A 60,948-nucleotide genomic window follows, 5' to 3' on the forward strand; every position below is an offset into this window, starting at 1 on the left:
GTTCTGGCTTAGACCAGAGATTCTCAAGTGGTAATGTGCATACTTCCCTGGAGAAAGAATCAAGAGTTTTAGTTCAGGTAGTTCATGAAGTGACTTCAAAATCCTTCAATGATATGCGATTGCTTTAGAAATAAAATGCACTTTCTATCATGGCCCCCAGGGCTGAGCACCAGCTGGTTCCAACTTTCCCCCCAGCCTCATATCTTTCCCTCCCCTCTCAGTGACAGCCTGGAATGAACCTCGCTGTTCATCTTCCTCCCGGACTCCGTCTTGCTGCCTCTGCCTAAAACACACGTGCTGTGGCACCCTCATCACTGGGTCTGCACTAGTCACCTTTCCCAGAAGCCTCCCCTCCCCTCAGGGGCCTCCCTGATGACTCACTTTCTCATCACTTGGTGTTATAACCTGCAATTCTTTGGTTTATTCATCAGTTTGTTTGTGCGTCTTTCCCCATTAGAATGGTTATCCATTCAAATGGTTAGTCATTCAAGCAATATTTCCTGAGCCTACCATGTGCCTAGAACAGCATGTACTTTTAGAGTTTATCAGTAAACAAAACAAAGATTCCCATCCTTGGGAACTTTATTGAGAGAGGGGAAAGCACAATATATAAGCCAAGCATCTAGTATGTCAGATGGTGACATTTGCAAACTGTAGAGCAGGGAAGGCCCAGCAGAGGGTGGGGGAAGGGGCTGTAATTTGGGTAGACTTTGTCCCTTAAGGTTCAAGTGTGGGAAGGGGAGGGGCGGGGGGGAGGGAGGAGCAAAAGCAATCACCCAATACAGGAGTCTTTCCAAATTTCCACCACACCTGTAATCACAGTCAGGTCCTACAGATTTGCTGGAAGGGAAAAAGTTAAAAAGCACTGCCTTAAACTTCATTGTTCTTAAACTCCTCTGCACCTTCCTGAAATACAATGATATATTGGATTTATATAGTTCAGTATTTTCTTGATTGTATGGTGGAATTGATGGCAAAGTGCACCAGACAACATAATATAAAAAGTTGATGTCAAATCTAAGATGCGTCTTAAGAGACGTTGCAATAAGAAAATGTTGACCTTTTTAAAAATTTTTTTTAATCTTCATTTATTTTTGAGAGAGAGAGAGACAGAGTGCGAACAGGGGAGGAAAAGAGAGAGGGAGACAAAGAATCCGAAGCAGGCTCCAGGCTCTGAGCTGTCAGCACAGAACCCAGTGCGGGGCTTGAACTCACAAACTGTGAGATCATGACCTGAGCAGAAGTCAAACCCTTACCTGACTGAGCCACCCAGGCGCCCCATAAAAATGTTGATCTTTTAATCAAGGAACTATTTTAATTATATCGTTACAGGAGATGAGTGGAGAAACCATGATTTTCATTTGGATTTTAGCCAAAGCCCTTGGCTTGTAATTCAATACACCAGAAACTCTTGTTGCCCTGCAGGCAGTAAGCCATCATTAGAGGGAAAAGTGCTGAAGGAGATGGTCCTGGTGCTAGAGAGTGCTAATAGCTGAAGTTGAGGCTTCTAAGGTACTACCAACCAGCCTAACAATGCTATACAGGATCCCCACTACTACGACATAACGTGAGGGGAATTTTAGATACTAAATCACAAAGAGGAACTTAAAGAGGGAGTGAAGCTTATTATAGAAAAACTCCCATCTGTTTTCATTTAATGTGTCCTTTTTGCTTTTAAAACCGGTGTGATAATCTCCAGAAATGTGCACGATAAGTAAGCCAGTAACTGGCTCTCCCTTCCTATCCACATGCCACCCTAACAATGAAGTGGCTGGTTTGCTCCTGGACTAACACGCTTTGTCCACCTGGACAAGAAGCAAACAGACCACAAAATGTACCCGCAACATGGCAGTATTGAAAAATCCAATGTTTATTCCTCAGGGTTAAAATTGTTGTGATAAGCTTTAAGAGAACGCTCACATAGTTTGCTGTTGTTCTGCAACTTAGTTATATTGAATACTGCTTTTAATATGCCATTGGTCCTGGCCTCGAGGTGTTTCGTTGTGATGGAAGTCAGCCTGTACTTCCTTTGGACTTTTTAATTATTCAGGCCAAATGGAGAAGGCTATTAATTATTCAATTAATCTCTCTCTGTGGTAAAATGCTCTTTGGATCCTTATTATGCATTTAGCTACCTAGTTAGACATAATTAGCCAAATAAATAATAACTCTTTGTTTTTTAGGAACCATTCATGCATAACCTTGGTTTCAAGAACAGATTTCTAAATATAATATTATTATTCGCAGCAACACTGCTAACCTCACAGTCTGAGAGCGCACTCATCAGGTGTGACCGGAGATACTCTTTTGCAGACTTACACAGGCTGAAAGGGGGCCCACCCTATTCCCAACCCCAGCAAAGCTTCCACATTTTTCCACCTACCCAATCAATCAATAATGCTTTAATAACTTAGGTGGTTGTTATAAATCATCTATGACACGTCCAAAATATTTTATTGTAGAGCCAAAACAGCATCATCCCTTAACATGCATCGCGCCATTCTCCAAGGCCATTGCTGGGGGGTGGGGGGCGGGGATCTGACTACATCTCGCTGGTTCACAGAGTTTGCTCCCTGCCCTGCTGCCTGCTGGAGGCTGCAGTGCACAAGCCAGAGACTGTGTGGGAGATATAGGCCAGGGTCCGGTCTCCATCCCCTGCGAGACAAGTTCTGAGACACATTTCCTAAGGCTCTTCAGAAGATTCAGGCTGGACAGCGCTTCAGTAGCCGTGGTGGAAACCCTTGGAGAACGTGTTCTTGCCTTAGTGGTTCTCTCCTTCTCTGCTCGGAGCCCCTCGTACCACCCCCCAGTCCCATGGCATCAACTATCCATGTACAAACCTTTGTCTCAGGCTCTGCTCTGTGGAGGAATCCAGGCAGCTCAACACTGTATAGTTTGTCTTTCTACAGGAACAAATATTTCATTTTTTCCTCAAAGCCGAAACAAATACAATTCTGATAGAAAATCCCTAACTCTAGTAAAATGCTAGGAACAGCCAGTAAGAATCAGAAAAGAGGGGTCTAAGGGCAAACCTGGGCCCTCAGTTGTCTGTAAATATGCATGGGGTCTCTGCTAACACGGGGCTCTCAGCCGTGTTGCACGAGGGTGCCCAGGGGATTGCAAGCAGGTGCCTGCCTAATCACCCTCTACCAGACAGCTCTGTAGAGGAAACACTGAGAGGGTAGGGAGTCAGACACCTAGGTTCCAGTTTCAGCTCTAAGTTATGTGAGCTTATTATTGTTACCTGTATCAGATATTGTGCTCTAATAAAATAATGATTCCCATCTTGTAATAATTAAAGCAGTCACAGGGCTTTGTATGGGCGAGGTCCCGCCAGGCTGGGAAGCTGCTGTGTTAGCCCATTGGGGTTGGGGCTTCGGTGAGAACCAGCTTTCTACACCGCAATGTTCCAGCACTCCAGTCCCCCGCAGCATCTCCGCCTCTGTAAAGGCGGCCAGGAGGGGGAAGCAGGCGGCTGGGCTGGCCTGACCGTCCCCCCAGGAGCCAGTAGGTGGTGCTGGGGCAGCACGGACCCCAGGCTAAACTGGAGTTTAGCACTTCCTAGGTAGGAGAAATGAAACATGATTCTTCTTAGACAATAAGCAGGAAGTGAGTTTCATAATCTTTTGCATTTTGCAACTAAAATCTCATTTGTCTTGAATTCATTTCTGAATTTATTCGTCCCCAAAGTTCAAAATAGTTTCAAGGTTCTTTGAAAATCTATTAAGCCAGAGGCCTTGTGTTGCTTACCTTTGTGTGGTGGAGACCTACCAGCTTAGTAGAAGCTCTAGAAATGCTTCTGAAATAAGCAAAGCGTCTACATAGGTGAATCATTTATAGATGAGTAAGCCAAGATTCTGGGAGCAAAGTGGCTTGTTCAGGGCCACACTAACAACCTTTGATCGGCTCCAGACTTGACTCAGGGCCGTAAGAAATCCATGCTGTTGTTCCACACCACCTGGCTGCCGATTCTGAGAAGCACTGGATTAGTCTTATTACTTTATTATTGTTTACAAAACACTTTGGGAAGTTTTTTAAGCATATGAATTTAATATATAAATCAATGAGAAATTTGGACTCGACTCCATGCACAGGGAAATGTACCTTACAGGCATATCTATTAACACATATGTAGGATATTTAATTAAAAAAGAAATCTTTGTGTCAAGGTTCAAAAACTTCAATTTCCATCTATTTCAAATTATTCAGTGTGGCATCATTATACACAGCGGGGGAATTGTAGCATAGTAAAATTTCATTTATCCAACATTAGTGGGGGTACAATAAGCTAATTAAAAATATGAAGTCACAAATTCTACTTTTATAGTCCTCAAAACATTTTTGGAAAATGCTAACCATTTTGGATGGATAGCTTTCCTTTTTTGTTGTTTTGTTTTATTTATTTTTGAGAGAGACAGAGAGAGAGACAGGGCACGAACAGGGGAGGGGCACAGAGGATCCAAAGTGGGCTCTGTGCTGACAGTAGTGAGCCTGATGTGAGGCTCAAACACATGAACTGTGAGATCATGACCTGAGACGAAGCAAGATGCCTAACCAGCTGAGCCATCCAGGTGCCCCGGATGGATAACTTTCTTAAATACACTATATATTTCCTGCCAGGAAAAATATGGCATATAATCTAAGTGATTCTTTGTGGCTGAGAGTCCCCACTGAACTTAAGTTGGGGCGACAGAGGTCATGTTTGACAACCGGCCCCATTTGCTGTGACAATAAAGGACTCCGGGCAACCTTACTCATTTTAGTTCTTGTTTCTGCGCGTTGGGGTTTCTTATCTGCTCTTCACCACCATGTCTGCTCTGCTTCTCCCTGCTGTAGCTTTAATGGCTTTCTCCACACTGGCCCTGCCCAAAGCCACACACACACACACACACACACACACACACACGCACACACACACACACACAGGCTTCCAATTTGTTGTGGGTTAGAAAATAATTGTCTGTAAAACTAAAATAAAAGAAAAACCCTGAGACTGTTGCCTTGCATTAGAACACAGTACAAGAAATATTGATACGATTGTTGAACATGCATGGCCTTTGTGTGAGTATGAGTTCTGCACCCAATTCCAATGGTGGTGGTGGTGGGGGTTCCCCATACCACCAAGAACTCGATGCTCAGACACCAGCTGGGTGTCCCACAATTTAATTCTGACATCATCTATCTGGACACAGCATCAGACCCCTCAGGTTAAGGGCTCAGTACTATAAGACCACCTCCTCCACACACACACTTCGGACGTTAGCTGCAAGCCCAGGTTATCACCTGTGCTTCTGACCCACTGGTTATAGATGAAAGGCTCCAGTGCCCCTTCCTTAGGTGTGATTAATTTGATAGAGTGGCTCAAAGAATTCAGAGAAACATTGTACTTACTAGATTACCAGTTTATCAGAAAAGGATGGAACTCAGGAACATCAAGGCAGAAGAGATACACAAAGCAAGGCAATGGTGTGGAGCTCCCATGCCACGTCCCCAAGGAGCCAACTCTCCGCATGTTTAGCAACCCAGAAGCCCTTCAAACCTTGTCCTTTCATGGTTTAATGGAGGCCTCACTACATAGGCATGATTGATGGAATCACTGGCCTTAGGTGGTGGAATTTGATCGCCAGCCCCTCCCCCCCTCCCTGGAGCTCATGAGGGAGAGACTGAAAGTTCCAAGCCTCCAATCACCAGTCCCCATCCTTAGGGGCTTTCCAAAAGTCACCTCACTAATATAAACTCAGGTGTAGTTGAAAAGGGTTTGTTAAATAAATATCAAGACAACTTTATGGTTCTTAACACTTAGGAAATTCCAAGGGCTTTAAGAACACTGCCAGAGGGGCGCCTGGGTGGCGCAGTCGGTTAAGCCTCCGACTTCAGCCAGGTCACGATCTCGCGGTCCGTGAGTTCGAGCCCCGCGTCAGGCTCTGGGCCGATGGCTCGGAGCCTGGAGCCTGTTTCCGATTCTGTGTCTCCCTCTCTCTCTGCCCCTCCCCCGTTCATGCTCTGTCTCTCTCTGTCCCAAAAATAAATAAAAAACATTGAAAAAAAAAAAAAAAAAGAACACTGCCAGAAATGAGGAAGAAGACCAGACATATATTGCTTATTATAAGTCACAATATCGCAAAGTAACTGCTTTGGAGTATTCAGGCTTTGGGGCTATGTTCTATGTTCTAAGCTTGCTGAACAGCTTCCAGTTTGGCGGGGGGGGGGGGGGGGGGGGGGGGGTTTCACTCTTCTCATTTATTATGTTTCATGTGCTTGGCATATCCACTTAGCTCATTTTTTACTTTGGTGAGTTCTTGCCTAAACATTTGTAAAACGCAACACTCCAGTGTAGAGACAGCTTAAATACCAGTAACAACTGTGTGAGTTTTAAGAGCATAAGAGAAGTAAAATCTGACAATTTTCAGAGAAAAGAAACCAAAGCAATATTTACTTGCCACAGTCCGGGAGAAAAGCCAGTATTTGGGGGGTAGCTATCTCCAGAGCCTCAATTTTAGAGAAGGAGCTGGGAGTCAAGGTTGCTGGCTGAGGACAGGATGTTCTAAAAGTATCCATACTTTCAGGAATGATGAATAAATGGATGGCCAGACTCCAAACACCTTATTTCTGAGCAGGCCTTTTCTTTGTCTGAAGACCTATTTGGCTGTTCTATAATTACTGGTTCTTTTATCTTAATTGTGGAACCGTGTCTAGTCCTTTTTTATTGTGGGACATGTCACATCCTCGGCTCAGTTGCAAAAATTTCCATTTAAAAACAGCCCTATTATTAATGATATTATTCAACCAAAAATGCTAAATTGAATATTCTCTATACTGCCCTTAATTTTAAATACTCCAGGGAATATAAAAATCTTTGGAATAATATGATTTCAATACCATACACTTAGCTTCTTTGGTCCTTCACTGACTGGTTTTCATCCAACCTCTCCTTCGATTATTTTCCTTTGGCGTCTTGGCTTTTCCCCCCTCTACCCTCTGAATGAAGAGTTTCCCCAAAGCATGGCCTCTGGCCCTCTGCCTTCCCTGCTCATGGCCTCTTCAGAAGCACACCTCCATGTTCACGACTCCACTAACAGCCCATCCACAAAACTCACAAATGTACCTCCCATACCAGCCACCCCGTCTCCCCATCCTTTTAAGGGCAATGCAATTTTCCCAGTTACCTTGCCTTGAAATCTGGAGTTATCTTTGACTCTGTTAACTCTTTCAGTGGCCTTAAAATATTAGGCAAACAGCTTTACATTAATTTCTCCTTCAAAATGTCTCTAAATCTTATATTCTTCGCTACACCTGTCCCCGTTCCCCTGCACATAGCCTCTAGATAGTTGTGCTTGCCTTCTGAATGATCTGATTTCAATTTTTCTTTCCTTTAATCTCAACTGCGTATCATCACCAAACTAATTTTTTAAATATACTGTTTTAATTATATTACTTCCCTATTTAATAATCCCTGTTGGTTCCTTTTTTTTTTTTTTTTTTTAACTTACCACATTGAGTATGAATTCCTCTGGCTGCCTTTCCAGACTGTCTCTATTAGCTGGGTATGGGCTCCAGGGTCAGCAGACACAGTTTCATACCCATCTCTGTCACTTGCTACCTGTAAAATAGGGGTAACCATACCTGCCTCAGAGAACTTTTTGAAAATTAAATATGATTTGCAACATCAAGGACAGAACTTGAAAGATAGTAAATGTTTCTTTAGAAATATGTGCCATTTCCCACACAATTTGTTTCTTGATGAGATTGAAAATAGTTACATTATCAACACTGGAACAAACCAGGCAGAACACTTGTGAAATGTGCTTGATGAATGGATACATGGGGCTGGGAATGTTCATATGAGTAACTATTTTGGAGATGGCAGGATTTCAGAGATGACAAGTTTCACATTAAGACGGTGGTCATGGGTGGCTGAGATGGCAGTGAGGGGGGAGGTCACTGGTGAGGAAGACTGTGATCCAGGATGACTACATTGATGAGACTATTATGGTCCAAACCCAGGGGTTAGTGTAAGCATCACAAATTGCAGGTATACCAGATGTTGTGAGCCTTCTAAATTGATGCGGTGTGAGGTCATAACGTTGCCAATGATCCATTCTAGACAAACATTCTTAAATTCGATCCATTAAGTCTTTAGACATAGTTTCCATTTAGATATAATTTAGACAGACTTTCCAGAAAACACAGAAATGGCAACCGTGTAATGCAAGGCTCAGATCTCCTTGCTGTTGGTGGTGTGGTTGACTGAGGACCTCTGGATCCACACCTGCATGGCTGCCTTCCTTCCCTCGCCTCCCACCTGTCAATAGCTGAGAGTTTCCCGGGTCTTAGTAAAAGCCATTTCTGTGAGATGCAGTTCTCTGGCCTACAACTTCTGGATAAGCTCAGATGGAACTTTCTCAGACATGCACTATAGGTTGTGATTATACTTTCCAATTCCTTTCTTCCCCTTCTCCTTCATGAGACTGAGACCTGCATCATGGTCTGACCACTCACCACCTTTACCTACTCCCTCCCATTTATAATTCAAAGACACATCCCTTGATAAATATTTTGCCCATCTAATCCCATTTTGACATTTGCTTCTCACAGGACCAAAACTAATTCTAATGGTGCCAGGAGTCTTTCAAAAAACGGACAGTAAGATTGGGCTTAGAGACTGGCTCATTTATCTTTTAGTGGATAAAGAGAATGTCATTCTGAGTGCTATATGAGATTAAGCTAGTCCCTGACTCAAAGAGGGCTCAATTACTAAAGATTTTATTGGTGGTACCCTGGGGAAACTGCCAGGGAAGGATAATATCCTTGTAGGTTGTGTCATTCAGGTATTTGAAAAATATGGAGGGAACAATGCCTACAAGGATGCAGAGTTGGCTGGCTACTGCTAAGTTGTATTGCTGCCCTGCAGAAGGACAATGGGAGACTGAGGGCCATTAGCAGTCTAAGTGTAAGAGGCAGATGGCCTCTTCAGTAGCTGACAAAGAGGCCCTTGTCTCCTGCAGCAGAAGAGTGGACACAGCTGTGTAACAGACACAGGCCTGATAGAGTGACAGAGCTCCAGAGATGTTTAAATTGTACAGCCAAAGTCTGGTTATGCTAAGGGCAGTGATGGTGGTATGCTGGACCCAGTTCTTTCTAGTTCTCAAGGACCAATTGCTAGTGTCTCTTCAGAGCTTCACGTCCAATGGTATCATATTCATAGTCTAAAATCAGCTGCTGTGGTATACTTATATCCTGGAAATCAACAAATACTAAGATTCAGGGAGATTTCCTCCTCCTTTTCTGAGAGCTAGTTGTTAAATGCTTACTAGCACACCACTAATCAGGGCGTTGGCTGGTAAAGCCTGGGATTCTGAAACATGGGATGGAAACATGTGGATGCAAATTCCAGAAAATTATGGCTCTGCAGACCACCTGGACCCTCAGAACCTGCAGAGAGGGCCCCTCCTTCACTAGGAAGAGTTGGAGCTTCCCTGTGCTCAAAGGTGCTACAGAGCCCTCTCCTCCACAAAACAATAGGTACCGCTTCTACTTCCTCTTCTAGACTTCAGGCCTATAATTAAATCCTAGCAAAACCTGTCCGGGAATGTATTAGACTTGATAAGGGGAGAAAGAGAATATATATGGAAGGCGTTGCAAGCATTACCTAGAACACCCTGACATGAGCTAGGGTGTATCCCTATCACTGGATTTTGAAGATGTTTGATCAAGAGGAACAGAATATAAGACTGGAAAAGCAAGAATCTATTTGATTTGGGGACACAGGATTTAAAACCCGGGCAAGGACCCTAGGGAGGGTTGCTATATTAAATAAAAGTATGTTTAATACAATATTTGAGACATATTTTTGCTGCAACATACTTGTTGTTTATCTGAAAGTCAAATTTTAAAATAAAAAAATTTTTTAATGTTTTCATTTATTTTTGAGACAGAGAGAGACAGAGCATGAGCAGGGGAGGGGCAGAGAGAGAGGCAGACACAGAATCTGAAGCAAGCTCCAGGATCCGAGCTGTTAGCACAGAGCCTGACGCGGGGCTCGAACTCACAGACTGAGATCATGACCTGAGCTGAAGTAGGATGCCCAACTGACTGAGCCACCCAGAAGCCCCTGAAAGTCAAATTTAAGTGGTAACCCTAACCCCAAGGGATGGGCAAACTTGCTGCCCAGGGAGCTCTTTGGAGTCCAGAGAAAGTGATGGCCAACACTAAGTGAAGTGAAATGCCTGAGTTGTCATGGCAGGAGGTGGGAGAAGTAAAGAAGCTGAGGGAAGTGGACATGCTGGAAGGCATATGTTATGAGGCCAGCAGTCCCCCAGGGGGTTATGTTTGACAGGAGGACCCCAAGGACACTCCATCCTTTGAAGCCACTGGCAATGCCCTGATGACAAGAGCAGTGGTATCGCTAGGAAGTTCAGAGGTGCTCCTCTGGTGGCTGGGGTGATGGCAGGAGAGGCAGGCCCAGAGCTGAGCTCATGAGTCCCCAAGGGGATGATGGAGTCCCAGGCTGCCGTCTAATGGACAGTAGGCTGTAAGGGGACTTGTGGACGTGTTGTCATAAGATGGCTAGGGGACCCAGTATTTGCACTCTTGGATACATTCATAAAAATAGCCAAACAGACATACACAAGAATAATTGTATCGGGGTGCCTGGGTGGCTCAGTCAGTTCAGTGTCAGACTCTTGGTTTCAGCTTGTCATGATCCCAGGGTGGTGGGATTGAGCCCCAATGTCTGTCTCTGCACTGAGTGTGGAGCCTGCTTGAGATTCTCTGTCTCTCCCTCTCTCTCTGCTCCTCCCCTGCTCATGTATGCTCTCTAAATAAATAAATAAATAAATAAATAAATAAATAAATAAAAAATAGTAATGATAGCATTTTTCTAACAGAATAGTGCAAAAAGCCTAAAGATTCAGGGCTAGTTAAATAAATTATACATTCAGCCCTAGAATGGACTCATTAAATGGGATTAGCTTGAATTCTATGTATTGATGGGAAGATCTCCACAATGCAGTGCTAAGTGAAAGCAATAAGCAGTGAGAGAGTATTAATGTGTATATTCTCTTTGAGACAATTTGTCAAACTGATGGGTGCACTTTTCTGTATGTATCTATATACTACTTCAGAAAATGTATACTAACAAACTGAAACTATGAAAAGCATGATCTCATTTTACAAAAAAAATCATGTAGATGAGCAGACTTTCATGTGTGCATGTGAGATGTTTGCTCGCTCTTATGTGTTTATATGTGTACACGCTTTGTAAAGATGCAAGTATGAGTCTATTTGTGTACATGTATACATGTACAGGGACACATATATGTGCAGGTGGATGACTGGGGGGCTGGGTTCTGGGTATACCCAATTTGAATTTTTGGCCAGCCACTTCTATTCTTTTTCTATTTAAGAACTAAATTTTATAAATCTCAAAAAAGAAGAAGAAGAAGAAGAAGAAGAAGAAGAAGAAGAAGAAGAAGAAGAAGAATGGAGAACTATGGTCAAGAGTTGGCATTGGAGGAATATGAAGGGGCACTATATTCTGACTCTCAACCTTTAGTCTGAGGGCCTAAACAGCCTCTGCTTGGGCGAACTGAAGGAGGTTACTGCCCGCAGAGGACAGACAGACTTCAATTAAGGCAAAGTGGTGGAGGGAATGTTTAGAGAAGGAGGGGAGGAGTCTGCTGATCCTTGAGTGGAAGTTCCATAAAGCATAAGGACTGTGCTGGGAGGATATAGGGTGCAGTGAAGCATTCACTCAGCAGAAAGAATATACAGGGTAGGTTAGAGATGAGAATCTTGGGGAAACTAGAGACGTATAAGGGCTGTGCTTTGGGAAGTAACTGAAATCACCTGAGTAGGGGGTGTCTAATTCTGGTAGGTAACCTTTGCAAGGGCTTTGGATTTAACTCTGTGATTTAGGTGAAATGATATATCTTACAAGGGTCATTCTATGTTCTTTGGTTGGCAACTCCCCATTTCACCCTCCTTCCTTTAGCCCCTGGCAGCCACCATTCTACTCTCTGAGTTTTGTAGATACGTCATATAGGTGGAATTATGCACTTTTGTCCTGTGACTAGCTTATTTCCCTTAGCATAATGTCCTTACGTTGTTACATTCTGTAGGATTTCCTTCTTTTTAAGGCTGAATAATACTCTATTGTGTGTATCAGCCAAATTTTCTTTATCCATTCATCTGTTGAACATTTGGGTTGTTCCCACATCTTGACGATTGTTCTGTGGTGATCATCGGGATGCTAATATCTCTTTTAAATTCTAATTTCTGGGTTTTTTTTTTAGTAAACACTCAGATGTAGGATTGATGGATCATATGGTAGTTCTATTTCTAATATTTTGAGGAATCTCCATATGGTTTTCTACAACAGCTGCACCATTTTACGTCCCCACCACAGTGGAAATTTCCATGTCTCCACATCCTCGGAAACAGAGACCTGCTATATATACCACTTTTTCTTTGTAATTAAGACTACTGAAAGGAAAACGTAAAAAAAAAATTAAGAGGTTAGATCTCATGTTAAGTGCTCTCACTACAATAACATTTTTAAAAGTTTTTTTTTTTTTTTTTTTTTTTTTAAGGATCATTCTGGCTGCTGTATTGAGAATAGACAAAGGAGACAAAGAGGAAGAGAGATCATTTAGGACTCTATTGCAGGGGGAAAGACAGGTGATAGGCTTTGACCATGGTGGTAGCAGTGCAGGTGGTGATAACTGTTAAGATTCTGGAGATATTCTGTAGATACAATTAGATTTCATGACAGATTGTGACCTTGGGATATTTTGCTTGAGCAATTAAAAGGGTACAGTTGCCATCAACAGAGGGAATCATCAACAGTGATGGGGAAGTTTCCTGAAGCAGCATATGTAGAAAGAGATCATGGAGTTCAGTGTAGGACAGGATACATTTGAGAAGTCAAGTAGACCTTTCAAATATCAGGAAGAATTCAAGAGAGAGTTCTTTTTTTTTTTTTTTTAAGATTATTTATTTATTTTGAGAGAGAGAGAGTGCAAGCAGGGGTGGGGCAGAGAGAGAGAGAGAGAGAGAGAGAGAGAGAGAATTCTAAGCAGGCTCTGTACTGTCAGTGCAGAGCCCATTGTGGGACTTGAACCCATGAGCTGTGAGATCATGACCAGAGCTGAAATCGAGTTGGACACTTAACCAACTGCAGCACCCAGGCGCCCCAAGAGAGAGTTCTAAAGTCATACGAATAAATGAGATCCCCAAAGGATGAGTGCAGACAGAGAAGAGAAGTGGGTCAAGTAATGGGCTCTGGAAAACGTGACCAACCTTCCCAGTTTGCTTGAGATGGACTCAGTTCCTGAATAAGAGATTTCCGGGTTTTTTTTTTAACATTTTATTTAGTTTTTGAGGGAGCACAAGCAGGGGTGGGGTGTGTGTGTGGGGGGGGGGGGCAGACAGAGGATCCAAAGCAGGCTCCACACTGACAGGCTGACAGCAGCGAGCCCAATGCAGGGCTCAAATTTACAAACTGTGAGATCATGACCTGAGCCGAGGTTGGATGCTCAACTGACCGAGCCACTCAGGCGCTCTGAGACTTCCAGTTTTAAAACCAGGAAAGTCCTGGGCAAATAAGGACACCCTCATTCTAGACCACTACAACTGATGAGGAGGGAAAGAAATGACCAAAGAGATTAAAAGGAACAACAAGAAAGGTAGGAGAAACAAGAGTGTGAGTTTTGGAATCTAAAAAGAGAAAAATGTTAAGTAAGGCTGATAGATCAAGTAAGATGAGGATTTACAAGTGAGGAGGCACAATATTGTGATTTATAAGAAATATATATTTGGTCATTGAGATAAGCAGAATATATTTCTCATATATATTTGGTCTTCCTCCATGGTTTCTGGCTAAATACTTGGAATTTCCTGAATGATAACAGCAATGGGAAAATCTTTTGCTTTAATATTTGGTGTCTTGTCCTCAGTTCCTGAAATTGCTTCACATCCATAAAGAAAAAATGGGGGATGGTTGCCAGGGGATTCAACCATGAACAGAGGGGAGGAAGTTTGAGTCCCACCTCTGATTATCAGGGAAGGGAGAGAGTCTGGAGGTTGAATCAATTGCCAGCAGTCAGTGATTAAATCAATAATGCCTATGTAATGAAGCCTCATAACAAAAGGGGGGGGGTATCTGGAAAGTTTCCAGGTTGGGAAACCAGAACACTTCCATATACCACCATGCTAGGCTCAAATTCCATGAGCACAGAAACTGTTTTTTGGGACCTTTACCCTATGTATCTCTTCATTTGGCTGTTGATTTGTATCCTTTAAAATCCTTTGTAATAAGAAAGTAATCTAGTGAGTAAATAGGTTTCCTGAGTTCTGTGGCCATTTTAGCAAATTAATTGAACCTATGGAAATGGTCATGGGAAACTTTGCCTTATAACTAGTCTGTGAGAAGTACCAGTGTCGATCTGGACTCATGACTGGCATCTAAAGCCCACTCTGGCAAATTAATGAAACCTAAGGAGGTGGTTGTGGGAACCTCTAACCTGTAACCAGTGGGTCAGAAGCACAGGTAACAATCTGGGTTTGCAATTGGCATCTGAAGTAAAGGGCAGTCTTGTGAGACTGAGCCCTTAACCTATGGAATCTGATGCTATCTCTGGGTACATAGTATCAGAATTGAGTTGAATTGTAGGATACCCAGCTGGTTTTGGAGAATTGTTGGATGTTTAGGGAAAAACACGCACACATGTTGGAACTGGTGACCAGAGCCCTTATTATAGGAGGTCACAGGTGATCTAGAAATGAACAGTCTTGGTGAAGTGGTGTGGATGAAACTTCATTGGAATGGACTTAAAGTACATGCTTTAAAAGAGAATAGGAGGCGAGACACCAATACAAATGGTCGAGTAGATAGCTTTAGGGGCCCATCCCACCACAGAAACATTGAAAAATTGAACAGAAACTGTCAGAATCTATTTTGTCAGAACTCTGGGAAAAAGGCAAAAGTTTATAACAATGAAGAGACTATTGGATCAAGAAAAAGGCAACATTAAAATGGTAAGAAACCTTTGTGTACTTCCTTCTTTCCTTCCTTCCCAACTAAGCTTTAAACCTAACATGGGGCTCGAACTTATGACCGTGGGATCAAGAGTTACATGCTCTGCTGACTAAGCCAGCCAGGTGCCCAATTTGTATGTTTCTAATTGCCTTTGCTGACTCCCTTTTCCCACTATGCAGGATTCTTGAAGAGCACAGCCCACATTTCACATATGGGAACATAGTCTCTGCTTTTGGAGGGAACAGAATAGACCTTATTCTCAAAGACTTGTACTTATCTTTCCTAACCTATCTGGAGGCTACCTGAAGGACTGATGTAAGGTGTTTGCCTTTGTTTCCTCTAACTCACTGGTAAAGGTAACCACATATGTAAATAGAAAAGTCAGTCTTAATATACTCTTTGTAACTCCTATTTTTTAAATTATGTGATGAAAAAGTCAAATGCATAAAACAAAATTATAAATCTATATTAATGAGCACACCATAAGGATATAATATAAAATAAGCATGAACAAACAAGCAAACAAATAAAGATGTATTCTTTGGTGATAATAATATAAGGAGGAGAGATACAGATGTACAGAAAAAAGGAATTTAGGGACTATTGAAACTAAGTTGGTATTATTCAGACTAGGTTGTTATCAGTTTTTTTAAAATATTTATTTATTTATTTATTTATTTATTTATTTATTTATTTATTTATTTATTTATTTTTGAGATACAGAGAGAGACAGAGCATGAGCAGGAGAGAGGCAGAGAGAGGGAGACACAGAACCCAAAGCTTGCTCCAGGCTCCCAGCTGTCAGCACAGAACCCGACATGGGGCTAGAACCCATGAACTGGGAAACCATGACCCAAGCCAAAGTCGGACGCTTAACCATCTGAGCCACCCAGGCACCCCTAGGTTGTTATAAGTTTAAGATGTTAATTTTAGTCCTATAACTATTACTAAGAAAATAAACAAAAAATATATAGAAAGGGAAAGAAGGAGGAAATCAAAATGTTGTACTACAAAAATTAAACTAAATTAAAAAAAAAAGCAGCAATATGGGAATCAAGGGACAACAGCAACAAAAACCAGACATACAGAAAAAAGGAGAAGCAAATTCTTCCTTATCAGTAATTACTTAAATGTAAATGAATTAAACTCTGCAATCAAAATTCAGGGATTAGCAGATTGGATAAGTAAAATGACCTGACCTATTTATATATCTACAAAACACTCATTTAAGATACGAAGAGACAAATGTTTGAAAGTGAAAAGATGGGGAAAAAAATATTCCCTGTAAACGGTAAACAAAGAAAAGCTAAAGTAGTTATATTAATATCATAAAAAATAAGCTTAAAGTAAAAGTTTATAAAAGACAAATAAGAACATTATATTTTGATAAAAATGTCAATTCAGCAAAAACATATAATAATTATATACATATACACGTTTAACCATAGAGCCCCTAAATATATGAAGCCAAAACTAAAGATTATGAAACAAACAGTTCTACATAATATTTGGAGACTTACTACAACTCTTTTAAAAATGTTTTTATTTATTTGAGAGAGAGAGAGAGAGAGAAAGAGAGAGAGAGAAAGTGAGCAGGGGAGGGGCAGGGAGAGAGGGAGACACAGAACACGAAGCAGGCTCCAGACTCTGAGCTGTCAGTACAGAGCCCAATGCAGGGCTCAAATTCGTGAACTGTGAAATGATGACCTGAGCTGAATTTGGACACTTAACCAACTGAGCCACTCAGGCACCCCTTACTACACCACTTTTAATAATTGATGGGAGAACTGGACTAAAAAAATTAATGAAGAAACAGAGGACTCGAACAATACTATAAACTAATTAGACCTAAAAGCCATGTACTGAACACTCTACCAAAAACAGAACAGTATACATTCTTCTCAAATGTACATGAACATTTCCCAGGTTAGACCATATGTTAGAGGACAAAATAAATCTCAGTAAATATCCAAAGATTTAAATCAACACAAAATATCTTCACAGTAAAATCATTCACAAAATATCTATACAATGGATTGAACTAGAAACCAGTAACAGAAGGCAAACTGGAAAATTCACAAATAAGTGGAATTAAATTGCCCATTCTTTTTTTTAATGCATATTTATTTATTTTGAGAGAGAGAGTGAGCAGGGAAGGGCAGAGAGAGGTGGGAGAGAGAGAGAATCCCAAGCAGGCTCCACGCTGTCAGTGCAGAGTCTGATGCAGGGCTTGAACCCATAAACCATGAGATCATGACCTGAGCCAAAACTAAGAGTCAGACACTTAACTGACTGAGCCACCCCAATGCCCCAATTCTTAAACAACCAATGGGTCACAGAAGAAATCACAAGGGAAATTGGAAAATACTTTGAGACAAATGAAAATGAAACACAGCATACCAAAACTTATGGGATAAAGGAGAAAAAATGTTAAGAGGGAAGTGTGTGGTGTAAATGCATATATTAAAAAATGAAAAATATTTTTTTTTAAATTTAGGTTTGCTTTCCCCCTGAGCTTGAGTGTGTTTATTTTTGACCACTTCTTTATATTCTTTGGTGGGATGTATATGGCTGATTCTTTCAACATTTAACGTGCACACACACACACACACACACACATTATTTTTGAGACAGAGAGTGTGAGTGAGCAGGGGGTAGAGAGAGAAAGGAGAGAGAGAGAATCCCACGAGGTGTAGAGAGAGGGAGAGACTGTGCAGAACTCATAGCAGGTCTCAGGCTCACCCAAAGTGGGGCTTGAGCTCACTGAGCATCAGGTCACCAAAGTCAATGCTTAACCAACTGAGTCACCCAGCCCCCCCAAAAGAAAAAAATACCTTTAAGGAATAATTTAACTTGCACCATAAGGAATTTTTTAAAAAGACAAATTAAACTCAAAGCTAGTAGAAGGAGGAATAATAAAGATTAGAGTGGAACTAAAAGAAACAGAGAACAGAAAGTTAACAGAGAAGGGCACACCTGGGTGGCTCAATAGGTTGTATCTGACCCTTGATCTCAGCTTAGATCTTGATCTCAGGGTTGTAAGTTCAAGCCGCGTTGGGCTCCATGCTGGGCATGAAGCCTACTTAAAAAAAAGTTAATGTATAAAACTAACAAAAACAAAAGCATATCAACAAAATTGACAAACCTTTACCTAGAATAAGGGGGAAAAAGACTTAAGTAACTAAAATTGGAATTTAAGTAGAATCCTTACAACTAATCTTACAGAAACACGAATGATTATAAAAAATACTATGAATAATTATATTTCAGTAAATCTGATGATAACCTACACAACATAAATGAATTCCTGGAAACACAAACTACCAAAAATGCCTTAAGAAGAAATAGAAAATCTGAAAATGTCCATATCCAGTAAGGAGATTGTATCAATAATCAAAAGCCTCCCAAAGAGAAGCATAAGACCAGAAGACTTCACTAGTAAATTATACCAAATATTTAAAAAAGTATATATGCCAATTCTTTCCAAACTCTTCCAGAATTTAGAGTATCATTCTAAGAGGACAGTATTACCATGATATCAAAGACATTACAAGAAAATAAAACTGCAGATAAATATTCATTATCAATAGAGATGTAAAAACCATGAACAAAATACTAGGAAACTGAATTAAATGGTATATTAAAATGGTTATACATCATGACCAAGTGGGATTTATACCCAGAATTCAAGTGTGATTCAAACAAGAAAATCAATTTAACACACCACATGAATGGATTGAGGGTGAAAAAAACACACACACATGATAGTCTCAATGGATGCAGAAAAAGTACTTGAAAAAAACCCATCATCCTTTCATCATAAAAATACCCAGAAAACTAGGAATAGATGCAAGCTTCCTTAATATGATAAAAGACATTTATGAAAACCCACAGCTAACATCATACTCAAAGGTGAAAGGTGGGGCAATTAGGCAACATAAAGAAATAAAATTTACCTAAATTAGAAAGAAAAAAGTAAAACCATCCCTATGTGCAGATGACATGATCCTATATATAGAAATTCTAAAGACTCCATTCTAAAGACTCACACACACACAAACTCTGCTAAAGCTATTAAGTGTATTCAGCAGAGTTGGAGGGAACAAGATAAATACTCCAAAAAATCAATTATGTTTCCAATAAAAGAAACCATCAACAAAGTAGAAAGAAAAACTACAGAAGGGGGAAAAATATTTGCAAATCACATATTTGAAAAGGGAATAATATCCAAAATATATAAGGAACCCATATAACTCAATAGTGAAAAAAAAAAAAAAAAACTGGGCAAAGAGGGGCACCTGTGTGGCCTTAGTCAGTTAAGAATCTGACTCTTGATTTTGGCTCAGGTCATGATCTTATGGTTTGTGAGTTGAGCCCTGCATTCGGCTCATGCTGACAGTGCAGAGCTTGCCTGGGATTCTCTCTTTCTCCCTCTTTCTCTGCTCCTCCCATGTGCACACACACTCTAAATAAATAAACAAACAAACAAACTTTAAAAAAAAGTGGGCAAAAGACCTGAATAGACATTTCTACAAAGAAGACACATGAAAGGCCAATGGGTGCATGAAAAGATACTCAGTGTCACTAGTCATTAGGGAAATGGAAATCAAAACCATCATGAGATATCACCTCACACCTGTTGGAATGGCCATCATCAGAAAGATAAGAGATAACTGATATTGTAGTAGACGTGGAGGAAAAGGAACACTTGTGCACTGTTGGTGCAATTGTAAGAGGGAGCAGCCACTATTAAATACAGTAGGAGGACCCTCAAAAAAATTAGACACAGAACCACCATATGATCCAGCAATTCTACTTCTGGGAATGTATCCAAGGAAACATAAACACTAACTTGAAAAGATATTTACACCTCCATGTTCATAACAACATTATTTACAATAGCCAAGACATGGAAACAACCTAATTGTTCACTGATGGATGACTAGATAAAGAAGGTGCAGTATACATGTATACAATAGAATATTATTCAGCCATAAAAAAGAAGAAAAACCTACTACAACATGGTTGGACGTTGAGGGCATTATATTAAGTGAAATAAGTCAGACAGCGAAAGACAAATACTGCGTAATCCCACATGTGGAATCTAAACAAAACAAAACAAAAACGTGTAGAAAAAGAGATCAGACTTGTGGTTACCAAAGGTAAGGGTGCGGGGGTGGAAGAATTGGAGGAAGGTGGTCAAAAGGTACACATTTCTAGTTATAAGATAAACAAATATTAGGGATATAATGTATAACATGATGACTATAGCTAAAACTGCTATATGATATACAGGGAAGTTAAAAGAGAAAATCCTAGAAGTTCTCATCACAAGGAGAAAATATTTTTCCTTTTTTCCCTTTTCTTTTTATTGTATCTATGTGAGAAGATGGGTGCTAGCTGAACCTATTGTGGTAATCTTTTCACAATATATAAAAATCAAACCATCATGCTGTATACCTTGAACTTACGTAGTAATGTGTGTCAATTATTTCTTGATAAAACTGGAAAACAGTTAATTGTGTTTCTATTCAGAAGCAATGAACAATCAAAAAAAGCAAATTAAGGAAACAATTCGATTGCATCTAAAAGAATAAAATGCATAGGAATAGATTTAGCCAAAGAGGTAAAATATCTGTATACTGGAAATGTAAAAATTCCTGACAGAAATTAAATACCTAAATATTTAAATGCAAAGACATGTCTGCTCATGAGTAAATGAGACAATATCATTAGGATGTTAATACTAGGAAAGCAATCTATAGATTCAATGCAACGCCTATCAAAAGTCCAATGATCTTTTTTTTTTTTTTCAGAAACACAAAAGCCAGTTTTTGAATTCTTACACAATTGAAAGAAGTCTTGATAGCCAAAACAATCTTGAAAAATAAAAACAAATTTGGAGTATTCACAGTTCCTAATTTAAAAACAAGTTCACACTAACCAAAACAGTGTGATATTGGCCTACTTACAGACATATAGACCAATGGAATAAAATTGAGAGTCCAGAAATAAACCCTCACATATATGGTCAATTGATTTTCAACAAGGGTGCCAAGACCAATTCTATGGGGAAAGAATAGTCTCTTAACAGATGGTGCCAGGATGACTGGACATCCACATGCAAAAGAATGAAATTGGACCCCTGTCTCACACAATATACAAATACTAACTCAAAAATGGGTCACTGACCAGGGCGCCTGGGTGGCACAGTTGGTTAAGCATCCAACATTGGCTCCAGTCATGATCTCAGGGTTCCTGAATTCGAATCCCACATCAGGCTCTCTGCTATCGGCACAGAGCCCACTTCAGATCCTTGGTCTCCCTCTTTCTCTCTGCCCGTCCCCTGCGCTCTGTCTCTCTCTCTGTCTCTCTCAAAAATAAATAAACATTTAAAAAAATGGGTCAGTGACCTAAAGTAAGAGCTAAACTAATAAAACTCATAGAATAAAATACAGGGGGAAAATCTTTATTACACTAGGTTTGGGAATAGGAAAAACAAAATCATAAACACCAAAGAAAAAATAACGTTGCATTCATCAAAATTTAAAAACCTTTGCACATCAAATACTATTATCAAGAAAGTGAAAAAGACAACTTACAGACTGGGAGAAAATACTTGCAACTCATGCAACTAATAAGGATTTAATATAAAAAATATAGAAAGAACTTTTTTTTAGGAGGGAGGAGCCAAGATGGCGGAACAGCATGGAAGTTTTTTGTGTGTCTCATGTCCATGAAATACAGCCAGACCAACACTAAACCATCCTACACACCTAGAAAACTAATTGGAGGATTAACACAACAATCTGCACCACCTGAGCCACAGAATTCAGCAGGTACACGGTGCGCAGAGGTGAACTTGGGGAGAGAGGAACTGCAGAAAGTAGGCAATCTCTTTTGCAGGTGGAGAGGGGACGGAGACTGGGGAGGGGGGAGAATACGGGAAAAGCACCCCTCCGCAAAAGCAGCTGGAGAGAAAGTGGAAAATTGGACAGCCACAGGGACTAAACTAAAAAGGGAGAAAGGAGAAAGGAGAGGGTTTAAATTCCATTAAGACTGTAAACAAGGGGAGCGCAAAGGCTGCACCTCCGCAGCTCGATACCTGGCGGTGCTCTGGTGGGAAGGGCGAATCCCCAGGAACAGAGTGGGGTCCGGGAGGTTCTCGGGCCACACGGGGAAAAGCGGTTCCACTGCTGGAAGGACATTTGGTAAAGACTGTTGAAGCCACCTGGTCCCAGCAGACCCCGGAAGGCGGCCACATTCGCCGGTGCTGGGGCAAGGTCGTTAAGGGTGAAGCCAGGTGCCAGATGTGTGTTGTGATCTTCCATAATCCCTGAAATGCAGCTGGTACACTGTCTCACAAACTTTTTCTGGGGCGGGCTGGTACCTGGCTGCAGTCTCGGGGCACCGGCAGCAGCACGGTCCAGCAGGCATTCCTGGGTGCAGCCGGCATTTGGCCATTGCTCGGTGAGACCCTCCCACAGAGGGGTGGAACGGGTCAAAGCCGCAGTCCTTCGGAAGTAAGGGGCCTGGAAAAACAGCCGCATCTGAGACAAAACTCAGGAGAGAGGTACTGCCTGGGGCCTGGTCACGGAGAGTAAAAAAGCGGGGAGTGGACGAGAGCTGAAGACAGAGGATGGGTGCATGACTGTTGATCTGGGAGAAGACTTGGTAGCTGAGTGGCGCCATTTTTTACCGCTCCTGCTAATGCGCACACGCACCTATGAGCGCCGTAACACTCTACCCCAGTAGGCTAGCAGCGCCATCTAGTGAAGAGCAGAGCTGTTACACTGAGCCCTGCCCAAGTGAGCCAACTTCGCTCTTCAAGAACACAAGTCTCACCTCCGGCTTAGTTTATGGACTATAAAGCACTATGTAGACTGACTTCTAGGGGAAAACGAAGCAGTTTCAGTCCTACTTCAATCTGTTAGCAGGTTCATCTATTCAATTTTCTTTCTTTCTTTTTCTTTTTCTCTTTTATGCTTCTTTTTCATGAATACAGAAAGAAAACAATTCATTTTTATTTTCAATTTTATTAAAAATAACTTTCTTTAATTTTTATTACTATATTTTTTACTTTTGTGTAATTTTTTTAAATTCTATTTTACTTCCATCATTTTATTTTAGTCTACTTCAGTGTATTCACCTTTTCAAATTTTCAATTTCCTTTTTTTCCTTTTTTTCTTTTTCATTTCTTTTCTTTTTCTTGAGTGCAGAAAGAGAAAAACTTCATTTTACTTTCAATTTCTATTACAAATATTTTTATTTAATTTTTTTACTATATTTTTTGCTTTTATGTAAATTTTTTTAAATTCTATTTTACTTCCATCATTTTATTTTAGTCTACTACAGTCTATTCACTTTTTCAAATTTTCAAATGATTTCTTTTTTCTTTCTTTTTTAAATCTTTTTTCTCTTTTTTGTTTCTTTTCTTTTTTCTTAAATACAGAAAAAGAAAAAAATTCATATTTATTTTTAATTTTTATTAAAATATTTTTCTTTAATTCTTTTCTATTATATGTTTTACTTTTGTGTATATTTTTAAAAATTCTATTTTACCACCATCATCTCATTTTAGTCTACTTCAGTGTATTCATTTTTTCAAATTCTCAAGCTGTTTCCTTTTTTTTCTTCCCCCCACTTGTTTCTTTCCCCCATTTTCAACACCCAGACCAAAACACACCTAGGATCTAGCATCATCCATTCGATTTGTGTGTGTGTGTGTGTGTGTGTGTGTGTGTGTGTGTTTAAGTTTTAATTTTAATATTTTTTTAATTTCACTATTTTTTTAATTTCAATTTTTCTACCTCATTAATTCCTTTTCTCCCTTCAAAATGACAAAACGAAGGAATTAAGCCCAAAAGAAAGAGTACAAAGAAACGACAGCCAGGGATTTAACAAACACAGATACCAGCAAGATGTCTGAACCAGAATTTAGAATCACAATAATAAGAATACTAGCTGGAGTCGAAAATAGATTAAAATCCCTTTCTGCAGATATAAAAGAAGCAAAAAATAGCCAGAATGAAATTAAAAATGCTATAACTGAGCTGCAATCACGGATGGGTGCAGCAGCGGTAAGGATGGATGAGGCAGAACAGAGAATCAGCAATATAGAGGACAAACTTATAGAGAATAATGAAGCAGAGAAAAAGAGAGAGATTAAGGCAAAAGAGCACAATTTAAGAATTAGAGAAATCAGTGACTCATTAAAAAGGAACAACATCAGAATCCTAGGGGGCCCAAAAGAGGAAGAGAGAGAAACGGGGTTTAGAAGAGGTATGTGAGCAAATCATATTGGAAAACTTTTCTAACCTGGGGAAGACACAGCCATCAAAATTGAGGAAGCACAGAGGACTCCCATTAGATTCAACAAAAACCGACCATCAACAAGGCATATCATAGTCAAATTCACAAAATACTCAGGCAAGGAGAGAATCATGAAAGCAGCAAGGGAAAAAAAGTTCCTAATCTACAAGGGAAGACAGATCAGGTTTGCAGCAGACCTATCCACAGAAACTTGGCAGACGAGAAAGGAGTGGCAGGATATATTCAGTGTGCTGAATCAGAAAAATATGCAGCCAAGAATTCTTTATCCAGCAAGGCTGTCATTCAAAATAGAAGGAGAGATAAAAAGTTTCCCAGACAAAGAAAAATTAGATGAGTTAGTGACCACTAAACCAGCCCTGAAAGAAATTTTAAGGGGGGACTCTCTGAGGGAAGAAAAGATAAAAAAAAACACAACAACAAATAAATAAATACCAAAAGCAAAAAGATTAGAAAGGACCAGAGAACACCACCAGAAACTCCAACCCTACAAGCAACAAAATGGCAGTAAATTCATATCTTTCAGCACTCACTCTAAATGTCAATGGACACAATGCTCCAATCAAAAGACATAGGGTAACATAATGGATAAGAAAACAAGATCCATCTATATGCTGTTTACAAGAGACCCACTTTAGACCTAACGACATCTTCAGATTGAAAATAAGGGGATGGAGAACCATCTATCATGCTAATGGTCAACAAAAGAAAGCTGGGGTAGTCATGCTTATATTAGACAATCTAGACTTTAAAATAAAGACTGTATCAAGAGATGCAGAAGGGCATTATATCATAATCAAGGGGTCTATCCACCAAGAAGACCTAACAATTGTAAACATTTATGTGCCAAATGTGAAAGCACCCAAATATATAAATCGATTAATCACAAACATAAATAAACTCATTGATAGTAATACCATAATAGTAGGAGACTTCATCACCCCACTCACAGCAATAGACAGATCATCTAATCAAAAAATCAACAAGGAAACAATGGCTTTGAATGACACACTGGACCAGATGGACTTAACAGATATATTCAGAACATTTCATCCTAAAGCAGCAGAATATACATTCTTCTCCAGTGCACATGGAACGTTCTCCAGAATAGACCATATACTGGGACACAAATCAGCCCTAAGTAAGTATAAGAAGATCGAGATCATACCATGCATATTTTCAGACCACAACGCTATGAAACTCAAAATCAACCACAAGAAAAAATTTGGAAAGGTAACAAATACTTGGAGACTGAAGAACATCCTATACTAAAGAATGAATGGGCTAACCAAGGAGTTAAAGAGGAAATTAAAAAGTATATGGAAGCCAATGAAAATGATAACACCACAACCCAAAACCTCTGGGATGCAGCAAAGGTGGTCATAAGAGGAAAGTATACAGCAATCCAGGCCTTCCTAAAGAAGGAAGAAAGGTCTCAGATATACAACCTAACCTTATGACTTAAGGAGCTGGAAAAAGAATAGCTAATAAAACTCAAAACTAGCAGAAGACAGGAAATAATAAAGATTAGAGCAGAAATTAATGCTCTTGAAACCAAAAAAAAAAAAAAAAAAAAAAAAAGGTAGAATAGACCAATGAAACCAGAAGCTGGTTCTTTGAAAGAATTAACAAAATTGATAAACCAGTAGCCAGTTTGATCAAAAAGAAAAAGGAAAGGGCCCAAATAAATAAAATCAAGAATGAAAGAGGAGAGATCACAACCAACACAACAGAAATAAAAACAATAATAAGAGAAAATTATGAGCAATTATATGCCAATAAAATGGGCAATCTGGAAGAAATGGAAAAATTCCTAGAAACATATACACTAACAAAACTGAAACAGGAAGAAATAGAAAATCTGAACAGACCCATAACCAGTAAAGAAATCAAATTAGTAATCAAAAATCTGCCAAAAAACAAGAGTCCAGGGCCCCATGGCTTTCCAGGGGAATTCTACCAAACATTTAAGGAAGAGTTAACACGTATTCTCTTGAAGCTGTTCCAAAAAATAGAAATGGAAGCAAAACTTCCAAACTCTTTCTATGAAGCCAACATTACCTTGATTCCAAAACCAGACAGATACCCCACTAAAAAGGAGAACTATAGACCAATTTCCCTGATGAACATGGATGCAAAAATCCTCAACAAGATATTAGCCAGCCAGATCCAACAATACATTAAGAAAATTATTCACCACGACCAAGTGGGATTTATACCTGGGAAGCAGGGCTGGCTCAATACCTGCAAAACAATTAACGTGATTCATCATCAGTAAAAGAAAGGACAAGAATCATATGATCCTCTCAATAGATGCAGAGAAAGCATTTGACAAAATACAGCATCTTTTCTTGATAAAAACCCTCAAGAAAGTAGGGATAGAAGGAGCATACCTCAAGATCATAAAAGCCATACATGAAAGACCCAACGCTAATATCATCCTCAATGGGGAAAAACTGAGAGCTTTCCCCCTAAGGTCAGGAACAAGATATGGATGTCCACTCTCGCCACTGTTATTCAACATAGGATTCGAAGTCTTAGCCTCCGCAGTCAGACAACACAAAGAAGTAAAAGGCATCCAAATCGGCCAGGACGATCAAACTTTCACTCTTCACAGATGACATGATACTTTCACTCTTCACAGATGACATGATACTCTATATGAAAAACCTAAAAGATTCCACCAAAAAACTGCTAGAACTGATTCATGAATTTAGAAAAGTTGCAGGATATAAAATCAATGCACAGAAATCAGTTGCATTCCTATACACCAACAAAGAAGCAACAGAAAGAGAAATCAAGGAATCGATCCCATTTACAACTGCACCAAAAACCATAAAATACCTATCAATAAATCTAACCAAAGAGGTGAAAAAATCTATACACTGAAAACTATACAAAGCTTATGAAAGAAATTGAAGAAGATACAAAAAAATGGAAAAAGATTCCATGCTCCTGGATAGGGAAGAACAAATATTGTTAAAAAGTCGATACTAACTAAAGCAATCTACATATTCAATGCAATTCCTATCAAAGTAACACCAGCATTCTTCACAGAGCTAGAACAAATAATCCTAAAATTTGTATGGAACCAGAAAAGACCCCGAATATCCAAAGCAATCTTGAAAGGTGTAATCATCAAGACAGTATGGTACTGGCACATGAACAGATATTCAGATCAATGAAACAGAATAGAGAACCCAGAAATGGACCCACAAACATATGGCCAACGAGTCTTTGACAAAGCAGGAAAGAATATCCAATGGAATAAAGATAGTCTCTTCAGCAAGTGGTGCTGGGAAAACTGGACAGCGACATGCAGAAGAATGAACCTCGACCACTTTCTTACACCATACACAAAAATAAACTCAAAATGGATGAAAGACCTAAATGTAAGACAAGAAGCCATCAAAATCCTCGAGGAGAAAGTAGACAAAAACCTCTTTGATCTTGGCCGAAGCAACTTCTTACTCAATACATCTCCTGAGGCAAGGGAAACAAAAGCAAAAGTGAACTACTGGGACCCCATCAAAATAAAAAGCTTCTGCACAGCAAAGGAAATAATCGGCAAAACTAAAAGGCAACTGACAGAATGAGAGAAGATATTCTCAAATGACATATCAGATAAAGGGTTAGTATCCAAAATCTATAAAGAACTTATCAAACTCAACACCCACCCCCCAAAAAAAAACAATCCAGTGAAGAAATGGGCAAAAGACATGAATAGACACTTCTTCAAAGAAGACATCCAGATGATCAACTGACACATGAAAAAATGCTCAACATCACTCATCATCAGGGAAACACAATTCAAAACCACAATGAGATACCACCTTACATGTCACAATGTCAGAATGGCTAACATTAACAACAGATGTTGGTGAGGATGCGGAGAAAGAGGATCTCTTTTCCATTGTTTGTGGGGATGCAAGCTGGTGCAGCCACTCTAGAAAATAGCATGGAGATTCCTCAAAAAAGTAAAAATAGAACTACCCTACGACCCAGCAATTGCACTACTAGGTATTTATCCACGGGATACAGATGTGCTGTTTCGAAGGGACACATGGACCCCCATATTTATAGTAGCACTATCAACAATAGCCAAAGTATGGAAAAAGCCCAAATGTCCATTGATGGATGAATGGATAAAGAAAATGTGATATATAGATATAGATATAGATATAGATATAGAGATATAGAGATATAGAGATATAGATATAGATATAGATATAGATATAGATATAGATATATACATACACACAATGGAGTATTATTCGGCAATCAAAAAGAATGAAATCTTGTCATTTGCAACTATGTGGATGGAACTGGAGGGTATTATGCTAAGTGAAATTAGTCAGTCAGAGAAAGATAAAAATCATATGACTTCACTCGTATGAGAATTTTAAGACACAGAACAGATGAACATAAGGGAAGGGAAACAAAAATAATATAAAAACAGGGAGGGGGACAAACATAAGAGACTCTTAAATATGGAGAACAAACAGAGGGTTATTGGAGGGGGTGTGGTGGGGGGATGGGCTCAATGGGTAAGGGGCACTAAGGAATCTACTCCTGAAATCATTGTTGCACTATATGCTAACTAATTTGTCTATAAATTTTAAAAAATAAAAATAAAATTAAAAAAAGAACTTTTTTTAAATTAAGTTTTTAAATTTTAATTCCAGTTTAGCTAGCACACAGTGTTATATTGGTTTCAGGTATATGATTTGAATATATAAAGAACTCGTACCACTCAACAATAAAAACAACCCAATTAAAAAATGTACAAAGGACTTGAATAGATGTCTCTCTGAAGAAGATATGCAAATGAAAAGATATATACATGAAAAGATTCTCTACATTATTAGTCATTAGGAAAATGCAAATCCAAACCACAATGAGATACCACTTCACATCCACTGGGATGGCTATAAGAACAACAAAAAGTAGTAAGAAACAAGTGTTGGCCAGGATGTGGAGAAATTGCAACTCTCATACATTGCTAGTGGAAATGTAATTACACTGCTGTGGAAAACGGTTTGGCAGTTCCATAAAAAGCTAAACCTGAACTCACCATATAGCTCAGCAATTACACTCCTAGATATATACCCATATTGAAGACAGGCATTTAAACAAAAAATCTTTCATGAATCTTCATAGCAGCATTATTCACAATAGTCAAAAGGTAGAAACATCCTGAGTATCTGTGCTTAGGTGAATGCATAAATAACATGTGGTATATCCATGCAATGGAATATTATTTGACTATAATAAAGAATAAAGTATTAAAACATGCTAGAATGTGGCTGAATCTTAAAAAAACATGTTAAATGAAAGACGACAGACATAATGGGTAACATATTATATGATTCTATTTTTATGTGAATGCCCAGAATAGGTAAATCCATCAAGACAGAAAGCCAATTAGTGGTTGCCAGGAGCTGGGAAATGAAAGAACGGGGAGGGCTCCCTTAAAGAAGGTGGAGTTTTCTGGTGTTTTTGGTGATGAAGGTGTTTGGAACTACATAGAGGAGGTGGTTGCACAGCATTGTGAATGTACTACATGCCGCCGAACCATTCAACCTAACATGAATGTGGTTAATTTTATGCCATGTGTATTTCACTTCCATAAAAATAAAGAAGAGAGAGAAGAGAAGCATGAAACTTGCAGGCCATGAATTTAGACAACTTTTAAGTGTGGCTGTAGATGAGAGTACAGAAGTGGAACTGTGGCTGGTGGAAGAAGTGGGGTCAATAGGTGTTTTGTTTTAAGATGGGAGAAAATAATGTTGGAAAAGTGTTTATCTTTGCTGGGACACCTGAGAGCCTCAGTCAGTTAAGCAACTTTGGCTTGGGTCAGAATCTCACTGTTTGTGAATTCAAGCCCCATATCCAGCTCTCTGCTGTCAGCACAGAGCCTGCTTCGTGCCTCTACCCACCCCGCCCCCCCCCGCCCCTCCCCTGCTTGCACAGGCTCTCTCTCAAAAATAAATAAACATTAAAAAAATTAGGAAACAAATGTATTTCTTTACTGATGAGAATTACTATCAGAAAGCTGATCTGTAAAGATATCCTTGGGTAAACGAAAGAGATGGCTTTACAGAGATTTATCCTCGATCATATCTGCAAGAGTATCCCCTAAAGTGAGGCAGTCACGGGCAAACAAAAAGATTAATTGAACTTAACCTACACTATATAATAAACACAAAGATAGAAATATTATAAAGTATATAAAATACATAAACATGGCAGTGCTGTTCTGGAGTTACCCATTCCTCCTGCTTAGGGCCCTGGTAAGCCCACAGGCTGCCATGGGTTACATGAACAGGGAAATACTTGTATGGGATCTCTTTTTCTTTTTCCTGGGACTGCTGGGTTTATTGGTCTCTTTCCCTATCTCATACTGTTTCACATCTATCTCAACCTAATCCACGCTGAATGACGACCACCTCTTAGTACAAACTGTGTTCTGTCTCCAACTTGAATTATTTCAATTGAAATCTTCAAAGTTCAGAGACTTTCGCTCCCAGCTATACCAATTTTATCACAGAATTTCTATTACTATAGTTTTTGAGTTCCTGTGGCATTTTACACATGATGCAATACATACAGCTTAAGAGATGTGACTTTATCTAAATATGAATGCCCTCTGCAGATGCCTTCTACAAAATGCCTGCTGTCTCTGAATTATTTCTACAAAATGTCTTCCTCAGCCAGATTGGGGAGTGTGGGTCTGGAGCTCTCTCTGGAGTTAAGAGGATAGCACCCTCTAATTTCACTGTTGTCTTAAAGATCTTCCCCGACTTCAGTTTTTCAGATGTACTTTCACTATGTCTATCTCTTCTAACACACACTTCCTGACAACAGAAATTAATTTTAAAAATTCTCTCTTTATGGTTTCATGAGGATTTGCTGAGTTTATGGCTTTACCTGGTGAATTTTACCCAGAGACTCATGAAGAGCTTGCCCTGAGCAGATAGTACATCTTGTCGTTTTCTAGGGATCGTTCTGGGCATACTGTCCCCTCAGGATCCAAAAGGGTGTTTGTTTAGTTGCTACCTTCTTATACATTAGAGGTATTGGGATTCAATCAGAGACTAATGATTTCAAACTACTTATTGTCACAATGCATTTCAACCCAAATGCATTTGAAACCATTTGAAACCAAAAATACTATTAGTTTCTTTCTCTATTATATAGGTTGACTACATAGCAATAGAACTAGCATAGCATGCCAAGTATTTTTAATGGGAGAAGGAGGAAATCTTTATACAGAAAAAGCTAAAACTAGAGTACATACTTTAATAACATAATGCTCAGAATTCTGTCTTTTTTTTATTGTACAAAAGCTATTTTAAGGAAATGCCTTGGGGTGCCTGGGTGGGTCAGTTGGTTAAGTGTCTGACTCTTGATTTTGGCTCAGGTCATGATCTCAGAGTTAGGGAGTTTGAGCCCTGCATCAGGCTCTGTGCTGACAGCATGGACCCTGCTTGGGATTCTCTCTCTCTCTCTCTCTCTCTCTCTCTTCTCTCTCTTTGTCTCTCTCAAAATAAATAAATACACTTTAAAAAAGAGTTTAAAAATTTTTTTAAAAAATAAAAAAGAAAATGCCTTATGTTCCTAATTTTAACAAAGATGTGTATAATGACTCAATTCTAAGAAGATGTGTATAATGACTCAATTCTAAACTATATCATTTAGTTCTAACTAATTTTGTCTAATTTTGTCTAATTTTGTCTAATTTTGTCACTAATATTTTATTTGGGGTACAAAAAATATTTTTTTCCAGTCTTTACATGGATCACCATAAAACTCTATGAGATTCTATAAAAGTACAGTGGAAAGTTCTGATTAAACCCCACTTATATGATTTAATCATAAACTAGTTGGAAAGACACTTAACAAATCATTATTAGACTCATAAAAGACAACTAAAAAGACTTTCACTTTCTATTGTGATGAAAACCTTGGGTTCTCTATCCATTGATTAGTATTTCGGATCTGATTGAGTAAACCAAAAATAAATGCAATATTGAGTGCTAGTGCTGTGTTCTAAGAGGGTATTACTTATAGGACATGTACAACTATGAGTCAACAGTCTAATGATCTGGGATCATCCACATTTAATATTAAACATTAAGATTAAAGGATTGCATGTTTTATTTACCCATAGGCTGAATAACTCTGCTTCATTCATCTTTGTTCTCATAAGTGCACAAAAGAATCTTAAGTTTATTCCAAAGTCACAAACCCAAAGTCTTGTTCCATGAGGCAAGAGCTAAAGTACACCAGCCATGATATTGACCTTATTTCAATCACATTGAGTGGTTGTCTCTGGATGGGCATAAAAGGAGCACTCTGATGGGTCTTCAGTGTTCACAAAATTGGCTCTGAAATATTTCCTTTTACCTTGATATCTGTTATTGACTGAATGCCCTCACTCCCATTCATTTGTTGACATCTAACCCCAGTGTGATCATATTAGGAGATGGGGTTGTTGGGCAGTGATTATATCATAAGGGTGTGTCTCATGAATGGGATTGGTGTCCTCATAGGAAGAGGCCAGAGAACAGAGCTGAGCCGTGTAAAGATACAGCAAGAAGACAGCCATCTGTAAACCAGGAAGAGGGCTCTCACCAGGCACAGAATCATACAGCACCTTGATCTTGTACTTTGCAGCCTCCAGATCTATGGTATTTTGTTAGAGCAGCCTGAATTAAAAGATCTTCCTTCACTTTTTATTCTCATTTTTTCACCTTAGCCTATCCTCTGTTCTTATGTGTACATAACTAAAATAGTTTGAAAGGCTGATTTTATAACTTTCCAGGTCTTGGCCTTTGGTTTGTTTTAGTTGGAATACAAGATTTACTGCTATAACAAAGGCTAAAGTAACAGTGGTTTCAACAAGATAGGACTGTATGTCTACCTCATGAGACTGTGAGTACAAATAGCCTAGAGCTGATATGGTGCCTCCGTGATGTTGGGGAGCTAGATTTCTTGCTTGCTTTCCACTCTCCTCAGTGCATGGCCTCCAGCTTGTGGTCTATGATGGTGCTCTTTCTTTCATCTTCTGTCCACCTACCAGCCAGCAGGAAGGGAAAAAGAGGAAATGGAAGACACCTCTCTTTCCTTTTAGGCAAACAACTCAAAAGTTGCACATATCACTTGGCCTCATATTTCATTGGCCAGAATTCAGCTGCATGGCCACATATTGCTTCAAGGAAACTAGGAAATGTAGTCTTTACATAGGTAGCCATAGGTCCAACAGCTTAAACTGGGGCTAAAGGAAGAAAAAGAGAATGGACAACAAGAGACACCAGCACCCTTAATCACAGATTCCATTGCCTGCTTTTATTAATAATTGTCCCTTGGGAGTGTTTTTTCCACGGGTGGATATTTCTAATTGAAGCCCCACTTTGGGTCCAGCTCTGGGGATTTCCTCTGCTTGTGTACTGCTCATACCTACAGCCTATAACATGTATAACCAAGCCTAGGGGTAGTCTGGAGACAGAATTTATTGGTGGGTCACTGATGTGAGGGCATGGTCTAATCATGCAGAATATCCTAACATATGCTCTGACATTTCTATCTCGGTCATTTTGATATTGCTTTAAGATAGATGTGTGATAATTTTGCTATTGGGAATGCAGCCAAGCAAACATCTTTTGGCAAACTCGCATTGCCAGAGAATTACATCACAAGCTCTTTGGGGCTAAAAGAAAAGAGAAAGGAGTCAGGATCTCAGAAAGTGGCCTTAATGGGGCATGTTAGGGTCACTAAAAGTAAATGTACACACACTTGTTTAGGAACTGACTGCCTTCCAGGCTTTCTGCCACGTGGACTGCACATAGCAAGAGGACAGCTGCCAATTTAATTTTTGGTTGAGTGGGAATGTTTGGTGTTTCTGAAAGGCTAAGGAGTCATTTCTTGAAGGCTATGAGATTACCTAATTCCAAAAGTACTTTATTTGAGCTTTGCCTAACAGTAAATCTTGAACAGTTCCAAAAAATGTAAAAATGAAAATCCCATGGACCTTTTAAAAATTAAACATAGCTATCATGTAAAATTTTATTCTCAGGCCATAATCACCAGGTTGTAATCAAAACTTGATTAGACTCTCTAGGGTCTTTCTTGGGAACCACAGTGTGGCCAATAGTTTTCTTCTTAGTGATGCCTTGACATTTATTGAAGATGAAAGATGGCTGGAAATAGTCCCCACAGCTCTTTACAAGGAACTATCTATAAGGCCAAAAGCCCTCACATACAATGGGGCTCCAGAATATTCCATACATACTAAGAATTCCTCCAAGCAACTAGGTGAATAGGTTCTAAACCAAACGTCATATGAAAAAAGACTGAGGTTCTTTTTCTCCAGCAGTTACTAGTAATCATTACTTACTGTCCCACCTCATGTAAACCCCAAAGATTTCTTAAAGAAGACACCTAATACATGTTTTTAATTTTTAATAAGTCAATTTAAAATATAATCATCCAAAAATGTATGTAAGTGGTGTGTGAGTTGGGTCTTTAAAAATAACAGATCCAGCAGGTGGGATGAAACAAAAACAGAAAATTCACTGAACATGAATAATGAAAGGAGGATTCAACTTGAAAGAAAAGAGTATACATTTAAAAACATTTCAACAAAATGCAATTAATCTTACTAACTAATTTCAATTTGGGATTAGCTGGAGGTATTCAATCTGGGATAGGAAAAGTTGATCCATTTGAAAAAAAAAGATAGTAATTAAAAGGTTCAGATAAAAATGTGGTCTCAAGACACAGATAACAGCTATAGTTAAGAACATCTAAAGATTTAAAACAATGAAATCAAAAAGAGGCTTAGTGAAAATAGATTGTAAGCTTGTTTTTGTGCTTAACCTGTATAATGAGCCTGTCTGTTCCCTGCGTACTCCTTTTTCCTAGCAAACAACTCAGGAAAGGAGCTAGCTAGATGGAACAGTCATCCTTTTAAAATAGAAATTTATTTTAATATGAAAAGTAATAGCCTAAGTTACAAAAAGTTTGGGAAATAAAAGAAAAATAATTACTCATAATACCATTACATGAGAGAGTGTGCTATGGGGAGGGGGAGGGGCAGAGGGAGATAAAGAGAGGAGAATCCCATCCAGGCTCCATGAGGAGCGTAGGATCCCACAACCCTGGGATCATGACCCGAGGAAAATCAGTAGTCAGATGCTCAACCGACTGAGCCACCCAGGCGCCCCTCTGGGCATTTTCCTTGGGGGACAGGATTGGGAGACAAAGGGACAAAGGGAGGAAGGCCAGGGGCAGGGGGTGGACTCAGGCTTCTCCAGGAGGCGGTGCTGGGCTCACAGGCTGCAGGTCAGCAGCCCTCAAAACGTCCACCACAGTTCAGCTCAAAGACAATGAGTGTCAAACTTTCCTTATATTCTTGAGATGACTTTGGTCATGAGGGGGTTTATAATATGGTGTTGGAGTATAGCCACTGGCATTACACAGAAGACGTTCACATCTGCGTTGCTATAGTTTTCTGCAGGGAGCAGGAATTGGAGCCGCGTATTAAACAATTAGGATTTTTATAGGCCCCCAAGCTAGTCAACGTAAGACAGAAACAGCATAAGTGAAGGGCATTTGAGTTGCAGCAGAAACCATATGATGGAGTGCAGCCCCAGGAGACCCGAGTGGTAGGGGCTCTCCTGGAGCCTGGTGGGTGCTCACTGCAGGTCCTATCTCAGGCTTCAGCCCCGCCACCCTCTGCTGATGCACAGCACGTGAGGACGGCGACGCCAATGACAAAAATCTTGCTATTCTGCTCCTGGAGCTACTGGAGGATCAGTCTGGGGTCTTTGTGCTGTCTCGGGTCATTGGCACGATGCAGCTTCTGAAAGTTTACTTCTAAGCACAGCTGCAAATGCATGCCGTCTATACGTGGCCTTCTCACCGGCAGCCCCTGCAGCATTTGGGTGGGCTGCGAGTCACAATGATTGCAGCAATAATTCCAGAGTTTCTTAAAATTGCTTGTAAAATGCTGCCCTCGGAAGAGGGGATGGGAAGCTTTCCCTGAGGACATCCCTTCAGGGAGACATTTAGTTTGTTCGTGGTCACTTAACAGGTTTAAAAAGTTGCTTGCCAAAACAAAGAGACAACGTTTCCTCAAAATGGGAATTCCACAGCAGCTCTGGCAATTATCTGTTAAATACTAAGGTCAGTGGGAACTAAGGAATATGTAAATATTCCTTACTAAAATCTGTGGAGAGCTACCTTCTTCTTCCTGGGGACACTTCCTAGGGACATCATGATGTGTCTGCCATGTTTTGTGTCATAATATCAGCGAACAGTACCAAACACATAAAAACACCAAGCTAAACATGAGCTTGTCAGATTCTAATTTCAAGCCATGATTCTGTAATCATAACCAATGGATAAATGATGATTTAGACTCAGATGTGTCAATTACATTTGCCTTAGTCACATGGCTATTTAAGTGGGGAAAGTTGCATTAGCAAATGTTGCTTACTGAGAGAGAGGTTGTATGAATGGTGAGAGGGCAAATTGCATTAATCCAATCCAACACATATTTCTTGAACATCTAACGTGAACCAGGCCCCATGCTAGACTTGGTGATAAAAGTCTAGACTCAGTTAATGACATAGGCAAGAATCTAAGGTTTCCACTCACCTTTCTGCCTTTTTCCTACCCAGCTTTCTCCTTTCTCCCCTACCCTAGCCTCCCTATGACTCAATGTATATGTTAAAATTCTTTTGAGTACACTGTGACTGAAAGGTAATAGCAATAATTACAACAACAACGACGACAACAACAACAACAGTGGAAGTAATCACTAATACTAATTGAATCCGTACTTTGTACCAGCCACTGTTCTAACTACATTAACTAATTTACCCCCAACAGTGCATTGAGGTCAGCACTGTACAGCATGAAATCACTTACTTCAGTTCACACGGATGGAGGTATCAGAGCCAGGCTTTGAACTTGGTATCAGTTTTTCTAGCGAATAGTCCATGAGCCTGGCTCCAGCAATCCATGCACCAGGAACACCTGCTAGTATGTTTATGGAAGGAACATAGGACAAAGTTTAACTCAGCCGGACAATAAAGTGCTATTGTCACTCTGGCTTCTATATTTAGGAAGTGACAGGAAGAAATTTGGCTGAAACCAGAGGAAAAAAAAATAAAAGCCCGAATTAAAAAGTAATGAAAATTAGGTTTGTGAAAAAATATTTAGAGGTTTAATTATATGATGCATGGAAACGCTGGCAGAGGGGTGACCTGAGTGTTTTCAAGCACACAAAGAGCCATATGAAGGAGTTATGACTAGGGATCAGCCACTTCTCCAGAAGGGACTGCAGAAGAAATAGAGACCTTTAAATAGAAGAGCTAAGTAAGATATAAGGTAATGCTTACTGACAGCTTAGCGAGAACCATTGGAAAATCTGCAAAGGGGGATTCATGAGATTTAGAGAAGAGGGCATGAATTCCAGATGGTTAAAGTGTCATTCTGTCAAAGCTTTGGACAAATGAGTGCTTTTCAGAGTGTTCTCTGTGCAGCTCCAGCAGTTAATTTATTCCCTCAGTCTTTATTGAGTATCTACCATTTGCCGGTTGCTGTGCGAGCAGCCTGGTTACAGTGGTGAAGGGAAACCGATGTGGGTTCAGCCTTCGTAGAATTTACAGTCTAATGGAGCAGACAGATAAAAAATCAAATCACCTCCTAATAAATAGAAAACTGCCTGACTAGATATCCTGAGGGCATCTGTCTCCCTGCCATCCCCTCCCACCCATGCCCTGTTTCCATTGGCTCAGCCAAGCTGAGAGCCCAGCCTTGCTCAAGGCCCCTGGGGAGGCAGGGTGGGGCAAAAACCCTAGAAGGTTCCATGGCTGGCAGCTTCTGTAAAATAAAAACACAAACCCTCAAGGAATGAAGATTCCCTAGGGTAGAGGAAGTAGTTAGTTAGAGCAGATACTCCTAAAACCAAAAAGTGATTTCTTTAGGCTTGAGGGGAAGAAAGAGAAAGAAAAAATAAAGACCAGTGGTTCCCGGGGAGAATAGCGCTAGACGTAGCGAGACCCCCTGAAAGTGAGTGGCATCCCAGGAGCCCGGGGGGATCTGCGATCCCTATCCAACTTCACGGCCCCACTGGAGGGTGGTGGTGACACCCCAGGGGAGAAATCTCTTCAGGCAGAACAGCGCTGCTTTTTATCTGGTTTATAGGCTGGATTTCACGTGGGGAAAGGATTCTGCAGCTGAAGTTTGAAAACTACTGGACAAAACCTTTTCTTAATGGCTTTATTCTGAGCATTTCGTACTTTGAATCCAGGCGAGAGTAACTGTGGGACCTCTATTTTCCCCACACGGGTACCCCAGCTCCACCAGTTTCAGAGGCACGCGTGCACTTATGCTCTTTGTTTTCCCCTCCATGAGGCGATGTGCATACAGATGCTTCTCCTGTGCCGCGGGGCGGGGAGGGGCTGCGCCCACCACTCGTGCGTTCTTTTACTTGTAGTCCTTCCTCTTTTTCCCCTCTTCGTCTTTCCACGCTCTTCCCTCTTTGTTTTGCTTCCACCTCTTTGTCTACATTGCATGGATGAATTGTTAAGTTAGAAAGATAATCAACAAAGTATTAGCTTAGGGAGTGTTGTCACAGAATAATTTCTATCTAAGAATGGTGATTTTCCAGGACAATCACTGTAGTCATGGTAGCGAATATTTACCTGATGCTTGTTATTTACTAGGTGTTGGGTTAAATGTGTCCAGGGATAGCCTCACTGAAGCCTCACAACAGACAATATGGGTCAGGCATTGTTATTAGCGTCTCTCGACAGAGAGGAAAATGAAGCACAGAGATTTTTGGTAATTTGCTCAAGTTCACTCCACTAATAAAAGTGGCAGAGGTGAAATTTTAATCCAAGCAATTTGACTCCAGAATCAGGGTTCTTCACCTATCGATAGCTTAGTCTCTTATTCGATTGTATTTGTTGACTTCCTGACACAAGTATAGCGCTGTTCCAGATATGGTCCCATCTCCATGTAATCATTGTTTCTTTCTACAGATTGGATTCTTCAGTAAATCCTTACAATTGCTAAAATATACAAATAAGGTAATAGATGCTCATCACACATCTTTCCTAAGATTGAAAAGTGACCTTGGAGAATTGAAATTGTCCAGATGTGTAAATTTATATTATATATAATACAAAAATCTATACACAATAGCCTAAAATGGCATAAAATACATATTTTCTATTTTGTCTTTAGCCTCAGATTCTATATGCTTATTAGTTTAATAATTTATAACGAATAATAAACAGATTAAATACATCTGATTATATTTGTCAAGCTACTGGCTTTATCTGAATTCTTTCTTCTGTGTAGCTTTCCTTTGAGAATCATTGAATCTGGGGCCTACTTTTGACATTTGGTGAATCTCAGCCTCAGTGATTTCTCACATGCTGGTAAATATTTGTGGGTTGATATATATGTGTGTGTGTGTGTGTTTATACAGGAAAACAAAACTCCAGGAAAACAAAATTAGAGGAAGAATTAGGTACATCAGAGTCACCTGTAAAGTTTTACTACATTTCTAACATATGGGATTGCCTTATGAAACAGCAGATACAAAGTAAAGTGGAAAATTGATTTAATTGCCTACTTAATTCAAATCCAAAAATATTTCATATCAGATATGTGCCTAATTAAGAATACATATTTGAAATATACAATTCATAGACTAAATTAAAAAAATTGTAATTTCTTTATTTATTTTTTTGAGAGCTAGAGAATGAGCGAGCAGGAGAGGGGCAGAGAGAGAGGTAGAAAGGCAATCCCAAGCAGTCTCCGCACTCTCATTGCAGACCCTGATGTGGGGCTCAAACTCACGAACTGTGAGATCATGACCTGAGTTGAAATCAAGAGTCGAATGCTTAACCAACTGAGCCCCCCCAGGCACCCCTGTAGACTGAGTTTTTCATGACACCTCAGAGAGCTGGTTCATTTGGTTGCTTCCCAGAAGTAGAACACGTTTCTGTCTCTTCTTGGTAATGAAGCTAGAACAGTTAAACACAGCATTGTGTTTTACAATTCACAAAACCCTTTCTCATACATGAGTTCACTGACACATAAAAGCAGGGCTAAGTGGTCAGCACAAAGGCCATAGGGCTGAGCCTCTTAAAACTTTTTCATTCCTCTGAATCCAGTGCTTTTTCTAATATAATGCATACATCCCTTGTGTCGGGCCACAGTTTTCAAAAAAAAAAAAATTTTTTTTTTTTATTTTGTAGAGTCCTTTTTTGTTAAAAATGTCCCTTCATCTGCAGAACTGTATGACCAAAGGTTCTTACCATGGGGTTCACGAGACTACAGGGGATCCATGCCCTGTAGTCCCATGGGCGTTAGGACTAAATTCAGATGTAAATTGTTCTGTGCAAACGCAGGGCAGTGTCTATTTGAGGCAATAGCTAGCGGTTTTCAGAACATTCTTAAATTTGTGCATCTCCTGCTTCCAAAGACATAAGTCCACCGAGTTAGATATTCCCAAGTGAGTCCCCACTTCTCTTATTTTGTGATGTGCTTCATAATTAAGGATTAAGAACGACATGATCATGTCATGAAAATAATGTCTCCTGAATGAATTTATGAGACCATGTGGCCTAAGGCTCTTTGCTTTGCTTCCTGCTTGGTTAGGTAGCTTATTTTGCCTCTTACCAATATTTGGAGGAGGAAAATTTTACCATCAATTCTGAAATTCCACTACTCAGTATTGCTCAAAAGTGGAATTTGAAAAATAAAAATTTTCCTCATTATCTAACTCAAAACTGCAACCCAGAAATTAAGAGTGCAAGTCCTAAAGCCAGAAAACTTGGCTTCTAATTTCTAAACTTGGAAATTCTAAATTTCTAGAATTTATTAACTGTAGAAAGATTTGTGAACCTCTGTATGCCCAGCTATCCATTTTCTTTTCTTTGCGACAAATAGGCATGACATAAAATATGTGACCAATTTTAAGTGTACAAGTTCAGTGGCGTTAAGTACATTCATATTGTTGTGTACCTGTTGCTACCATCCATCTCCAGAACTTTCTCATCATTCCAAACTGAAACTCCACACCCATTAAACAATAATTCTCCATTCCTCATTCCCCCCAACCCCTGGCAACCACCATTCTACCTTCTCTATCAATTTGACCACTCTAGGTACTTTAAATGGAATTGTATAATATTTATACTTTTGTGACTGGCTTATTTTACTTAGCACAATGCCTTAAAAAATTTTTTTTAAATGCTTATTTATTTTTGAGAGACAGATCATGAGGGGCAGAGAGAGAAAGAGGAAGACACAGAATCTGAAGTAGGCTCCTGGCTCTGAGCTGTCAGCACAGAGACTGACACAGGGCTGGAACCCGCAAACCGTGAGATCATGACCTGAGCCAGAGTCAGATGCTTAACCGACTGAGCCACCCAGGCGCCCCATAGAACAATGCCTTTAAGATTCACCTATGATGTAGCATGTGTCAGGGTTGTTTTCCTTTTGAAGGCTGAATTATATTCCATTGTGTGTACATATACCACATTTTGCTTATCCGTTCATCCATCAATGGACATTTGGGCTGCTTTCATCTTTTGGCCTTTGTGAATAATGCTGCTATGAACATGTTCAAGACTCTGCTTTCAATTCTTTTGTGTATATACCCAGAAGTAAAATTGCTGGATTGTATAATAAATCTATTTTTTTTTTTGAGGAAGTGCCATACTATTTTCCACAATGACTGCACCATTTTACATTCCCACCAGCAATGCTGGAATAGGGTTCCAATTTCTCCACATTCTGACCAACATTTAGTATTTTCTGTGGTTTTTTGTTGTTGTTGTTGTTGTTGTTGTTTATGGTAACTATCTTAATAGGTATGGAATGGTATTTCACTGTGGTGTTGATTTGCATTTCCATAATGATCGGTGATGTTGAACATCCTTTCATGTTACATTTTGGCCATCTGTATACCTTCTTTAGAGAAATGTCTACTTAAGCCCTTTGTCCATTTATTAATTAGGTTTTTTTTTGGTTGTTGTTGAGTTGTAGTTGTTTATATATTCCGAATATGAGTCCCTTATTAGATATATATTATTTGCAAACATTTTCTCCCATTATGTGGACCGCTTATACTTTTCAAAATGGACATACTGTCAGTTCTTACTTCATAGGTGTATTAGTTTCCATGGCTGTTGTAACAAATTATTACAAACTTGGCGGAATTTTACAGAAGTTTATTTTCTCATAGTTCTGGAGACCTGAGTCTGAAATCAATACCACTTGTTCAAAATCAAGGTATTGGCTGAGCCATGCTCCCTCTAGAGGCTTTAGGGAAAGATCTGTTCCTTGCCTCTTCCAATTTGGGTGGCTGCTGGCATTCCTTTCTCTCGGCTTCTCTCTCTCTCAAGTGGCCTCCTCCTCTTTTACCTGTCTCACATCTTCCTCTGCCATCCTCTTGGGGCACCAATGAGGCATTTGGGGCTCACGCTGACAGTCCAGGATGATCTCCTTGTCACAGGATCCTTAATTAAACCACACCAGCAAGACATTCTTTCCAAATAAGGTAATATTCACAGGATCCAGGCATCAGGAACTGATTTGTTTAGGTGACCAGTACTCTGCCTCATAGAGTAGGATTGTTCTGAGGAGTCACAAAGGAACCCATGTTGATACCTAACACTGTGCCTAGGCCAGGGTAAAGCATGTCATGGTGTGTGTGAGCTGTTATTATTATTACATATTCAGTAACAGTGGTGTCAATCACTTGAAGTGACTAATGACTTGAAATCACTAATGGAGGTCTTCCTTTAAATTTTTCTCAAGATTAGCAGTGATGTCAACTGGACGATCCCCAAGAAAGACCAAGATGGGGCAAATCATATGACCTGTCATCTCCTCCCATCCATTTCTGCACAGATGGAGTCTGGTTAACACCGGTTCAGACCACGAAAAGGAAAGTGGTTCTCAAAAGCATAGCCAAGGGCCAACTGAAAGCCCATGGCCCGGGTGATTAGGGGGGGCAGGGCTGTGGCTTGATACACCTGTGAACATCTAGACTCCAGTCTTCCCCTGGGACAGTGGTGCATCTCAAGAATAAAGAACTGTTTGTATCAAGTTTAATCACTGAAATTTATTCTCCTCTACAGACGGTGCTAATATCAAGTAAGCTTAGAAATATCATTTTGATGATTTTGGTCAATTTCCTAAAGAGAGATGAGTGCTAATTATATCTAAATCGACAAACTGTACAAAAATAAATATTGATTTATGTACATAATATAGAATACATAATGTACATAATAATGAAATGTACATGTACATTTACATACATATACATATACTTCTCTTTGAAATATAAAATTTATGGAATTTATTTAAAAATTCAGAAAATAATCATTGAATGCCTACTATATGTCTGGCCCTTTCAGGGTTGGTGAGACAGTGTGAACAAAACTGACCAAAGCTTTGTTCTTATGGAACCTGTGTTTTACTAGGGAGGAAGAAAGACAGAGAGGGAACAGATAAGTAAACAAACATGTCATATGTCACATGATAAAATGGCAGGAGGGTGCTGTTTTCTACAGAATGGTGATTTGAGCAGGACTAAGCCGTAAAGACCGTGGAAAGACATCCAGGAGGGTAAAGCTACTTAGCATGTCACAGTTCTTTCTCAGCAGTACACAGATAATGGTGTAACTAAAATCATAGTGTCTTAGAATCACTGAAATACACACAAATACCTTTATACTGATAATTGTTTTTATTTTCAAGGCACATTACATTAAAGATCATGCTTCTCACTTAAATTGAATTAGGCCAGAAACCAATACCGTTCCCTATTGTCCTCTGTGGTATTAATTTTGGTGCGTCTTTTTGGAAAATATTCAGTAACAGAAATCATGGAGACTCAACAATCTCTCTTTTTGATGGCCTAATCATCACCAACTAGATCATTTTTGTTATGTGTTCTCTTGAAGATCAGTATGTTGAAGTCCTCAGTATCTCAGAACATGACCTGAGTCGGAAATAGGGTCATTGCAGATGTAGTTTAGTTAGGATGAGATCATTAGATGGGTCTTAATTCATATGACTGCTACCTTTAGAAAAAAGAAGAAAGTTAGAGACAGAGACAGATATACACAGAGGAAAGATAATGTGAAGAGACACAGAGAGAAGGCAGCTATCTCAGGGCCAAGGAGTGAGGTCTGGACAGACGTCTCCCCTGTAGCCATCAGAAGGAAATGACCTAGACACCTGATGTCTTGATCCCTGACTTCTGGCCTTCAGAACCATGAGACGATACATTTCTATGGTTTAAGCCACCTAGTTTGTGGTATTTTGTTACAACAACTCTAGCTGTCTACTACAATCGTAATTTTAAAACTATCATTTATAAATTCATAATTACGGAGAAGTAAATATCTAGTGACTAGAAGCTCTGAAAAAAAAATTCCAAAATATTCCTTATGTCATGGATGTTGTCACAATTAGATAAGAATCTGTTCTTAAGAGAAATGGTCACCCAGGTTCTAAAATTTTGGCTCCACGGCTGTGTAGACAACATACATTGTCTTCATACAATGTGCAATCAATACATTCCATATGTGCAGGTCCCTACAAATGTATAACTTTCTTTATTTGTCTAATAATGAGACTTGACCTACATTTTCAGGCACTATTCTGCCTAATGACAGAAATTGTGGTCATCTCTCTGGAGTTTCATATTTAAACTTCAGTTAATTCATGATTCTGCCTTCTTTCTGAGGTGCATTCCATTTTGAGGTCAGCTACGGAGTCATGCCCCTGGGTGGGTGGATTCAGGGGCGATTATGGGGAGCGGGCAAGACGGGGCTTTTGCTGTGCCCAGCCTGTTCGTAAATCTTTTGGCATCTGCTGAGTCATAGCCTTTCTGCCTGGGGCCCAGCGGGAACCATGCCTCCCCATCGGTCTGGACACCCTCTTAGCAGTGTGTATGCTGTCTTCCCCCTGCTGACCTCTAGCCTCCTTCAGGTGCATCAGCTTTCCCTCATGCCATTCATGCCCCCTCTTGGGGGATGGTAGGAAGTTTTAGGATCTCTCCCATGCCCTTTGGAGGCTGAACACAGTGTCTGGGACTGTTCTAGGCCTGTCTCAGCCTAGGCCTGCCATCACCACTCTATAGCTGCTGCAGAATAGAGGAGACTCTCACATCTTATTTGCTCTATTGGCTTTCCTGAAACTTATAGATCAACTCTATCGTGAGGTGTCCAAATTTTCTGGGGGCTTTCTCATTGGACCAACCCACTGCACACACTTTCTGGAACTCAAGTGGAGGTCAGCAAATCACAGGGCTCCCCGCTCTGAATCATCACCAGGACCAGCCCCGAGAGCACTTTGCTCTGCTTGCACAGAAACTTGCTCTTCAAGTGAGCTGTCAGCTTACACCTGGACCAAGCATTTTGTTTGTCTTCTGCCTCCTGAAAACTAAGAATTATGAGATCGCTAGTCTCTGGAGCAGAAAAGACCTACATCTGGCAGTCAAAAAGGTGAATGCCTGGGAATACAAGAACAGAAATGAAGTGATGCCCCAAAGGGACTTAATATGTCAGATATTATTCTGCCACATGTTTTCATTTTGATATGGTGTATTTCCAGTGCTGTTGTTGTTGGTTTTTTTTTCTAGCCGAAGGGGGTTTACTTCTTTTGTAATATTTTTGTTGTTGATGAGAGCCTTTGTTCTCCCTAGTGTCTACATCATACCCTATTAGTTAGCTGGGTGCTTGAGAACGCATGTTATTTTGCATATTAGAAAAATTAGCCATTATGATGATGCTCCTGCTTCCATATTATTGAAGGAAACATTCAGGAAAGAAAGAATACAGTTAATGATTCATTATTAAATGTGCATATTAAGTTGAATATTTTCACAAAGAAAAAGTACCATTTCAACTGTCTTATAGTGTATGATTTAAAATGCAGTAGAGGGGTGCCTGGATGACTCAGTTAGTAGAGTATGTGACTCTCTGTCTTTGAGTTGTGAGTTTAAGCCTCATGCTGGGTGTGGAGATTACATGAATGAATAAATAAATAAACCTTAAAATGCAGTAGAGCAACCAGCAAAAAGGACTAAGGAATCTTCACTTTCTTCCCATACTGATATTCATTTCACTCTTCAAAGATGCATATCATTGATTAGTGTTTCTTTTAAAATTTAATTTTCTTCATACTAATCAACTTTGGAGTTAAAATGGCCTTTGAAATTTTTATTTATAATTTTCTAATTTTATTTAAAAAATTTTTCTGTTTGTTTATTTTTGAGAGAGAGAGAGACAGACAGAGTGTGAGCAGTGGAGGGGCAGCGAGAGGGAGACAGAATCAGAATCAGAAGCGGGTCCAGGTCCCAAGCTGTCAGCACAGAGCCCGACACGGGGCTTGAACCCACAAACTGCAAGATCATGACCTGAGCTGAAGTTGGACACTCAACCGACTGAGCTACCCAGGCACCCCTATAATTTTCTAATTTTATAGGATAAATTGAGGGTCAGAGAATTCAAATGATTCCCAAGGTCATTCAGAAATCAAGATCTTCTGTCTCCCCAGGCTAAACCTCTTTTTACTGTCCTGTGTGCCTCTTATACCAGATTTAGAATGTTATCTATGAGGAAATGTTATTTAAGGTATGCTTGAGTATACCTGCAAAAATAATAGTGGGGTCCATGGGGGGCTTGAAATAGGGACAGGATCCAATTTATTAGCATGCTTTGTCAGCCACAAATGGCTCCTCTAACATAAAATTCCTCAGAAATGTAGTTCACAGCCATTCTGAAACATATTCCAGGTCTCTATAAGTTATAAGAGATATGATCAGCATTTAATGATGTTTTTTTAAAAAACACAGAATACAGTAAAACAAAATGGAGTCATTTTTCCCCCACACATAAAAGCAAACTAGATTGAGCTACTTGATGTTTTCATCCACTTTCAAAAAAAATCAGTGATGCAGCTCTGGAGAAAGAGGAGCGGACCACGCGTTACAGTATCATTATTTCTGGAAGGGTTGTTAGCGCATCAGATAATGTGATCCAGGGAACAGAAATCCGCTTGCAAAAAGAGGGGGTGATTCTACTTAAATGCATGAAAAGACGGGATGCTGTAAAGAACGAAGGATGGTGGTGGACAGTGAGGTTTCTGAGATGGTAATCATATGTTCAAAAGATGGTTTGAGTACCGGTAGCTCATATGCAGTCGGAGAGAAAAGATTTCAAGGATTTCAAATGTTGTTAAGGATGTGTCCTGCCAAGGAAATGAGTTTGAATGTAAGATGCAGCTTTTTTAAACTGGCAAAACCCCTTTCCCTCTGCCCAGGAGGTGAAGGATAATTTTTTTTGTGAAAGAGGGAATAGGGAATTCTTACCATAGAAGTCTTATTTTCTGAATAATAAAGAGTTTACCATATAATATCAGCACAGTGTCTGTACATGGAATTTCATGTATTGTAGCCATCATTGTCATGGTAGAAATATCGGTTTGTAAACTCCTAAAATATCAGTAAAAAAAATCTTTAGAATAAACATGTTCAACAAGGTCACAGGGATACAAATACACAAAAACCTATTGCACTTCGCTATGCAAGTAACACAAAGCTATAAAATAAAAAAGATTCCATTTAGACCAAAGCAAAACATTTGATTCTCGGAAATTTTTTTCAACTTGAACATAATATTTTATCAAAAAATTAAGTCCTGGGGGGAGCCAAGATGGCAGAACAGCATGGAAGTTTTTTGTGTGTCTTGTGTCCATGGAATACAGCCAGACCAACACTAGACCATCCTGCACACCTAGAAAACTGATCTGAGGATTAACGCAACAATCTGCACAACCTGAACCACAGAATTCAGCAGCTACGTGGCAAGGAGAGGTGAATTGGGGGAAACAGAAGCCGCAGAGGGCAGGGAGCTGTTTTTGCTTGCAGAGAGAGGATGGAGCAGGAGGAAGAATACGGGAAAAGCAGCCCCCCAAAAGCAGCTGGAGAGAAAGTGGAAAAGTGGAAACAGCCACAGGGACTGAACTAAAAAGGGAGAAAGCAGAAAGGAGAGGGTTTAAATTCCATTAAGACCATAAACAGGGGGACGGCAGAGTCTGAAACTCCGCAGCTCCATACCTGGTGGTGCTCTGGTAAGACGGGCGAATCCTCAGGAGCAGAGTGGAGTCCGGGGTTCTTCAGGCCACACGGGGAGAGGCGGTTCCCCTGCTGGGAGGACACCTGGTGGAGGCTGTGTGGGTCCCCCAAAGGCAAGGCCCCAGTGGACCTGGGAGAACAACCACATTCGCTGGTGCTGGAACAAGGTCGTTAAGGGTGAAGCCTGGTGCCAGATGTGCCTTGTGACTTTTCATAGTCCCTGAAACGCTGCTGCTACACTATCTCGCGCACTTTTTCTGGGGCGGGCTGGCACCAGCTGAAGTCTCTTGAGTATCAGCAGCAGCACAGCCCCGCGAATGTTCCTGGGTGTGGCCGGCACCCTGCCATTGCTCGGTGAGACACTCCTGCGGAGGGAAAGAATGGGTCAAAGCCGCAGTCCCTCAGAAGTAAGGAGTCGCGAAAAATGGCCTCACTGGAGACAAACTCAGGAGAGAGGTACTGCCTGAGGCTTGGTCACGGACTGTGTAAAAGTGGGGAGTGGATGGAAGCCGAAGACAAAGGACTGGTGCGGGACTGCTGATCGGGGAGAACAGAGTTCCAATACTAGAGGCTGGAGAGCTGGGTGACGCATTTTCACCGCTCCCGCGCATGCACATACGCACCTACTAGCGCCACAGCAATCCACCCCAGTAAGCTAAGTGGCGCCATCTAGTGGAGAACGGAGCCATTACGCTAAGCCCCGCCCAACTAGGCCAACCTGGCTCTTCAGGAACACAAGTCTCTCCACCTGCTTAGTTTATGGACTATAAAGCACTTCATAGTCTGACTTCTAGGGGAAAACGAAGTAATTTTAGTGGTATTTCAGTCTGTTCGCTGGTCCATCTATTCAATTTTATTTCTTTCCTTTTTTTCTTTATTTTCTCTTTTTCATTTCTTTTTCTTGAATACAGAAAGAGAAAAATTCATTTTTATTTTCAATTTTTATTAAAAATATTTTTCTTCAATTTTTTCCACTATATTTTTTAATTTTGTGTAATTTTTTCAAATCCTATTTTACTTCCTTCACTTCATTTTAGTCTACTTCAGTGTATTTATTTTTTCAAATTTTCAAACGATTTCCTTCTTTTTTCTTTCCCCTTTTTTCTCTAATCTATCAAGCCCCTTTCAGCACCCAGACCAAAACACACCTAGGATCTAGCATCATTTATTCGACTTATGTGTGTGTGTGTGTGTGTGTGTTTGCTTTAATTTTAATATTTCATTTTAATTTTTTTACCCCATTAGTTACCTTTCTCCCTTCAAAATGATGAATTAAGGAATTCACCCCAAAAGAAAGAGCAGGAAGAAACTACAGCCAGGGACTTAACCAATGCAGATACAAGCAAGATGTCTGAACCAGAATTTAGAATCACGATAATAAGAATACTAGCTGGAGGGGCGCCTGGGTGGCTCAGTTCATTGAGCATCTGACTTCAGCTCAGGTCATGATCTCGTGGTTTGTGAGTTCGAGCCCGCTTCAGGCTCTGTGCTGACAGCTCAGAGCCTGGAACTTGCTTCAGATTCTGTGTCTCCCTCTCTCTGCCCTTCTCTCGCTCTCTCTCTCTCTCTTTCTCAAAAATAAAAAAACATTTAAAAAATAATAATAATAAAGTTTAATGTCGATGAGGTGCCTGGGTGGCTCAGTTGGTTAAACCTCTACTCTTGATTTCAAGTTTCTTATTGAATACCAAAAACACAAAATATACTTTTAAAAGGATGAAAAAAATAACTATTTTAAGATAAAAAACTTCCATGCATCAAAAAACACTATACACTGAAAGTGTAAGCTGTAGATTAGCGTAAAACATGTGAAATGCACATAAATCACAAAGGATTTGTATCCAAAACATAAAGATCTTAAAGATGAGAAAAATGACAAAACAATTCAACAGAAAAATGATCAAAGTATGTGGATAGGCAAATGACTGAGAAAGAAACCAGAAAAATGTTCAACTTCACTTGTGATAAGGGAAATGCAAAATTCATAGATTGGTGAAACGATGGAACTATCTCTCACAGCAATTGGGTAATAAGAATTCAACAATGTCAGTTCTGAGTGTGTGTGATATATATTCTCCACCTCTACATATATACATAGCATGTGTGTATGTGTGTATAAATACACACACATATATATATATTAAATAAGCAGAAAAAGAGGTACAAGAAAATTTTCACTGAGTTATGGTCTATAATCTTAAAAAATTAGAAACTGACATCTTCAATCAGGAAAGGATAGTTTGGAATAATATATAACCACTAAAATAAATACACTAGATACATATATTTCAAAGTGTATGAAATGTAAACAGTATGTTTTCACATTAAAAAAGGCAAAATTGAAGCATATACACAGAAAATTCCACTTAAAGTTATGCAAAACACACTGTATATGTTTTATGTCTACATATGTATTTAGGAACAGTATAAAAATGCACATGGTTATAGTAAACACTACCTTTTGAGTAATGGTTAGTTCCAGCCGGAGGGGGATGTGTTCTGAGTTGAGGAGGGTTCACAGGGAACTTCAGCTACATTAGCTGTATGTTATTTCTTCCCCATGTGGTATTTTCAGGGTATATTTTATATTTTTTGTGTACATTTCTGCGTGCTTGATAATATGATGCTTTTTTTAAAATAATATGATACTTTTTCCCTGAAAAAGCTTGCTTTGTAAAATACAGAAATAATTGAGACAAATTTATAATGGCTAACATTCAAATTCCATTTGATGATTGGTTAAAGGAAATGAGCATTCAGTAATAGAGAACTACAAATAAATCATCACACTGATTAATCCATATCTCTATAATTTGTTAGTAAATTCTAGCAACATTAAGAACCCATTGTATAAATATTACCAAATAAGTAAAAATTACAAAATGTAAAATTTTGGATCTGTTGGATCTGACATTTAAAATGACATTTTAAATGTTTCTGGTCACATTTTCAATTGCTTTAGTTTTTATTAAAAAAAAAAGCTATGAAACTATTGGATATGATTTGGTGTCATAATCTTACTCTTTGGAACATTCTCCGGGGAAATAAACAGATTAAAAAACTATTTCATTAGAAATATTTATAGTATGCTATTTATGATTGCAAAAACAAAAACATAACAGGGAAAGCCCAAATGTCTAATAATAGGAGCTGGCTAAGCAAAATAGGTCACATTACAACAGAAGATCACTGCAGAACTATAAAAATGTCAACTATATGGCTCATGGTGATGCATGAAAATATGAAATAAAATTAATTTTGTAAAGCGGTTACAAACATGTCAACTGTGAAAACCCTGCTGACACATGGAAATATACATTAAAATTAATTTGAAAGAGCAGAACACATTATTTCCTGATTTCATGATTTCCACTAGGAAGAAAAAAACAACAGTATTCGGCAAAGAGAATTTGGAGAGGAATAAATACATTAAATTGGGTTTATTGGATTATAATTCCTTCCTTTAAAGTTGCCTAGTTGATGTGTATTCATTAATGAAATAAGACCACAGGGACTTTGTCATAGTGTAATGATTTTATTTGTGCCATGTGGTGTGATTAGAAAGTACACACCTTTTCTAGAGGATATCGTTCATCCTCTAGGCAGGGGACCACATGATGTACCGGGGAAGAACATTTTTCCCTAATAGATATGCCCAGTCTCAACCATGTTAAAATTTTACCATGGTAATAGTTGTTGGTTAGTTTCTTATTTTGTAAAGGATATAGCTGCTGCATAATAAGATGCTAAATCCATTCACATAATATTTACTAGAGTAGTTTATAACAATCATGTTACCATGAGCTACAAACCTGTATTCGTGTACAATTCTATACACCATTGTGTGCCATAGCTAAGGTTAATCTTCTATCTGGATCAAGATACGTATGAGCCAAAGGAACAAGAAACCCACAAAAATTGTAGCTTAGCCCTTCTGCAAAAAATCTTTTATTAGAAATGAATGCATGAATGAAATTATTGAGGGGGTAAAAATAGAAAAACTATGGCGAGTGATAATATTAGAAAAATAAAATTAACTCTCTGGGATAGATAGGCTATTCTGGAATATTTTTTTCTAGAGAAACAAAATTTTAATATAAGAATAATATTTTAAGTCATCAGCTAAAAAATTTGATTCTACTACTTCCCGCCAAAGGTAGAGAAAAGACTGATGTTCTAGAAAGATGCCCGTGGGTTTGTGTACTTTCAGCACATGGTCACTCACTCCTGAGGAGGAAACAAACTCCTGTTTGTGAAGCAGGGCTCAAGCATACACCCTGAGTGGGAGGATTTGAGCGAGAGCATTAAAGTCATCAAAGGCGGGAGAAGAGCTGATATTTGCTTTGCTCATAGATTGTTTTTTGCATTTAAACTTGTATGTATGTGTGTATGTATGTATGTATTTTTAAGCTTTTTAAATTTATTATTTTTTAAATGTTTATTTATTTTGAAAGAGAGAGCATGAGCAGGGGAGAGGCAGAGGAGAGGCAGGGGAGAGAATCCCAAGCAGGGTCCACGATGTTAGTGTGGAGCCCGATGTGGGGCTCAGTCTCATGAACCTCGAGATCATGACCTGAACCAAAACCAAGAGTCAGACACTGAACCAACTGAGCCACCCAGATACCCCCTTATCTTTAAACTCTTTTTTTAAATTGAAGTCTGGTTCACACACACATTTAAACTTTTTTTTTTTTTTAATTTCAGAAAGAAAATGAAATCATTAAATCTTTTCCCAAGCAAAGGATGTTTAAATCTATTATTATAAAACAGTTTGTACATAGTTTAATAAATTGTTTTCCAAGCATTAGGCTTACAGTTGGTGAAAAATAATATATGGTATTAACTTTTGCTTCATAATATATTTACCTTTTCTGCAAAATAAATCCAACTAAATGTTTTACTATCTAGTATCGGGTTATTTAAGATAGGATGTTCTCAAGGTCATATTGTCAGAAATCAGTGAAACCTAAGTAACAACATTGTAGAAAAAAACAGAAAACTATAGAAATGCTAATTATTTTTCCATTTATAAAATAAGACAATTGATGCTAATAACTCAATGTGGTGAGAGATGATATGAAGACTAAGTGAAATACTTAGAAATAAAACATTAAAGGGGCATTGATAATGTGACAAAAGCCAATATTGTACAACTGAATCTGCATAATTAGCTACTTCGAATTTTCCCTCAGAGCTTCAAATGGACCAGAATGATGATGAAGAAGCAGCAGTACCTCAATAAATGTTGACCAATGCCTCTACAAAGATTATTGGACAGAAGGCTTGAAAATACTATTGGGATAGAGTATAAGTATAGTAAAACATAAGTACAGAGTTAGACCTTATCCACATGCTGAGTAAACTTCAATGTACACAATCCATGCATGGCACTCTGGCTTATCGATACTTGTATCCACGGAAAATTTAGTGTGATTCTAAGAAGGTTAGTGATAAAGTAGGAGTCTCACCTTTTGATTCACGTTTGCTGTTTGTTTATTGCGGTGGTGGTCTGTTTCCAGGTTTAAATCATAGCCTGTGGAAGAAAGATGAGAGCAAAAGACAAGCCTGTGGATTGGAACTTAGAAACAGTGTGAGTATCCAGACTTACGTGTTGAGTTGGGACGTAAGGTAAGCTAATGTAAGATTAAAAAAGATAAATCAGAGTTTTCTTTTTTTTTTTATTGGAAGATGGAGGTTTATCGAGTTGCATATCTAAAGCTCTATTTAAGAGCATCTGGGTCACTCCATGTGTTGGTTAAGCATCCAACTCTTGAATTAGGCTCAGGTCATGATATCATGGTTCATGAGTTCAAGCCCCATGTCGGGCTCCACACTGACAGTGTGGAGACTACTTGGGATTCTCTCTCTCTCTCTCTCTCTCTCTCTCTCTGAAAATAAATAAATAAACTTAAAAAAGACTTTAACCCCAAATAGTCTAGTTACTTGCATACATTTCACCATAACAATGATTAGTGAAGATAGGCAAAGAAAGAAAAGTCTGAAGTATAATATTGAAAACACATATGATATATTACATAGGTCCCTTAGGGTTAAATTGTACATGCAGCACCTCTTATAGCATCCTTGTCACCCTCGGGTATCTACTGAGCAGCTGGTAACCATCTGTTCTGGCAATTGTTTGAATGTGCTTACCTTCAGAGCCACTCTCTTCGTGTAAATAAGTGTGACATCTTGGAAATCTTTGACACAAAAACACTTAAAGTTCATCCAGGTCAAGTCTGTACTGATGAATGAATTTCCTCCACAGTGCACTTCTTTTTCTTTTTCTTCAAAAAAAAATTTTTTTAATGTTTGTTTTTGAGAGAGACAAAGAGACAGAGCATGAGCGGGATAGGGGCAGAGAGAGAGGGAGACAGAATTCGAAGCAGGCTCCAGGCTCTGAACTGTCAGCGGACAGAATAATGCAGGACTCTTACCCATGAACTGTGAGATCATGACCTGAGCTGAAGGTGGATGCTCAACTGACTGAGCCACCCAGTCGCCCTTCTTTTTCTCTTTTGAGAGAGAGAGAGAGAGAGAGAGAGAGAGAGAGAGAATCTTAAGCAGCTCCACACTCAGCCAGCAGCCGGACATGGGGCTCACTCTCATGACCAACCGTGAGAGCACTACCTAAGCCAAAATCAGGAATTGGATGCTGAACCAACTTAGCCACCCAGGTGCCCCCACAGTGCATTTCTTCTCAGCATTCACTCAGCTTGTCCTGGAACAGGACGTAGTGGTTTCAATTCCGGAAACTTTCTGAGCACATAACACATGTACAGAACTGTGCAAGGTCCTGAGAGAGAAATAAAGTCAAATTAGAAATGGAGACTTGGAGAAGTCACTGAGTTCCTCTTTGAAATACCCATTCTGATCCAAACAAAGCCACTAAAACAACCTAAGATGACAAGGCAATCATTTCCATGGTCTAGAAACATACAAACACAGAAACACAGTGGACTGCAGGGCTAAAACTAGGAGTTTCTGGGTCATAAACTGTCAGAAATGAATGGCAGCTCCATTCCTATCAAAAAAGCATTTCATGCATGATGGAGGACTGGAGCCACACTCAATGTCTAAAACTGGGGTTGGGTGCTCTCTCCTGGCCCCAAAGGATCCAGAAAACAGCTTCATTGCAGTGCAGCTGCACTAGGCCTAGGCCAAATTTCTTGCTATCTTGGTGTCTGTGTCTCCCGGACCCTCAATATCACTGCAGAATGGAAGTCCAGCGTGGCTGTGACAAGGCCTGAATCTGGATAAGAAGGTGAGGAACAGGTTGAGGCAAAAGAAGGGAGGGCAGCCGAGAGAGGCAGAGGAGAAAACAGATCTCTACTCAAAGACCGTGGGAATGAGGTGCCTGAGTGAATCAGTTGGTTAAGTGTTTGACTCTGGATTTTGGCTCAGGTCATGATCTCGTGGTTCCATGGGTGCAAGCCCCTCACTGAGCTCTGTGCTGGCAGTGTGGAGCCTGCTTGAGATTCTCTCTCTTCCTCTCTCCCTCTCCCTTCCCAGCTTGCTCTCTCTCTCTCTCTCTCTCTCTCAAAGTAAACAAATAGACTTAAAAAACAACAACCACCCCCAAAGACGCTGAAGATAATTGACACTGAGAAAAACAGTCAACAAAACAAAATTGGAAGACGAACTTATCAGCAATAAAGTTCAAATAGGAAAACAATATCAACATAACTTTAAGTATGGTTACAATACTCCTGAGAAATAAAGGAGTAAAATGTCTGAAAGAGGTCATTATGAAAGGGAAAAACTGACCATCTCAATAAATATTGAATGGGCCTCTGATAATATCCAAACTTGTCACGTAAACAAGAACAAACAAACAAAAACCACTTCGTAACAAGAGATAATGGAACTTCTTTAACTTGAAAAAGGATCTCTACAAGAGCCTACAGTAAACACAGTAACTTTAGAAGCATCCCCATTAGAGTCAGAAGCAAAATAAGGCTGCCTTGTATCCCCTACAAGTTCAGTAAGTGCTTGAGGCCCTAACTAATACTTAACTAAATTAACTAAATTAACTAAATACTAACTAAATTAAAAGATATTTAAGAAAAAACATCACGTTTTATAACTCAGAGTAAAGGAAGGATTTCTTTAAAGGACACAAACCTGAAAAAATCATAAGGATTATGGCTTATAGTAAAGGGATATGTACCAAATTCCTAATAGTTGCACAACAGGCAGCGGGAGACAAAGGAAGGGATGATAAAGGAATTCAACTTTATACATAATGTTTTACTTCTTTAAAAACATCAAGAATGACGTGTTAAATAATATACTAGTCCGTCTGATTGGTGGATGCATGGGTGTTCATTGCATGACCGCCTGCATGTTCTGAAAAAAAAATTGCATTAAAAAGGACAAAAATTAAAAGCAAAACCCCACAGACAATTAAAAATGTAAAACCAACTTAAAAGAGATGGCTCCTCCTCTTCAGAAAACCGTAGTTGTCAGTTATACGTAAACTAAGAAGTGATTATAGTTAAAACCAAAATATTACAAATGCAATACAGATGTATAAACAAGATGTTATGGGTACCTAGTAGAAGGAAAAAAGTAAAGCAATTCAATTGATAAATGCTTCATGGGAGAGATTTCATTAAGTGTTGAATCCTCGAAGGTACATCATATTTTAATATTCAGAAAAAGCCTTGATAGAGGAGTGTTCCCGGATAAGGCTTTGTGGGCAAATCGGCAAAATTCACAGCCATTCTGAGAACAGGGAGTATCTTGTCCTCGGTGATGGAGCTGGAAATGGAGCTGGTTGTGCTGTGTGGGGTAAAGCATGGTGACCTTTAGTTTAGGTAACATCTGGACTTGGAACTGTAGGTCAAGGATAGTCATGAAGGGTTTTTGAAGTTTTTGAGGGGACAACATTTGGGGTTATCTGTTCATCTGTACAATACTTATGTCAGTTGTGGGCATCTGTAACATTTTGAATAGGTGTCCCTGACCAAGTATAGGTTAAGAGTGAACACATGAATCAAGCCAGGCCAATTTATCTTTCTCTTCCAGGAATGAGGAACTAGAATCCAGCAAAGCAGATCAGTCTATGAGGTGCTTGAACTGGAAATGATATGAAGTTGGTCCTGGGGTGGCTGCGTGTATCTGCTCAGACAGAGAAAGACGCTGCATATCCAGAGAGCAGAAATGGCTTGAGAGGCCATAGTGCCTGGATTGGCAGGTCCCAGTGCCTAGAGAGGTCATCAGGCTGTGCTTCCAAACTTTGTTTCTGGGAATACCTCTGCTTCTGCCTGGTAAATCTGCTTTTTTTCTAAGTGACCTCAAAGGGATTTTATCCCTGACCATGGCTAAAGGATGGGACTTGAAGGTGAGCAGGCTCAGTGTCCTCCAAGGAACAGAGGAGTCCAGCAGGTAAATGACCAGATGGTAAAATGAATTTGGACAATTCTAGGGCCATTGATGACCTTTGAGATAACTGTTTCAGTAGAGCACTGGAGCAAACATCAGACCTGAAGCAGTTAAAGTATAAATCATAGATAGATTTTTCGAGGACTTTGGTAACTAAGAGGAGAGGGAGGTAGGGCTGCCTGTGAGGGAAACAAAGTCAAATGAAGTCTTCTGTTGCTGTCCCTCAGGATGAAACACTTGAGCCTTTGTGTAAACTGGGGCGGGGGGTGGGGGAATTAATAAGGAGGACAGAATGGCTGCACTAGGAAGAACTTTAATGGAGAGTAAGAATTCTATACACTGATCCACATTCATGCAAACCATAAACAGCTGCATTTGTACCCTCTGACTTCGTCCCTGTAATCAGCAAGGCTGACTTATACAACTTCCAAGTTTTAGGGGAACAGAACACTTAGGTAGGTACTGAATTTACTCCACGAGAAAAAAATTGCATTAATGCTGTAATAAATAAACCTTTTGTATCACATGGCTATTGTTGCATAAAGGAACAGTCCAACACTTGGAGACTCATTTCTCATTTCTCATGAGTGTATAGGTTGGATGCACGGTTCTGCTGATCCTGGCTCAGCTGGCCTTGCTGGAATCACTTCTTCAGGCTTCTATGGTCAGGTGATGGGTTGGCTGGGCATTACATGCTCTTCCACGGATCTAGGGCTTTGAATGGAACATTTGGGCTCTGTCCCGTTCTCCAGCAGGAGCGCTTAATTCTCAGGGTGATCACATAGAAGCAAGACGGAAACAAGAGCACACAAAGCCTTTGAGGTCTAAGCTTGGGACTGGCATATTGTCACTTAATCATATTCTACCGAGCAAAGTAAGTCACAGGGCATCCCTGGTTCCAGCAATGGGAAATTGTCCCCACCTTATGATGGAAACAAATACAAAGTTACATTGTAAGGGGGTATTGGTAAAGGGGTTTATCAAGTCCCATCCTAAGTTGAAAATATTATAAGTTAAAAATGAATTTAATACACCTCACCTACCACACATCACAGCTCAGCCTAGCCTACCTTACATGTGCTCAGAACACTTACATTGGTCTACCGTTGAGCAGAATCATCTAACACAAAGCCTCCTTTATAATCAAGTATCGAATATCTCATGTAATTTATTGAATACTGTACTAAAAACAAAAACAATGGCTGTATGGGAACAGAATGGTTGTCAGTGTATGGGCTGTTTACTCTTGTGATGGCACAGCTGTCTGGGAGCTGTAGCTGCTGTCCAGCATATCACTAGAGAGGATTTTCCAGTAAATCACCAGCCTGGGGAAAGATCAAAATTTCAAATTTGAAGTACAGTTTATAATGGATGAGTATCACTTTTGCACCATTGTAGAGTCAAAAAAATCCTAAATCAAACCAAAGTCATGGGTCATCTGTAATTCAGGGCATCAATTTAACTAATCTACCATACTTACACAGACATGGTTTTAGATGGAGTAGAGAAGTATCTGAAGGTCAGTGAGGGGTTTTTCAAGGAGGTCATGAATAGGTGAGGAGTTTAGTACTAAAATGGAAGGCTTAAAATTACTTAGGAACAACTTTCTTACTCTTATATTTTATGTTGTTGGCTCAACTAGACTAAGTTGGTGAGCTTTGTTCCATTCAGGGCTTTATATAAACAGATAATCTTATTTTCAGGGTACTATTAATAGCTCAGTAATATAGAGTAATCAACTGTCTTCAATCCAGAAACAAATTCACAATATTTAAGTTCAAGGTATTCACTGTACACTTGGTAACTAAAAGTCTAAAGAAACATGCAACTTCTTTTCCTATGAGAATGGACAAAGCCTTTTTACTTTTTCAAGCAAATGTCACGTTAGTAGTTTTAGGTCAATTCACATTTGTAAAACTGGAAATGAATTCTGTAAGAATTTGTGTTGGAACTATTATAATGTAAGAGAACACATGCGTATTGAGTCCAGAAAAAGTGGACTCTATGCTTTTTAATGGAATATTAATCGTTAAGATAACGCCTTAAACAAAAAAAAAAAAATCTGACCTTTTAATTTTGGCTATAGGTTTAACAAAATACAGAAATTAAATATAAAATGGAAATAACTCAAACACATTTTCATTTAGGCAGATAGTATGGAAGGGATTGTAGGTACTTTTGGGTTAAGAAAAAGTTAAGAAAAATCCATCCTTTGAAAGGGCTTCAAGAAAAAAAAATAAATGAGCATATTATTCTGCAGAAGCAGCCCCCACAGAAGATGATTTGTAAATATATTGCTGATGGAGTTTTTTTAAAGCACTCAAATCCAGTTAAGGTGACCAGGGAACATCCCAAGGATTAGAAACTGGACCTCAATGAAAAACATCATAACCAGCTGACATAGCCTTTGAACATCTTGGCTGAAGACCTTCCTTTATGAGAATGGCTGTATTACACACTTGTCATTTGCTGACACTACCCATTAAGAAGCACCAGCTCTCCTTGTTCTGATTTCGTGGCCACTGGGCAATATTTTAACATAGCTTGCCTTCCTTTGTAGACTACAGTGGCGGGAATGTGCTGATCTCCAAATATCCATCTTATTGGCATTTATATCCATCAGCATAATTGATATTCTTGTTTTTAGCTGGTTCCCTTAGCCTGATCACTTCTGGGAGCATTAACAGACTCAGGTTTCTGGGCCTTAAATACTAAGAACTAGACCTAGACCATGAACTTGGTGGTTTCGAAAGTAAGTCCTATGCCACGAGACACATCCTGTATAGCCAGCTGGCTTCTTCCATGATGGATCAATGGCAGAGGTAGGAATAACAACCATTTTTCCTGACACCTAGCATGTGTTCTAAGTCTTATAACACCTGTTATTTCTTAGAGAATGTATGTCTAACTACAGTTTTGGGGGCATATATCTACTCAAGAAAGTATGAATTGCCTACTCTGAATTTTCCATTTTTCTTTTTCCAGATCTCTCACCTTGGAGAAGGTA

At 39.4% G+C, this 60,948-nt stretch overlaps 1 long non-coding RNA gene across 2 annotated transcripts; it reads right to left on the reverse strand.

Annotated features, from left to right (window-relative positions):
- Nucleotides 1–47,077: 47,077 nt before the first annotated feature.
- On the reverse strand, nt 47,078–54,836 carry LOC132665102 (uncharacterized). Of its 2 annotated transcripts, XR_009603969.1 has the most exons (5): nt 54,708–54,836; nt 54,023–54,087; nt 48,537–48,919; nt 47,827–47,912; nt 47,078–47,668 (listed from the first exon to the last, which is right to left on the reverse strand). It is a non-coding gene; the product is annotated as an uncharacterized LOC132665102 (long non-coding RNA). The 2 variants fall into 2 exon arrangements; XR_009603968.3 differs by having other exon boundaries at nt 47,078–47,912.
- Between the last annotated feature and the right edge of the window lie 6,112 nt (nt 54,837–60,948).

This window comes from Panthera onca, chromosome D3 (genome assembly GCF_046562875.1).
Source record: "Panthera onca isolate mPanOnc1 chromosome D3, mPanOnc1 haplotype 2, whole genome shotgun sequence".
Taxonomy (NCBI): Eukaryota; Metazoa; Chordata; class Mammalia; order Carnivora; family Felidae; genus Panthera; species Panthera onca.